This window comes from Taudactylus pleione, unplaced genomic scaffold (genome assembly GCF_031769625.1).
Source record: "Taudactylus pleione unplaced genomic scaffold, aTauple2 ptg000017l, whole genome shotgun sequence".
Taxonomy (NCBI): Eukaryota; Metazoa; Chordata; class Amphibia; order Anura; family Myobatrachidae; genus Taudactylus; species Taudactylus pleione.
In genome coordinates, this window is record NW_028284419.1 from 2,777,151 (window position 1) to 2,849,239 (window position 72,089).

Sequence of the window (72,089 nt, forward strand, 5' to 3'; positions counted from 1 at the left end):
TCTCACCACCTCACCTTGCACTACCTGCTTCCCTCTCTCACCCCGGCACCTCACACTACCTGCTTCCGTCACGCACCCCCTGCACCTCACACTGCCTACTTCCCTCTCCCACCCCCAGCACCTCACACTGCCTACTTCCCTCTCCCACCCCAGTACCTCACACTGCCTACTTCTCTCTCTCACCCCCTGCACCTCACACTGTCTGATTCCCTCTCTCACTTCCTCACCTTACACTACCTGCTTCCCTCTCTCACCCCGGCACCTCACACTTCCTGCTTCCATCACCCACCCCCTGCACCTCACACTGCCTACTTCCCTCTCCCACCCCCAGCACCTCACACTGCCTACTTCCCTCTCCCACCCCAGTACCTCACACTGCCTTCTTCTCTCTCTCACCCCCTGCACCTCACACTGCCTGCTTCCCTCTCTCACTCCCTGCACCTCCCACTGCCTGATTCCCTCTCTCATCCCCTGTACCTCACACTGCCTGCTTCCCTCTCTCACCCCCTGCACCTCACACTGCCTGATTCCCTCTCACCCCCTGCACCTCACACTGCCTGCTTCCCTCTCTCACTCCCTGCACCTCCCACTGCCTGATTCCCTCTCTCATCCCCTGTACCTCACACTGCCTACTTCCCTCTCCCACCCCCAGCACCTCACACTGCCTACTTCCCTCTCCCACCCCAGTACCTCACACTGCCTACTTCTCTCTCTCACCCCCTGCACCTCACACTGCATGATTCCCTCTCTCACTTCCTCACCTTACACTACCTGCTTCCCTCTCTCACCCCGGCACCTCACACTTCCTGCTTCCATCACCCTCCCCCTGCACCTCACACTGCCTACTTCCCTCTCCCACCCCCAGCACCTCACACTGCCTACTTCCCTCTCCCACCCCAGTACCTCACACTGCCTTCTTCTCTCTCTCACCCCCTGCACCTCACACTGCCTGCTTCCCTCTCTCACTCCCTGCACCTCCCACTGCCTGATTCCCTCTCTCATCCCCTGTACCTCACACTGCCTGCTTCCCTCTCTCACCCCCTGCACCTCACACTGCCTGATTCCCTCTCACCCCCTGCACCTCACACTGCCTGCTTCCCTCTCTCACTCCCTGCACCTCCCACTGCCTGATTCCCTCTCTCATCCCCTGTACCTCACACTGCCTACTTCCCTCTCCCACCCCAGTACCTCACACTGCCTGCTTCCCTCTCTCACTCCCTGCACCTCACACTGCCTACTTCTCTCTCTCACCCCCTGCACCTCACACAGCCTGCTTCCCTCTCTCTCTCCCTGCACCTCACACTGCCTGGTTCCCTCTCTCACTCCATGCACCTCACACTACCTACTTCCCTCTCCCACCCCCTGCACCTCACACTGCCTACGTCCCTCTCTCACTCCCTGCACCTCATACTGCCTGCTTCCCTCTCTCACTCCCTGCACCTCACACTACCTACTTCCCTCTCTCACTCCCTGCACCTCACACTGCCTGCTTCCCTCTCTCACTCCCTGCACCTCACACTACCTACTTCCCTCTCCCACCCCCTGCACCTCACACTGCCTGCTTCCCTCTCCTGCTCCCTGCACCTCACGCTGCCTGCTTCCCTCTCTCACCACTGCACCTCACACTACTTGCTTTTCTCTCTCACCCCCCTGCACCTCACACTAGCTACTTCCCTCTCCCACCCCAGTACCTCACACTACTTGCTTTTCACTCTCACCCCCCGCACCTTACACTAGCTTCTTCCCTCTCCCACCACCAGCACCTCACACTGCCTACTTCCCGATCCCACCCCCAGCACCTCACACTGCCTACTTCTCTCTCTCACTCCCTGCACCTCACACTGCCTACTTCCCTCTCCCACCCCCAGCACCACACACTGTCTACTTTCCTCAACCACCCCCTCACCTTACACTACCTGCTTCCCTCTCTCACCCCATCACCTCACACTACCTACTTCCCTCTCCCACCCCAGTACCTCACACTGCCTACTTCTCTCTCTCACCCCCTGCACCTCACACTGCCTGCTTCTCTCTCTCACTCCCTGCACCTCACACTACGTGCTTCTCTCTCTTCCCACTCCCTGCACCTCACACTAGCTACTTCCCTCTCCCACCCCCAGCACCTCACACTACCTGCTTCCCTTTCCCACCCCATTACCTCACACTGCCTTCTTCTCTCTCTTTACACCTGCACCACACACTACTGGTACCTGCTTCTCTCTCTCACCACCTGCACCTCACACTGCCTGTTTCCCTCTCTCACCCCCTCACCTCACACTACCTACTTCCCTCTCCCACCCCAGTACCTCACACTGCCTACTTCTCTCACCCCCTGCACCTCATACTGTCTGATTCCATCTCTCACCCCCTCACCTTGCACTACCTGCTTCCCTCTCTCACCCCGGCACCTCACACTACCTGCTTCCATCACCCACCCCCTGCACCTCACACTGCCCACTTCCCTCTCCCACCCCCAGCACCTCACACTGCCTACTTCCCTCTCCCACCCCAGTACCTCACACTGCCTACTTCTCTCTCTCACCCCCTGCACCTCATACTGTCTGATTCCCTCTCTCACCACCTCACCTTGCACTACCTGCTTCCCTCTCTCACCCCGGCACCTCACACTACCTGCTTCCGTCACCCACCCCCTGCACCTCACACTGACTGCTTCCCTCTCTCACCCCCTGCACCTCACACTGCCTGATTCCCTCTCACCCCCTGCACCTCACACTGCCTGCTTCCCTCTCTCACTCCCTGCACCTCACACTGCCTACTTCTCTCTCTCACACCCTGCACCTCACACTGCCTGTTTCCCTCTCCCACCCCCCTGCACCTCACACTACGTGCTTCTCTCTCTTCCCACTCCCTGCACCTCAAACTAGCTACTTCCCTCTCCCACCCCCTGCACCTCACACTGCCTTCTTCCCTCTCTCACCCCCTGCACCTCACGCTGCCTGCTTCCCTCTCTCACCCCCTGCACCTCACACTACTTGCTTTTCTCTCTCACCCCCCTGCACCTCACACTAGCTACTTCCCTCTCCCACACCAGTACCTCACACTACTTGCTTCCCTCTCCTGCTCCCTGCACCTCACGCTGCCTGCTTCCCTCTCTCAACCCCTGCACCTCACACTAGCTTTTCTCTCTCACCCCCCTGCACCTTACACTAGCTACATCCCTCTCCCACCCCCAGCACCTCACACTGCCTACTTCCCTCTCCCACCCCATTACCTCACACTGCCTGCTTCTCTCTCTCACCCCCTGCACCTCTCACTGCCTGTTTCCCTCTCCCACCCCCCTGCACCTCACACTACGTGCTTCTCTCTCTTCCCACTCCCTGCACCTCACACTAGCTACTTCCCTCTCCTACCCCCTGCACCTCACACTGCCTACTTCCCTCTCTCACCCCCTGCACATCACACTGCCTGTTTCCCTCTCTCACTCCATGCACCTCACACTACCTACTTCCCTCTCCCACCCCCTGCACCTCACATTGCCTACTTCCCTCTCTCACTCCCTGCACCTCATACTGCCTGCTTCCCTCTCTCACTCCCTGCACCTCACACTACCTATTTCCCTCTCTCACTCCCTGCACCTCACACTGCCTGCTTCCCTCTCTCACTCCCTGCACCTCACACTACCTACTTCCCTCTCCCACCCCCTGCACCTCACACTGCCTGCTTCCCTCTCCTGCTCCCTGCACCTCACGCTGCCTGCTTCCCTCTCTCACCCCCTGCACCTCACACTACTTGCTTTTCTCTCTCACCCCCCTGCACTTCACACTAGCTTCTTCCCTCTCCCACCCCAGTACCTCACACTACTTGCTTTTCTCGCTCACCCCCCGCACCTTACACTAGCTACTTCCCTCTCCCACCCCCAGCACCTCACACTGCCTACTACCCTCTCCCACCCCCAGCACCTCACACTGCCTACTTCTCTCTGTCACTCCCTGCACCTCACACTGCCTACTTCCCTCTCCCACCCCCAGCACCTCACACTGCCTACTTCCCTCTCCCACCCAAGTACCTCACACTGCCTGCTTCTCTCTCTCACCCCCTGCACCTCACACTGCCTGTTTCCCTCTCCCACCCCCCTGCACCTCACACTACGTGCTTCTTTCTCTTCCCACTCCCTGCACCTCACACTAGCTACTTCCCTCTCCCACCCCCAGCACCTCACACTACCTGCTTCCCTTTCCCACCCCAGTACCTCACACTGCCTACTTCTCTCTCTCACCCCCTGCACCTCATACTGTCTGTTTCCCTCTCTCACCCCCTCACCTCACACTACCTACTTCCCTCTCCCACCCCAGTACCTCACACTGCCTACTTCTCTCTCTCACCCCCTGCACCTCATACTGTCTGATTCCCTCTCTCACCACCTCACCTTGCACTACCTGCTTCCCTCTCTCACCCCGGCACCTCACACTACCTGCTTCCGTCACGCACCCCCTGCACCTCACACTGCCTACTTCCCTCTCCCACCCCCAGCACCTCACACTGCCTACTTCCCTCTCCCACCCCAGTACCTCACACTGCCTACTTCTCTCTCTCACCCCCTGCACCTCACACTGTCTGATTCCCTCTCTCACTTCCTCACCTTACACTACCTGCTTCCCTCTCTCACCCCCGGCACCTCACACTTCCTGCTTCCATCACCCACCCCCTGCACCTCACACTGCCTACTTCCCTCTCCCACCCCCAGCACCTCACACTGCGTTCTTCCCTCTCCCACCCCAGTACCTCACACTGCCTTCTTCTCTCTCTCACCCCCTGCACCTCACACTGCCTGCTTCCCTCTCTCACTCCCTGCACCTCCCACTGCCTGATTCCCTCTCTCATCCCCTGTACCTCACACTGCCTGCTTCCCTCTCTCACCCCCTGCACCTCACACTGCCTGATTCCCTCTCACCCCCTGCACCTCACACTGCCTGCTTCCCTCTCTCTCTCCCTGCACCTCACACTGCCTGGTTCCCTCTCTCACTCCATGCACCTCACACTACCTACTTCCCTCTCCCACCCCCTGCACCTCACACTACTTGCTTCCCTCTCCTGCTCCCTGCACCTCACGCTGCCTGCTTCCCTCTCTCACCCCCTGCACCTCACACTACTTGCTTTTCTCTCTCACCCCCCTGCACCTTACACTAGCTACTTCCCTCTCCCACCCCCAGCACCTCACACTGCCTATTTCCCTCTCCCACCCCCAGCACCTCACACTGCCTACTTCTCTCTCTCACTCCCAGCACCTCACACTGCCTACTTCCCTCTCCCACCCCATTACCTCACACTGCCTGCTTCTCTCTCTCACCCCCTGCACCTCACACTGTCTGATTCCCTTTCTCACTTCCTCACCTTACACTACCTGCTTCCCTCTCTCACCCCGGCACCTCACACTTCCTGCTTCCATCACCCACCCCCTGCACCTCACACTGCCTACTTCCCTCTCCCACGCCCAGCACCTCACACTGCCTACTTCCCTCTCCCACCCCAGTACCTCACACTGCCTTCTTCTCTCTCTCACCCCCTGCACCTCACACTGCCTGCTTCCCTCTCTCACTCCCTGCACCTCCCACTGCCTGATTCCCTCTCTCATCCCCTGCACCTCATACTGTCTGATTCCCTCTCTCACCACCTCACCTTGCACTACCTGCTTCCCTCTCTCACCCCGGCACCTCACACTACCTGCTTCCGTCACCCACCCCCTGCACCTCACACTGCCTACTTCCCTCTCCCACCCCCAGCACCTCACACTGCCTACTTCCCTCTCCCACCCCAGTACCTCACACTGCCTACTTCTCTCTCTCACCCCCTGCACCTCACACTGTCTGATTCCCTCTCTCACTTCCTCACCTTACACTACCTGCTTCCCTCTCTCACCCCGGCACCTCACACTTCCTGCTTCCATCACCCACCCCCTGCACCTCACACTGCCTACTTCCCTCTCCCACCCCCTGCACCTCCCACTGCCTGATTCCCTCTCTCATCCCCTGTACCTCACACTGCCTACTTCCCTCTCCCACACCAGTACCTCACACTGCCTGCTTCCCTCTCTCACTCCCTGCACCTCACACTGCCTACTTCTCTCTCTCACCCCCTGCACCTCACACTAGCTACTTCCCTCTCCCACCCCCAGCACCTCACACTGCCTACTTCCCTCTCCCACCCCCAGCACCTCACACTGCCTACTTCTCTCTCTCACTCCCAGCACCTCATACTGCCTGCTTCCCTCTCTCACACCCTGCACCTCACACTACCTACTTCCCTCTCTCACTCCCTGCACCTCACACTGCCTGCTTCCCACTCTCACTCCCTTCACCTCACACTACCTACTTCCCTCTCCCACCCCCTGCACCTCACACTGCCTGCTTCCCTCTCCTGCTCCCTGCACCTCACGCTGCCTGCTTCCCTCTCTCACCCCTGCACCTCACACTACTTGCTTTTCTCTCTCACCCCCCTGCACCTCACACTAGCTACTTCCCTCTCCCACCCCAGTACCTCACACTACTTGCTTTTCACTCTCACCCCCCGCACCTTACACTAGCTTCTTCCCTCTCCCACCACCAGCACCTCACACTGCCTACTTCCCTCTCCCACCCCCAGCACCTCACACTGCCTACTTCTCTCTCTCACTCCCTGCACCTCACACTGCATACTTCCCTCTCCCACCCCCAGCACCACACACTGTCTACTTTCCTCAACCACCCCCTCACCTTACACTACCTGCTTCCCTCTCTCACCCCATCACCTCACACTACCTGCTTCCCTCACCCACCCCCTGCACCTCACACTGCCTGCTTCCCTCTCTCACCCCCTGCACCTCACACTACCTGCTTCCCTCTCTCACTCCCTGCACCTCACACTACCTACTTCCCTCTCCCACCCCAGTACCTCACACTGCCTACTTCTCTCTCTCACCCCCTGCACCTCACCCTGCCTGCTTCTCTCTCTCACCCCCTGCACCTCACACTACGTGCTTCTCTCTCTTCCCACTCCCTGCACCTCACACTAGCTACTTCCCTCTCCCACCCCCAGCACCTCACACTACCTGCTTCCCTTTCCTACCCCAGTACCTCACACTGCCTTCTTCTCTCTCTCTACACCTGCACCACACACTACTGGTACCTGCTTCTCTCTCTCACCACCTGCACCTCACACTGCCTGTTTCCCTCTCTCACCCCCTCACCTCACACTACCTACTTCCCTCTCCCACCCCAGTACCTCACACTGCCTACTTCTCTCACCCCCTGCACCTCATACTGTCTGCTTCCCTCTCTCACTCCCTGCACCTCCCACTGCCTGATTCCCTCTCTCATCCCCTGCACCTCATACTGTCTGATTCCCTCTCTCACCACCTCACCTTGCACTACCTGCTTCCCTCTCTCACCCCGGCACCTCACACTGCCTTCTTCCCTCTCCCACCCCAGTACCTCACACTGCCTACTTCTCTCTCTCACCCCCTGCACCTCACACTGTCTGATTCCCTCTCTCGCTTCCTCACCTTACACTACCTGCTTCCCTCTCTCACCCCGGCACCTCACACTACCTGCTTCCATCCCCCACCCCCTGCACCTCACACTGCCTACTTCCCTCTCCCACCCCCAGCACCTCACACTGCCTACTTCCCTCTCCCACCCCAGTACCTCACACTGCCTACTTCTCTCTCTCACCCCCTGCACCTCACACTGCCTGCTTCCCTCTCTCACTCCCTGCACCTCACACTGCCTGATTCCCTCTTTCACCCCCTCCACCTCACACTGCCTGCTTCCCTCTCTCACCCCCTGCACCTCACACTGCCTGATTCCCTCTCACCCCCTGCACCTCACACTGCCTGCTTCCCTCTCTCACTCCCTGCACCTCACACTGCCTACTTTTCTCTCTCACACCCTGCACCTCACGCTGCCTGTTTCCCTCTCCCACCCCCCTGCACCTCACACTACATGCTTCTCTCTCTTCCCACTCCCTGCACCTCACACTAGCTACTTCCCTCTCCCACCCCCTGCACCTCACACTGCCTACTTCCCTCTCTCACCCCCTGCACATCACACTGCCTGGTTCCCTCTCTCACTCCATGCACCTCACACTACCTACTTCCCTCTCCCACCCCCTGCACCTCACACTGCCTACTTCCCTCTCTCACTCCCTGCACCTCATGCTGCCTGCTTCCCTCTCTCACTCCCTGCACCTCACACTACCTACTTCCCTCTCTCACTCCCTGCACCTCACACTGCCTGCTTCCCTCTCTCACTCCCTGCACCTCACACTACCTACTTCCCTCTCCCACCCCCTGCACCTCACACTGCCTGCTTCCCTCTCCTGCTCCCTGCACCTCACGCTGCCTGCTTCCCTCTCTCACCCCCTGCACCTCACACTACTTGCTTTTCTCTCTCACCCCCCTGCACCTCACACTAGCTACTTCCCTCTCCCACACCAGTACCTCACACTACTTGCTTCCCTCTCCTGCTCCCTGCACCTGACGCTGCCTGCTTCCCTCTCTCACCCCCTGCACCTCACACTACTTGCTTTTCTCTCTCACCCCCCTGCACCTTACACTAGCTACTTCCCTCTCCCACCCCCAGCACCTCACACTGCCTACTTCCCTCTCCCACCCCCAGCACCACACACTGCCTACTTCTCTCTCTCACTCCCTGCACCTCACACTGCCTACTTCCCTCTCCCACCCCATTACCTCACACTGCCTGCTTCTCTCTCTCACCCCCTGCACCTCACACTGTCTGATTCCCTCTCTCACTTCCTCACCTTACACTACCTGCTTCCCTCTCTCACCCCGGCACCTCACACTTCCTGCTTCCATCACCCACCCCCTGCACCTCACACTGCCTACTTCCCTCTCCCACCCCCAGCACCTCACACTGCCTACTTCCCTCTCCCACCCCAGTACCTCACACTGCCTTCTTCTGTCTCTCACCCCCTGCACCTCACACTGCCTGCTTCCCTCTCTCACTCCCTGCACCTCCCACTGCCTGATTCCCTCTCTCATCCCCTGCACCTCATACTGTCTGATTCCCTCTCTCACCACCTCACCTTGCACTACCTGCTTCCCTCTCTCACCCCGGCACCTCACACTACCTGCTTCCGTCACCCACCCCCTGCACCTCACACTGCCTACTTCCCTCTCCCACCCCCAGCACCTCACACTGCCTACTTCCCTCTCCCACCCCAGTACCTCACACTGCCTACTTCTCTCTCTCACCCCCTGCACCTCACACTGTCTGATTCCCTCTCTCACTTCCTCACCTTACACTACATGCTTCCCTCTCTCACCCTGGCACCTCACACTTCCTGCTTCCATCACCCACCCCCTGCACCTCACATTGCCTACTTCCCTCTCCCACCCCAGTACCTCACACTGCCTTCTTCTCTCTCTCACCCCCTGCACCTCACACTGCCTGCTTCCCTCTCTCACTCCCTGCACCTCCCACTGCCTGATTCCCTCTCTCATCCCCTGTACCTCACACTGCCTGCTTCCCTCTCTCACCCCCTGCACCACACACTGCCAGATTCCCTCTCACCCCCTGCACCTCACACTGCCTGCTTCCCTCTCTCACTCCCTGCACCTCCCACTGCCTGATTCCCTCTCTCATCCCCTGTACCTCACACTGCCTACTTCCCTCTCCCACCCCAGTACCTCACACTGCCTGCTTCCCTCTCTCACTCGCTGCACCTCACACTGCCTACTTCTCTCTCTCACCCCCTGCACCTCACACTGCCTGCTTCCCTCTCTCTCTCCCTGCACCTCACACTGCCTGGTTCCCTCTCTCACTCCATGCACCTCACACTACCTACTTCCCTCTCCCACCCCCTGCACCTCACACTGCCTACTTCCCTCTCTCACTCCCTGCACCTCATACTGCCTGCTTCCCTCTCTCACTCCCTGCACCTCACACTACCTACTTCCCTCTCTCACTCCCTGCACCTCACACTGCATGCTTCCCTCTCTCACTCCCTGCACCTCACACTACCTACTTCCCTCTCCCACCCCCTGCACCTCACACTGCCTGCTTCCCTCTCCTGCTCCCTGCACCTCACGCTGCCTGCTTCCCTCTCTCACCCCTGCACCTCACACTACTTGCTTTTCTCTCTCACCCCCCTGCACCTCACACTAGCTACTTCCCTCTCCCACCCCAGTACCTCACACTACTTGCTTTTCACTCTCACCCCCCGCACCTTACACTAGCTTCTTCCCTCTCCCACCACCAGCACCTCACACTGCCTACTTCCCTCTCCCACCCCCAGCACCTCACACTGCCTACTTCTCTCTCTCACTCCCTGCACCTCACACTGCCTACTTCCCTCTCCCACCCCCAGCACCACACACTGTCTACTTTCCTCAACCACCCCCTCACCTTACACTACCTGCTTCCCTCTCTCACCCCATCACCTCACACTACCTGCTTCCCTCACCCACCCCTGCACCACACACTGCCTGCTTCCCTCTCTCACCCCCTGCACCTCACACTACCTGCTTCCCTCTCTCACTCCCTGCACCTCACACTACCTACTTCCCTCTCCCACCCCAGTACCTCACACTGCCTACTTCTCTCTCTCAACCCCTGCACCTCACACTGCCTGCTTCTCTCTCTCACCCCCTGCACCTCACACTACGTGCTTCTCTCTCTTCCCACTCCCTGCACCTCACACTAGCTACTTCCCTCTCCCACCCCCAGCACCTCACACTACCTGCTTCCCTTTCCCACCCCAGTACCTCACACTGCCTTCTTCTCTCTCTCTACACCTGCACCACACACTACTGGTACCTGCTTCTCTCTCTCACCACCTGCACCTCACACTGCCTGTTTCCCTCTCTCACCCCCTCACCTCACACTACCTACTTCCCTCTCCCACCCCAGTACCTCACACTGCCTACTTCTCTCACCCCCTGCACCTCATACTGTCTGATTCCCTCTCTCACCCCCTCACCTTGCACTACCTGCTTCCCTCTCTCACCCCGGCACCTCACACTACCTGCTTCCATCACCCACCCCCTGCACCTCACACTGCCCACTTCCCTCTCCCACCCCCAGCACCTCACACTGCCTACTTCCCTCTCCCACCCCAGTACCTCACACTGCCTACTTCTCTCTCTCACCCCCTGCACCTCACACTGTCTGATTCCCTCTCTCGCTTCCTCACCTTACACTACCTGCTTCCCTCTCTCACCCCGGCACCTCACACTACCTGCTTCCATCCCCCACCCCCTGCACCTCACACTGCCTACTTCCCTCTCCCACCCCCAGCACCTCACACTGCCTACTTCCCTCTCCCACCCCAGTACCTCACACTGCCTACTTCTCTCTCTCACCCCCTGCACCTCACACTGCCTGCTTCCCTCTCTCACTCCCTGCACCTCACACTGCCTGATTCCCTCTTTCACCCCCTGCACCTCACACTGCCTGCTTCCCTCTCTCACCCCCTGCACCTCACACTGCCTGATTCCCTCTCACCCCCTGCACCTCACACTGCCTGCTTCCCTCTCTCACTCCCTGCACCTCACACTGCCTACTTCTCTCTCTCACACCCTGCACCTCACACTGCCTGTTTCCCTCTCCCACCCCCCTGCACCTCACACTACGTGCTTCTCTCTCTTCCCACTCCCTGCACCTCACACTAGCTACTTCCCTCTCCCACCCCCTGCACATCACACTGCCTACTTCCCTCTCTCACCCCCTGCACATCACACTGCCTGGTTCCCTCTCTCACTCCATGCACCTCACACTACCTACTTCCCTCTCCCACCCCCTGCACCTCACACTGCCTACTTCCCTCTCTCACTCCCTGCACCTCACGCTGCCTGCTTCCCTCTCTCACTCCCTGCACCTCACACTACCTACTTCCCTCTCTCACTCCCTGCACCTCACACTGCCTGCTTCCCTCTCTCACTCCCTGCACCTCACACTACCTACTTCCCTCTCCCACCCCCTGCACCTCACACTGCCTGCTTCCCTCTCCTGCTCCCTGCACCTCACGCTGCCTGCTTCCCTCTCTCACCCCCTGCACCTCACACTACTTGCTTTTCTCTCTCACCCCCCTGCACCTCACACTAGCTACTTCCCTCTCCCACACCAGTACCTCACACTACTTGCTTCCCTCTCCTGCTCCCTGCACCTCACGCTGCCTGCTTCCCTCTCTCACCCCCTGCACCTCACACTACTTGCTTTTCTCTCTCACCCCCCTGCACCTTACACTAGCTACTTCCCTCTCCCACCCCCAGCACCTCACACTGCCTACTTCCCTCTCCCACCCCCAGCACCTCACACTGCCTACTTCTCTCTCTCACTCCCAGCACCTCACACTGCCTACTTCCCTCTCCCACCCCATTACCTCACACTGCCTGCTTCTCTCTCTCACCCCCTGCACCTCACACTGTCTGATTCCCTCTCTCACTTCCTCACCTTACACTACCTGCTTCCCTCTCTCACCCCGGCACCTCACACTTCCTGCTTCCATCCCCCACCCCCTGCACCTCACACTGCCTACTTCCCTCTCCCACCCCCAGCACCTCACACTGCCTACTTCCCTCTCCCACCCCAGTACCTCACACTGCCTTCTTCTCTCTCTCACCCCCTGCACCTCACACTGCCTGCTTCCCTCTCTCACTCCCTGCACCTCCCACTGCCTGATTCCCTCTCTCATCCCCTGCACCTCACACTGTCTGATTCCCTCTCTCACCACCTCACCTTGCACTACCTGCTTCCCTCTCTCACCCCGGCACCTCACACTACCTGCTTCCGTCACCCACCCCCTGCACCTCACACTGCCTACTTCCCTCTCCCACCCCCAGCACCTCACACTGCCTACTTCCCTCTCCCACCCCAGTACCTCACACTGCCTACTTCTCTCTCTCACCCCCTGCACCTCACACTGTCTGATTCCCTCTCTCACTTCCTCACCTTACACTACCTGCTTCCCTCTCTCACCCCGGCACCTCACACTTCCTGCTTCCATCACCCACCCCCTGCACCTCACACTGCCTACTTCCCTCTCCCACCCCCTGCACCTCCCACTGCCTGATTCCCTCTCTCATCCCCTGTACCTCACACTGCCTACTTCCCTCTCCCACCCCAGTACCTCACACTGCCTGCTTCCCTCTCTCACTCCCTGCACCTCACACTGCCTACTTCTCTCTCTCACCCCCTGCACCTCACACTAGCTACTTCCCTCTCCCACCCCCAGCACCTCACACTTCCTACTTCCCTCTCCCACCCCCAGCACCTCACACTGCCTACTTCTCTCTCTCACTCCCAGCACCTCATACTGCCTGCTTCCCTCTCTCACTCCCTGCACCTCACACTACCTACTTCCCTCTCTCACTCCCTGCACCTCACACTGCCTGCTTCCCTCTCTCACTCCCTGCACCTCACACTACCTACTTCCCTCTCCCACCCCCTGCACCTCACACTGCCTGCTTCCCTCTCCTGCTCCCTGCACCTCACGCTGCCTGCTTCCCTCTCTCACCCCTGCACCTCACACTACTTGCTTTTCTCTCTCACCCCCCTGCACCTCACACTAGCTACTTCCCTCTCCCACCCCAGTACCTCACACTACTTGCTTTTCACTCTCACCCCCCGCACCTTACACTAGCTTCTTCCCTCTCCCACCACCAGCACCTCACACTGCCTACTTCCCTCTCCCACCCCCAGCACCTCACACTGCCTACTTCTCTCTCTCACTCCCTGCACCTCACACTGCCTACTTCCCTCTCCCACCCCCAGCACCACACACTGTCTACTTTCCTCATCCACCCCCTCACCTTACACTACCTGCTTCCCTCTCTCACCCCATCACCTCACACTACCTGCTTCCCTCACCCACCCCCTGCACCTCACACTGCCTGCTTCCCTCTCTCACCCCCTGCACCTCACACTACCTACTTCCCTCTCCCACCCCAGTACCTCACACTGCCTACTTCTCTCTCTCACCCCCTGCACCTCACACTGCCTGCTTCTCTCTCTCACCCCCTGCACCTCACACTACGTGCTTCTCTCTCTTCCCACTCCCTGCACCTCACACTAGCTACTTCCCTCTCCCACCCCCAGCACCTCACACTACCTGCTTCCCTTTCCCACCCCAGTACCTCACACTGCCTTCTTCTCTCTCTCTACACCTGCACCACACACTACTGGTACCTGCTTCTCTCTCTCACCACCTGCACCTCACACTGCCTGTTTCCCTCTCTCACCCCCTCACCTCACACTACCTACTTCCCTCTCCCACCCCAGTACCTCACACTGCCTACTTCTCTCACCCCCTGCACCTCATACTGTCTGATTCCCTCTCTCACCCCCTCACCTTGCACTACCTGCTTCCCTCTCTCACCCCGGCACCTCACACTACCTGCTTCCATCACCCACCCCCTGCACCTCACACTGCCCACTTCCCTCTCCCACCCCCAGCACCTCACACTGCCTACTTCCCTCTCCCACCCCAGTACCTCACACTGCCTACTTCTCTCTCTCACCCCCTGCACCTCACACTGTCTGATTCCCTCTCTCGCTTCCTCACCTTACACTACCTGCTTCCCTCTCTCACCCCGGCACCTCACACTACCTGCTTCCATCCCCCACCCCCTGCACCTCACACTGCCTACTTCCCTCTCCCACCCCCAGCACCTCACACTGCCTACTTCCCTCTCCCACCCCAGTACCTCACACTGCCTACTTCTCTCTCTCACCCCCTGCACCTCACACTGCCTGCTTCCCTCTCTCACTCCCTGCACCTCACACTGCCTGATTCCCTCTTTCACCCCCTGCACCTCACACTGCCTGCTTCCCTCTCTCACCCCCTGCACCTCACACTGCCTGATTCCCTCTCACCCCCTGCACCTCACACTGCCTGCTTCCCTCTCTCACTCCCTGCACCTCACACTGCCTACTTCTCTCTCTCACACCCTGCACCTCACACTGCCTGTTTCCCTCTCCCACCCCCCTGCACCTCACACTACGTGCTTCTCTCTCTTCCCACTCCCTGCACCTCACACTAGCTACTTCCCTCTCCCACCCCCTGCACCTCACACTGCCTACTTCCCTCTCTCACCCCCTGCACATCACACTGCCTGGTTCCCTCTCTCACTCCATGCACCTCACACTACCTACTTCCCTCTCCCACCCCCTGCACCTCACACTGCCTACTTCCCTCTCTCACTCCCTGCACCTCACGCTGCCTGCTTCCCTCTCTCACTCCCTGCACCTCACACTACCTACTTCCCTCTCTCACTCCCTGCACCTCACACTGCCTGCTTCCCTCTCTCACTCCCTGCACCTCACACTACCTACTTCCCTCTCCCACCCCCTGCACCTCACACTGCCTGCTTCCCTCTCCTGCTCCCTGCACCTCACGCTGCCTGCTTCCCTCTCTCACCCCCTGCACCTCACACTACTTGCTTTTCTCTCTCACCCCCCTGCACCTCACACTAGCTACTTCCCTCTCCCACACCAGTACCTCACACTACTTGCTTCCCTCTCCTGCTCCCTGCACCTCACGCTGCCTGCTTCCCTCTCTCACCCCCTGCACCTCACACTACTTGCTTTTCTCTCTCACCCCCCTGCACCTTACACTAGCTACTTCCCTCTCCCACCCCCAGCACCTCACACTGCCTACTTCCCTCTCCCACCCCCAGCACCTCACACTGCCTACTTCTCTCTCTCACTCCCAGCACCTCACACTGCCTACTTCCCTCTCCCACCCCATTACCTCACACTGCCTGCTTCTCTCTCTCACCCCCTGCACCTCTCACTGCCTGTTTCCCTCTCCCACCCCCCTGCACCTCACACTACGTGCTTCTCTCTCTTCCCACTCCATGCACCTCACACTAGCTACTTCCCTCTCCCACCCCCAGCACCTCACACTACCTGCTTCCCTCTCCCACCCCAGTACCTCACACTGCCTACTTCTCTCTCTCACCCCCTGCACCTCACACTACCTGCTTCTCTCTCTTCCCACTCCCTGCACCTCACACTGCCTTCTTCCCTCTCTCACTCCACACACTTTTAACTGCATGTTTCCATCTCTCACCAGGTGTACCTTTCACTCAGTGCTGGCAGAGACCGGCTTCTCCTCTTCCCCATCCCCTGGCTGGCAATGGGCTCTCTGCGGGTGCTTTGGCACTCTCCATGCTCCAGCACCAAGCAGGGACACATCACTGATCAGCGCTGGGATCGGGTTCCAGTGCCAGGGCAGATGCGACTGCCTTTTAAATTTGGTGATGGCTGTTAACCAATCACACGGCTACTTCTGATTGGCTGCTGGTCCGCCAACCGTGATTGGCTAGCGGCTGGCTCCAAATTTGAAAGGCACCCACCATACCTTTTTGATTGGTCGCTGGTCCACTATTGGTTCATGGTAGGGATGAACATCGGAAGCCCACCATCAAATGATGACTGACCTTCCACCATCAAAACTTTCAATGCAATGGTAACTATCCATCACATCAAAAGAATACATTGGAAAAAACTATTTCCATGACATTCGCATGTGCAATACACTTCAGCCCAGCTGGCAGTAGACAAGACTGGGGGCGTGATCAGAGACGGGACTGGGCCCGGACAGTTCATGCCGCACTTTAGTACTCCTTGCATATACTCTGATCTGATCTGTGACATGCTAGGAGTAGTAAGAGTCAGGATGACAGAAAGCATGGCACCATTTGCTGAGGCTGAAGTTGATATGCTAGACATTGAATTTTGTGTGACGTGTATGTAAACAGCTTATGTGCTGGACACACAGACAGATAGTAAATGAATATATGTCTATTCAGAAATATCCATATTATATCAAACATATCAGTGGGCCGCAAATACTGCTAAATGTTCAAATGAATGTTTGTGGAGCTCGTGCACCGGACAGCTTAATTATACCCATTAGTACAATTTCATATACAGATGTGTCCTGCTTAATCTTTGCTGTGTACGCAGCAAATCGCGCCATGCATGGTTCGAGGCGTGCACCCACGAGTGGATACACGCACTGCGTTCGCACCCAAGCTCGCAGTGTGTGCCATAGCGTTCCGTAGCATATGCTGCTGGTAATTGCAAGGCGCGATGTGTGTGCACGTTTGTAGTGTGATTGGCAAAGATGTAGCAGGACACATCTGTATGTAAATACTCTGTTGTAGGTATTTTTATTTATTTATTAACAGTTTCCTTGATAGCGCAACATATTCCGTAGGTATAAATAGAAGCATGGCCGTCCAGACCACTGACGGCACTGGTACTGGGGGGGAGGGCGCAGCCCAGTAGCGTATCTATAATGGGTGCAGTGTGTGCGGGGCACATGAGCCCCTGGGGGCCCTGCACAGCACACACTGCACCCATATTATTTTAGACTTACCTGTCTGTGGTCCACATCGGGTGTCTGCACTGCTCAGAACACCGGAAAATAGCCACCACGGCCATTTTTCCGATGTTCTGCGCATGCACAGTAGACTCTAGTGCCCGGAGGCTACTAAGGCTCTGGTGGCTGGCTAGCCGTGTCAGTCAGCTGCTGGCCGCCGGGGAGAGAGGAGGGGGCCCCGCACGGGGAGTGCACATGGGCCCCCTCCTCTCTTAAGACGCCCCTGGCGCAGCCACTTCCGGAGAGGTGTGACCATACCCTCTTCCCCAAAGAAATTAATAAAGTAATGTGCGTGGCACTACTTTGCTCAGTGCAGGGGGTGGTTCCAGGTTAGAGAGGGCAGCTCCCCCCCCCCTGCGTTTGCCTATGGGCTCCAGTAGGGCACTTCTCTCTGCCCTCTACCACTGTGGCCACAACTGTATAGCAGTACAGCTGCAGCTGTACCAAAGTAATTAATAAACTAGTGTGCGTGGCACTACTTTGCTCAGTGCAGGGGGTGGTTCCAGGTTAGAGAGGGCAGCTCCCCCCCCCCCTGCGTTTGCCTATGGGCTCCAGTAGGGCACTTCTCTCTGCCCTCTACCACTGTGGCCACAACTGTATAGCAGTACAGCTGCAGCTGTACCAAAGTAATTAATAAACTAGTGTGCGTGGCACTACTTTGCTCAGTGCAGGGGGTGGTTCCAGGGTAGAGAGGGAAGCTCCATTGGCAAACGCAGGATATCTAGAGGGGAGATTTCCAAATGCCTGATTTTAGAGCGAGTGTGGCCAGTCCATGAAGAGGGCAAAATTAGCACTTACCAGCTTTAATATGTGTCATACAAAGTGTATTGTGTGTCATAATTCCAGCATATACAGATCCTGCTTGAGCTGAATGTTTTTATTTCAGATGTGGGCACCATTCCAGGGCATGAGAGCAAATCTGGGAATCTGGGGGAGCAGCAGAAGAACCTAGCATTGCCCTGGACATATATGTACATATTGGTCTCCTTATGCACTGGATAGTGTATTATTATACAGTATTATTAATTAACCCTATTGATGGTCTATAGCAGTGCACCCCCAACAGTGCATGTTTTCCATATCTCCTTATTGGTGCAGAAGTGTATTTATTACTGGCTGACACATGTTAAAAGATCCAAAGTTGTTGCTAATTATTTAATTTGTGATACTGATAAGAACATCTATAGTATTACTATTTCTATTGTGGTCATGATGTGGGCTGGGGAGAGGAGTATCCAAGCAACTGGACCCCCCCTCCCTGCGTTTGCCTATGAGCTCCAGTAGGGCACTTCTCTCTGCCCTCTACCACTGTGGCCACAACTGTATAGCAGTACAGCTGCAGCGTCACATTCAGCAGGGAGAGGAGACTGCTGCAGCAGCAGTTCCCCCTCTCTCTCACTGACCTATGTGCTGCTGCGACTGTGCTGCTATTAAGACGAGGCCGCAGCAGTAGTGAGCAGAGCAGTGGGGGTGGCCCAGCCACAGGTAAGTAGCTCCCCCCTCCTGTCTCTGCACCCCTGAATCAAAGTAGATCATCTCAGCTCTGTGCAGACACATGTCCTGTTTCTACTTCTCCCCTGTGTGCATAATGCAGTGAACAGGGGAGTGAGAGCACAGGCAGTGTGTCTAGCCTTGATGGAAGGAAGTAGAAGGTGGGATCTGCTGTTGAGAGAACTAATAGTAATAGCCATTGATGGGGAATAATGACTTAAAGACCCTGATTTGTCCTAATAGAGGGATGGATGGAATTGGACATGGGCGTCTGATGCTTGGTAGCCTAAGGGCCAAAGCAACATCACCTGTAACGCGATATACAAATGAAACTTACTTTATTGCTGTTTCCAGACCTGTAGAAGAGTTATATAAGTGTATTTTCAATTGCTAGTTTAAGACATTCCTAATTCACTCGGCTACATCACTACCATACCATACTTGCCAACTTTCCCTGATTGTCAGGGAGACTCCCTGAAATAATAGCAATCTCCCTGTCTCCCTAAAGAGTCTAACAATCTCCCTGCACCTTACCCCCATTATGAAGCTGTTATCTAAAAGAAAAATATATACATTCAATGGGTTCATTAATATCATTTCCCTGCATTAGATATAAGGACAATAATCGCTATGGCTACTTGCATTGTCTGAGAAGTATCAGTGTGTTTTCATCAACACGTAAATCTTACTAACTGCTTTGGGGCTCATTTACATTTAGATGTAAAACTTTATGACACGCCCCCCAGATGTAGCAGTACACGTCCACCTTTATAGGTGCTGCTTTCACAATCTCCCTGAAATGCTGTTTCAAAAGTAGGCATGTATGACTACTACTTATCTACCTGGGCAAATGACTAGGAGGAAGCATTTTAGTTATACAGCTGCTCTTGTGCATACATATTGTGGGTTTTTCGAATTCTTCAACACAAGCTACCTAACCAAATCTAAATGGTTATGCTGGTTCAATACATACTTGACATTTTCATACTTAAAAACTTTCCAATTACTCCCTCAAAAGGTTGAAAATACCCCAAGGCTCCTTGTCATATAAGAGTTTCAAAGGCAAAAGCAACAACATAATTCAGCATGTTTTCTGCTGCCAATACAGACAGTCTCTGAAGTAAGTGGGAGACGATGCAGGATGAGACCCTTGACTTTGCAATAGTCATTAGCATCTTCTGTTACCAACCCCATATACAGGAAGCAGCTTGCAATTCTCCTATTAGCAAGGCATCAAGATGAATCGATACCTTGCACAAGAGCAGATGGATATGCACAAGAGCAGCTTTATAATAAGCGTTCTTGGACCAAGCCTGAGCCATTATGACTCACTAAAAGGCTGCCAGGAAGACATCTGTGTCATCTTCTTCCTTCATTTTCTGATTAAAGACAGTAACAAGTATTTGATCAGAGCAAACGCAGCCAGAACCTTTCTTGACTTTCATATCGCCTGATGCAGTGTAGGGCCATCTTAACATATGGCTGCCCAGGGTCCCATTATTCTAGGGGTATTTGAGCAGGGGCGGGCTGGGCCAAGGGGTATCTACATGGAGTGTGTGGTCCCTTCCTCCATGCATAGAGAAAGATGCTCCCTGGCCGCTCTAATTGTGAATTGCACACATAACTAAATTATCAAAAAATACTAATCACCCCCTTTCCTTCTCCTTTGTCCCTTTCTTGCCTCTTTTTTTTAATTAATGAGATAGTTCAATGTATGTAAGTTGCAAGGTTGTTAACTTTAATGCATGATTTTTACATAAATAGCTACATTAAATATCCCACAGCTTGATGACAGCCACCAAGCAACAGCCAATCGGAAATGTTGCCTCCATTACAGTATCAGTATGTACAGTATACAGAAAATAATGTTTATCAGATGTAATGTAATGTACAGGCTGCAGACGATCATTGACTCCCACATTTAATATACCTTACTAGATATATGTACACTTTAAAGATACTGCCTATGTGGCTGTATAATATCTAAGTAGACCTTGATTTATATTTAAGTGCCCATAAGTGACGCTTTTATGATATTGTCAGCCTTGCTTTGGACCACAAATGCTGGGATGTAATAAAGGAAAAATGCGGTAAAAACCCAGTTTTCAGAGTTTTTTACCACATTTTCATATGTAATAAGCCCCAGCACAGATTTTTGATGCGGAGGGGAATGCCAGGTTTTTCTAGCGATACCCTAGAGAAGCCTATGGGCTTCTTACCGCAGCCCACTCCACACTGCTTCGCCGCCGCCCTGCAGTCGCCCTGTACCTCTCACTGCCGGCTCCCACTCACCTCAGCTTCCTGCTCACTCCTCCTGAGTCCCCACCTTCTTCTCCTCTTCTTCCGGGTGCAGGGAGAAGGAGAAGGAGCCCGGGACTTCCTGCAGAGGTCACCAGCAGGAAGCTCCCGGGGCTAGAAGGGGGAGGAGACACGCGGAGACCCCCTCACTCGGCGGCAGCAGCTTCGCACAGGGCAGCTCTTATTACAAGAGCTGTTCTTTGCGATAGTAATTGCATATTTTAGTACATATGCGATTAGTATCGGTGTGGTGACTGGCGGGATGTACACCGCATGGATAGTACATCCCACCAAAAGGGTCTTTAAACTGAAAATGGTTCTCTGCAAGAAAACAAGATAAACACATATAGTAGTTGTATTTCACAGTAAAATAAACCCTCTATGTGCTTAAGTTAGTCTAATTTTTCTTATTAGACAACAAATCGATTGCTTCACAATAATTTTAAGAGAAATCCTAAGTGCTGAGAGGGAACTTTTCTCAATTACCAATATTGTGTGAGCAGCATAATACTTCACTGCAATCACTATAGGTGGTGGAATTGGTGAGATGGTTATAAGTCCTTCTAACGCGTTTCTTCCATCCTGCGGATTTTCCTTTGAGAACTGCAACAACATTTGTGGTGCTGTTAACTAGCCGGATGGTGTGTCTATGTGGCACCATCACACGGACAATTTACATATCTGCGGCTAAACCTACTAAGAATTAATAACTGCATGGAATGTGTCATTACTCAGCCAGACTATACTTGTGCAGCATCACTACTCAGACAATTTCTTTATATGCTGCTTAAATTGCCAAGGATTTATAACAGTATTCAAGTTGTTACTAACTAGTTGGGCTAAGTGGTTATACAGAACCACTACACGGGCAGCCCTTATACAGTATATACTGCATCATTTTAAAGTGACCTTTACACCATTTAGAGCAGTGGTTCTCAAACTCGGTCCTCAGGACCCCAAACAGTGCATGTTTTGCAGGACTCCTCACAGAATCAGTGAAATAATTAGCTCCACCTGTGGATGTTTTAAAATGTTTCAGTGAGTAATGAACACACCTGTGCACCTGCTCGGTGACCTAGAAAACGTGACCTGTGTGGGGTCCTGAGGACTGAGTTTGAGAACCACTGATTTGGAGCATTGAAGTATTAGGTGCTGCCATGAAAGGAAATATGCACATGTGATTATTCGTTTGCTAACAATCATGGAGGTGTGGCGGATGTTTGCCTATACAAGTGGAATACTACTACAATATTGCAAAAAATAAATTGCTACAATTTGCTACTAACATCGATTACATGCAGCCCTGTATCCATTATTGTCCTGGAGATTCATCAGTGGTCCCGCTGGGAAGCCCTTAATACAAGTTTATTGTGTGTATTTTCCAACTGCAAGAGCAGTAATTTGTGATGTTAGGATATTAAGATATGAAATGTTTTCATGATTGAAGTGCTTATAGGGTTTTTTATTAATGGATGATTTTTTTCTGATATACCATTAGTTCTTTGTATTCTGTAGGTATATGCAATTGTGGTGAGTTTTTTTATTCATTTATTTTTTAAATGTACAGTATGTTGTGGTATTAAAGAGACGTCCTCTAAAGCATTTCAAGCAATCTATGAACATGTGTTCATGCAATCATACAAAAAGTAAAAGTACAAACAGGTATTATATCAAAACATATTGAAAGAATCTGGGAATATTGTCCACTTCACTTCTGGTTCTCAGTCTTCAGATGGCAAGCAGGGTGTAGATCAATACAGTACTAATGAGTACTAACTGGCTTAAAGCTGGAGCCTGAAACATAAAACGCATGTTACGTGCAGTTGATTTGCAAGTATGTTTCCAGCACTCATGGTGTAATGAGAAGGTTTTAGTTAATATTCTGGTCAATTACCAAGGAGTTAAAGTGGATTACGGTGTACAGCTTTCAAAGCTGAAAATGGAGGCGAAGCAGGATAAGGGGAGGGGTGCGGCGCGGGCCCACGGGCCAGTGGCATGAAGAACGGTGGGCGGGCAGGTATGCCCGTCCTTCCTTTTACACCTGCAGTCAGTGTATCCCTCATACCTCTGCTTACATATTATTTAAGGGAGAAATACCTGGGCTAGAAGAATCCTCAAACAGTTGGGTGCGAAACTAAATACGGCCATTAAGTCCAAATTTGAATACAAAGGGCCCCATTTACCAACGAAAAGTAACCCCTTTATTGCTCGCTAAAGGGGTTATGCCGCTTTTCTGTATTTAGTAAACAGCGGTAATCTTAGATTACCGCTGTTTGTACAGCATCGCTCTCACCATCTTTTAGAAGGCTAGAGCGATGCAGGCCCCTTTGCCGGCAATGAAGACCCGGCGGTGCCTTTCCGGCTTCAACGAAGCCTTCCAGGCACTGCCGGGTCTCCCTGTCATGCACATGCGCAGACGGACTGTCTCGCATGCGCGTGACATTGGAGCCCCGTCGCTGGCAGCGTTAGGCTTCCAGCAGCCCAGCTGAGGACCTCGCCGAGGATTATGCTTATATGATTGCAGACCAGAAATGATCCCAATGATCATTGCAGAACCTTTTTCTTGGAACGTGAAGAACTGAATCTTTTTTTAAGTAGGGAGTACTGTCCTGCTCTCTAAAGGAGAAATTATCTCCAAATGTAAATCGCAACGGAATATGTTGCGCTATATAAGAAACTGTTAATAAATAATCAGTAAATATCACGTCACAGAATTCACTTACCAAGAGCTCTGGTCCTGCGGAAGTAGATGGTATAACATCACTTAGAATGTTCGTCCAATATGTATTGAATTCTTGTACCACTGTAGCCCTAAAAGAAATTTTGGTAATTTTTGTTTAATAGGATTTCAGAAATCACAAAAATACAAATGTACCATCGTTTTATTATTTCCTAACAAACTGTTTACCTGCTTAAAGATTCCTAAAGAAGAATGCAACCCACTGCCCAAGTTAGTACCTCATCTATGTTCACCCACAATGAACACTTAGGGGTAAATTTACTAAAGTGAGAGTTTTCAGAAGTGGAGATGTTGCCTATAGCAACCAATCAGATTATAGCGATTATCTTCTAAAAGGTGCTAGTTAAATGTTAAGAAGAATCTGATTGGTTGCTCTAGGCAACATTTCCACTTCAAAAAATCTGCACTATAGTAAATATACTCCCTAGTATCTTGTTGCTAGGGAATATGGGCCTGATTCAGAGCCGGACGCTCTGACAAGAGCGCTCGCTCTGAATCAGGGCCCTCCTACCTAAAATTGTAGCGGCCTCCTGGCCGCTCGCATAGCTGTGGGTGACCACCCACAGCTTATGCGAGCGGCCAAAAAGATGGTCGCGATGGTTAAGACCATCGCGACCATCGGGCTTGCGACGAGACCCTGCGGTAGGGTCTCGCTGCCGCAAGCCCAGGAGTGCTTTTGGCTCTATCAGACTAGTGATGTCAGTGGGGCCTGCCCCAGACGGTAGGCGTTCCCATGGGAACGCCTCCGTCTGGGCAGCAACGCCCCCAAAGGGGGCGTGCTGTCACTCACCATCGACAGCACGCCCCCTTTGGTGTGAGACCCATCGTGACGGCTTGGCCGTCGCTATTCGGGTCTCACGCTTGGGCACGACGGAGCTCCCTCCGTCGTACGCATGCGCACTAGGGCACCATCGACCCTCTTGCGAGCGCTCAGCGCTCACGAGCGGGTCTGAATCAGGCCCTATGTTCAGAATGTAGACACCAGAATGTCGATATGGGAAAGAATGTGAAAATGTAATGTCGACAATGACATTGTGAATGTCGACAGAGAGAATACTGACAGTCAATTTTATTCCATTTTCGGGTTTAGGTTAGGGTTAGGCTGCTGAAGGTTATAGTTAGGTGTAGGGTTGGTTAAGTCATCTATGCAAAAAGTGCATGGTGAATTTGCCAACTGTTGACATTCATAATGTTGACATTTCACATGTTGACCTCCTGTCCAGCTTCTTACACAGCCAAATTCACTGCCATCAATATTTACAAAATCTTGTTGGGCCCAATACAGGATGATGTTTTTTTTGGGCCATATCTGTATAAATTGATTTCACATTTTTGTGGTCACATTTGTCACATACAGTATATGCATGATCAGCACAGAGATCAATGACAATGTCTGCCTGCATTATGGGTAGCAATAAACCTGTCTTTACCCACAACCCTGTATGTGCAACCTTACCTACAACCTTGCACTCTAAGCCTAGCCTTTCCTACATCCTTACAGTTTAACACCAGCGATGTCTACATCATAGCACACAAAAACTAGACTTGCCAACACCTTTGCACTCTAAAAGCATCCATGCCTATAACCTCACACTCTTCAGCCGACTTTTCCTACACCCTTAAGGCCTGATTCAGAGGTGGATGCAGCCCAGGTCGCTGCTGCGTCTTTTGTATCAGTTGATCTGAAAATTTATGCTAATTCCACAAGAGCCACTGCTGGCTTCTCAGATCCACTGCCTGCATCCGTAGATTCACATAGCAACCATCACGGGGACCATCGGACATCTGAGCAACCCTTAAGTTTGTCTGTCTACCACAACTAAGCTACCGAGGCCAGTGAATCTGCATCAAAAGATGCAGTCTCTAGTTTTAGCATGTCACAACAATGGAGGTGGCGCCTCTGTTTTCAAAGCCATTCTCCCTCTCTGCCCCCAAAAGGCTGTGGCTAACACAACACTGTGACTGGGCACCATCACGACACAAGCGCACTACGCTCCGACGCATGCGCACCAATCAAAGTATCGGTCATTTGCCACCAACTGGGCTCTGCGTCCAGGTCTGAATCAGGCACCTACACTGAAAACCCTGTCATGCCTACTGCCTTATATTCATAACTTGACTTTGACTACAAGTTTGCACAGACAACATGTGTCTATAATCTAACACTTGCCTACTTTCTCACACTGTGAACCCAACATTGGCAAATACTTTTAAATCAGATACAAAATGTTCACCTTTTGGTAATGTAACCTGGGGTATTGTTTGTACAGTACTCAGTGTTTAATGCACTTAACTTTGCAGATAAACTCCATTACCTGAACTGTATATCTGACTTGACACTTGCTGGTGGAGGTAGCCAAATCACCTCTACACTTGACTTAGGGTTTCTCGATGTGTGGCTCACTGCACTCTGTGGAACATCATGTTAAATAAGGATGTTAAATTACATTAACAGAATCAAGCAAAGTAACATGCAGCAAAGTAAAACCTGAAAAAGAGGACTTACAATGTTTAATATTATTTAGTAATAAAGTATCTCTGGTATATCCAGTAGTAAGGATGCTGGTCTCTGGTACCAGTTAATTCTATTCTATTAGCCAAGGAAAGAATTTTACTTGCCAAGCAGTTGTTGGGTTTAGCAAGTACATGACTGTGGGGTACTCCTTATAGCAAGGCATCTCAGTTATAAAGAACCAGATAATGCTAGTTTGCATACTTGAGCACTGATGCACAAGGCAATTCACTGAAGGACCTATTTAAAAAATCATCCCAAAAAACATAGCTATGTCAGGAGACTGCAAAAAAAAAACAGTCACCATGGCAGCTCAGTACCCCTTGGATGAGCTGCAGTCCAGAGACAGCCGGAATTCTGGACTGACAGAGTTGCAATGGCTGCCAGGTCTATTGTGCATATACAATAAATCTGGCAGGCACAGGAACCGGCGCATGCGCACAAACATTGGTTTATAGGGACTGCATTGGTTGCAGCCCCTAGAAGCCAGAAAGGGCTGTCAGAAAGGCGGAGGAGCGGCCTAGTATTGGAAGCACACAAGGGGAGATGTACTAAGCTCTGAAAAGTGATAAAGTGGAGAGTGATAAACAACCAACCACTCAGCTCTTGTCATGTTACAGGCTGTGTTTGAAAAATGACAGTTGAGAGCCGATTGGCTGGTGGTTTATCACTCTCCAGTTTATCTCTTTTCAGAGCTTAGTACATCTGGCCCACAGTCTGTTAATCTCAGCCCGGACTGGCAGTTCCAGAGGGAGAAAACACCTCCGCCTGGGACCACCTGTCCTGTGTGCAACTAGCATGATGCTTCCAACGGGAAACCACTGCCATTGAGTCAAGTGCATGGACTCCAAATGGCTCATTGGGGGTGGTGGATTTTACTGGAAGGGCTGCAGCCCTGCACCCCGTAGCTAAAATCTGCCATTGCCCAGTAATCTTATCATGTGCCAGACCAGTTAGTTGTCAAGGACCGCATGTGTGAGCCGACTTACTAGACTTGAGGTTCCAGTTCCAAATTCAATTAAAAAAATAAAACTTATATCAAATTAGTTTTCTAAATAAAAAAAAAATATGAAAAAAATGCTTTATTTCAATAAAGCATTTTTACCCTATGGGCGTCTAATGCCATTCTGAGATGGTAGGGCTGATTCAGAGCCGCCCACTATGCTGATATTCATGAAAAATGCCAATTTATTTTTCTGTGTCTGAGTTGTACCGTGCATGCATCCCGATTTTGTTCGTAAAGAGTTGCAGATCAAATTTAGACACACAGTAACAGGCGTTCCTGGACGGTGATTGGGGGGTAATGGGGGTGGCTAAAAGGACACATGGAAATGTTACATGCAACGGGAGTGTCTCAGGCAGGTAGTGGGCTTGTCGTCAGAAGCAGTTGTACAAAAGACTTGTTACGTATAATGATAAATTGTGCTCCAGTCATTCAGCTCCAAACTTTCCCTTTTCTAACAGATGACAGGAGCTGATTGGCTGAAGCACCATTATCATACGCAACAAGTTTTAAAACTCTTTTCTTATGGTTAAACTCGTTGATAAATGGGCCCCTTAGACCCTCAGTTTTTCCACTTGAACAATGAGAAGTGACAATGAATTGTAACTTGAGAAAGAAATCTGTCTTTAAAAAAACATTTGAGGATTGTACAAAAATGAAAGTTAACAAAAACGTGAAAGATGTATTCTCTGCATTTTATTCCTTGATTTATTTTTTTAACTTGTTTAGGTCCATTTTCTATGGTATTTTTCAAAATGGTATTTTTTACTTACAGATTATGATGTGGTGATATTGATTATGGCGCCCAATTTTACTTTTAATACAGTAACTTCATGCTACGTATTTTGAAACAATCTTTCAGTCTCTTCCCATATGGTTTGTCATTGGTTCAGGAGCAATATTCAATTATGGATTTTAAACTTCATCTTGAACAATCCAGTAAATGAGGACCAGGGTACTGTCCTTTATAGTAATATGAGACCCATATCAGATTTTTATCCAATTCATTATAGGAAGAAATGATAGGTTCAAGAAATAGATGAGAAAGATTGATGTGCTTTTTAGAGGACAGTGTAATGGAAACAGAAGTCTGTCATTGTAATTCAGTTGAAATATGGCTGGAATCCTTTAAAGAGAGCCTTAGTAGGAGGCTAAGTTTACATCTGAAACTCTTGTGTGAAGACTACCAACTTACTGTGTATGAGGGTTGTCAAGGAAGTTATTTTTAAATTTAAAAATAAGTAAAGGAAGTAGTTATACTTGTTTAAGCTATGAATTGCATCACTCTATTGTCCCATGCAAAGCCATGCAAATCAATTCAGAGAGGTATAGAGAATGTTCAGAGAACTTTAAACATTTATTCTGAAAGCAGTCTGTTACTTCCAGATGGGTTATTTTATCATGTTTGGGTGGGGGCATAAGTTAAAGTTGGCAGGAATGGGGTGGAACTGGGTGCCGTCACCTCTAATGGTAGGCTTGACTAGTTCCACCTCCACCACGATACTGCACAGAAGTCCCACAGATACAGAGCCACTCTGTCTGACCGTGGCTGCCTCCCCCTCCTTGGTTTCTAGGTTCATGATCCTCCTCTGCCCGTGGTCCACCCCTCCTGTCACTCACTTTGTGGGCCTGTGTCCCGGTGTCTCCTGTCGAAGCTGGAAAATTGGCTGAGACCAGATCAGTTTAAAATTAAATCACAGCAACGCCATCTTGCGACTGGCCGCAAGACTCCATTTTGGAAATGAGATCGCAAGACGCCATTTTGCGAATGGCCGCCTAAGCGCCATTTTAGATAAACTTACCATTTAGTACATGTGGCGATATTACTATTAGCAACATGCAATTGCATCTTTCATCATTTCTCATACACACATTAATACTCACAATTGCGCTGTTAACTAGTCACAAATTAGCGAATGCATAGGACTTTGTATGACACCGCTGTATTATTAGCTTTATGCGCACGCATCTGACCCAAGTTAGCTAGCGTCCTTATATCAAACCCCGAATACTCATACATTACATATTCACACATAAGGTTTAGTAAGATTTAAAATATATGATTTAAGTTGGTTCAGTTAGTTTAAAAGCTGTGAAATAAAGATATTTGATAACTTAGGTTCTGTACATGATAAGAAAGCAGTGTTTGGGTCCATACTGATGCGTACTCTTACTGGAGGGTATTGCGTAATGTTAGCCAGCCAATTTGGAGTAAAATGTTGCACTTATGTCACCAATGATATCAGCGACCCTAAGGAGGTGATAGACCAGAAGATGGATGAGATTCTGCAGCTAAAATGGGAATTTCGTAAGAACCATAATGCTTCAGTGGCTGAAGTAGGGGAAAAGATAGAAGGATGGGTGACATGGCTGAACCCAGTGAAATGGTTCTCAGATCTAGGGGAATGGGTCCAGGAAGTGATCGCCAGCATAGGCAAATTCTTGATCCTTATACTAATTGTCATCATAATAATTGGCATATGCGTCCGGTGTGTTCCTATTGTGTTGAAGTGTGGAAAATGTAAAAATAGAGTGAAATGAAAGAATGAAATAATGATGGTAGCCAGTATGAATACCGAGGTAAATACAGAACTGCATTACAACCCTGAGGTAGTAAGTACCATCATTTAATGTATTATATTTAGACATGCATAGAATATATTATTGGAATGTTATTTTTAAAACACCTCAGGTAATGTCAAGTCTCAATTCCCCTTCAAGACTGCTTTTATAAGACTGGTGCATCCCCACACCTTTCACATGATCTTCCAAGATCCGCGGTGTGCGTATAATAGTAGTTTTATGTCCCCACTCAGAGACACATTATTGATGGAGTATGAACCACCTTGTGCCATCCCATAACAACACTAAATAATATGTAAATGTAGGCCTAAGTTAAAATTCCAACAACAGATTGTGATAGCAGGTTGTTTGCTATCAAAGGGTGGACTGTCGAAGCTGGATAATTGGCTGAGATCAGATCAGTTTAAAATTAAATCGCAGCGACGCCATCTTGCGACTGGCCGCAAGACTCCATTTTGGAAATCAGATCGCAAGACGCCATTTTGCGAATGGCGCCTAAGCGCCATTTTAGATAAACTTACCCTTTAGTACATGTGGCGATATTACTATTAGCAACATGCGATTGCATCTTTCATCATTTCTCATACACACATTAATACTCACAATTGCTCTGTTAACTAGTCGCAAATTAGCGAATGCATAGGACTTTGTATGAAACCGCTGTATTATTAGCTTTATGCGCACGCATCTGACCCAAGTTAGCTAGCGTCCTTATATCAAACCCCGAATACTCATACATTACATATTCACACATAAGGTTTAGTAAGTTTTAAAGTATATGATTTAAGTTGGTTCAGTGAGTTTAAATGCTGTGAAATAAAGATATTTGATAACTTAGGTTCTGTACATGATAAGAAAAGCAGTGTTTGGGTCCGTACTGATGCGTACTTTCAACAGAATTCCGGTACTATCGGTGTGGAGATCGCATCATGCATTCGCAACTTATGGACCGCAGAGACTACAAGCAAACAAAATTTATATTTTAGGAACAACTGTCAGGATGCAGCATTGGGGGTGGGAAGGGAAGACCCCCAGCTGTTAGAGGCAGGGAGAGTCTATTTGAACCATCCTGTTTAATGCTCTGTAACAGATGCTTCTCCCCTGGGAACCAATGACATCAGCAACAAACTCCTCTATTGTCTGTTCTATTCTGGGGGGGTATAAAATGTGTGCTCAAACGCTGGGCTCTTGTCTTCTTGCTGAATGTTGAATGACGAGGGGTCTCTTGCTGATACCTATCACCGGGTCTGGAAGCTCTGCGTATGTATACTGTGCATGGGTCTGTATATTTCCTTTGCGTCTAATTGTGTCTGGATCAATAGCGTGTAACTGACTGTACTTTTACTTGAATAATACTTTGTGCTTTGGAATCACATGTTCTAAGTCTGGAGTCTATATTTACTGTATGATTGCGTACGCAAATTAGCGTTATTCTTAGAGGTTTATAGGAAGGATTTTAGAAGGTATAGGCAGGGGTATATAAAGGTTCATTTTAATATCGTCACTCCTTTTGCAGCACGATGTATGTGATGTCATGCCATCACTGCTGCTGCATAGTGGAGCCACAAAGAAGAGCAGGGGCCAGGGCAGGCACGAAGGAGAGCTGCTGCTAGAGGGACTTGGGAGGGGGGATAAGCTGCTGGTCGGAGAGGAGACACAGGGGCATGGAGCTGCTGCTAGAGGGACATGAGGGGGTAAGCTGCTGGTGGGAATGGAGACACAGGGGCAGGGAGCTGCTGGTAGAGGGACTCAGGTGGGGAGGTATAAGCTTCTGGTGAGAGAAGAGACACAGGGGCAGGAAGAAGCAGGGGCAGGAAGCTGATGGTGAGGGATGCAGCGGCATGGAGCTGCTAGAAGGACACAAGGGGGTAAGCTGAAGAGACATGGTATTGGGGATGGTGTTGGAGTGAAGACATGAGGATTGGCACTGGTGAGATGCAGGTGGGGCAGATGCTTCTGAAACACAGGAAGATGGTGCTGAAGATACGGTGGTGGGATGGCGTTGGGGGGATGAAGCTGGTTAGACACAAGGGGGATGATGCTGGTAAGATGCAGGGGAATGGTACTGATGAGTAGCAAGGGGGTGGCACTGTGGAGATACAGAGGGGTGACGTTGGAGAGACATAGGAGGATATCTCTCCAGGATATTTGTTCAGGGATGTTCACATTTTGCCTTACTCTAAAACGTACATTACAATGTATTATCTTGTATGAAGATTAAATATTATTCCAGTATATATACTGAATACTGGCTCAAGACACTATCTGCCTAGGGAGGCTGAATTTCTGCAGAGGTCCCTAATTGCTGAGAAAATGAAGGCGATACATAGAGGTTGCAAAAAAAACATGGGACACCCAAGTGACAAACTTGTTTGTGGGGAACCCATAAAAAAAACTAAAAAAACTCAGAGGCACGGCAGAAAAATAATTAATAGTTAAAAACACTGATGATGTAGAACATTTTTTTTCTTTTAAGTGACCTAACATTGTAGCTGATGGCAGGAGTTCTAAAAGAGCATCTAAAATGTGTTTCACACTGTCAAAGCCCCAAATGATTCTGGCCCCCAGCCATTCATTATCATTTCATTTTCAAATTTACAGTTGTTCTGGCCTCTAGAGTAGCTCTGCCAAGCATTGGGGGGGATGGGGGAGTAGGCGGGGGGGATGAGTTCCACCACTTCTCCAGGACCACTTTAAGCCCTGGGTGGGGGTTATTAGCTCCAGAGCGGCAGAGATTCAGTGAAAGCAAAATTTGATCCATCTTCTTCAAATCAATTTATGCATGGTGGGAGACATTCCACATCTTTAGTAATACTATTTATTTTCATGTTTTATAATGACCACTATATGGATGATTCATTACTAATCTGCCATGGAACAACTTGAGGATGTCTGCAATGTTTTGGATTTTGTTACTGACAACAATTTTATTTGCAGTTTACGTTTCTACATGAAGTGGCTTTAATCATTTTTTGGGATTCTGTTCTAGGAGAGTGCATTAATGGGTTCTGTTCACACTGATCATTATTGAATGCTAGTATTTGGCTTTTGCATGGAAGAAACTATTATTCTAGGCTTAGAGTGAACATTATATCCCAGTGGGATGGTTCAAGTATATGAAACAGGTTTTATAAGGAATTGAGGAAACAAAACACTCCCAATAGAGCAAGAACTAGGGATAACCCTACACTTATTACCAATAAGTGTACATCTGAAAATCAACACTTCTAATTTTGCATTTTAGGGGCCTATTCATCATTGTGGGCCAGGTGGTCCCAATAATTAAGTATTCTACCTGCTGAGAGATGCAGCAGTGGATACTTAACTACTGGAGCAATTCAGTATTGCTCTGGTGTGGGGACAGCTGCTCTGAAAAACAGCTGTCCCGGTGATCCCCTGCTACAAAACCCCTGTCGATCAGGCCAACTGCACATACATGACCTGAGTTCACACTTGTGCGTGGTCACGGGGTACACAGTGCTGATCCCCCCGGATCCCTCTTTGCAACCCTGGACCTCCTTCCCATAGGAAAAAGTGGGGCTCCAGGATCCAACGGTTCCCACAAGCAATCTCAGGAAACTTTGTTTCCAGAGTTTGCTGAATACTAGGCAACCCCATCGGGCCCCTAATAACGAATGGGCCTATTACTAAAAACATGCGGAAACTACGGGCCCATAACGGATTATGGCCCTTAATTTCTAAAGTAACCCGGGAGATAGTTCAGATTTTGAATGAGATTGAATAGATGGCAATAATATGTGTAATAATATAAAGAAAAAATAATAATAATGTTCACAGTTGTAAGAGATATAAAATACAAATTTACAAACCATTTCTATATTCGTTCTGTGCAGAACCATACTGTAACAAGATATGTTGGAAAACCAGGGCATGTTGGCATCCTATATTAGACTCACCGCAGCAGTGGTACATGTCAGAGGCTGGACTTCTGTTCCATTAACCACAAATGAGCCCAGCGGAGTGGCACCAGCAGGTGCTCGAGCCTGAATCAGGAAACCTTTGAAATCAATACTGCCCTGTTCTTTGCTGAGAGTTACTGCAAAATGAAATAAACAATGTTTGGAAACCTGAGGATTCTGTATGATCTCTGGAGCTCATTCAGGCCTGCTCGCTAGATGCGTTCGCTCGCACCCTGCATATGCAAATCCAGCGTAAGCCCCGCGAGGCAGGCGATCGCACAGCAAAGCATTAGCACGCCCACTATGTCTTGGCGTGCGATCACTATGTGTATGCAGACGCCCACCAGCATTCATAAGACGCCCACTTGCATACGTCATCTCCTGGAAGTGCATGAAAACATTGGTACATCGAGCACCATCAGTTGCAATCACAGTCCTCAAGGTTGACTATACCCTGCCGCAAGCACTGCGATCACTTCAGTGTGAAATACACACTGTCTCTTAATTATGCACACCTCTGGAACGGCGTTGAGACACTCAGGCACGCCTACGTTCGAACCTCCACTCCCCCAGTTTCTAGTGGCCTGCCCCTGTTACCACCCACAAATGGCCTCTCCTGTCACTCATTCAGCTAGGCTGTCTATGCCGGGCGAGCGAATGCTTCCCGATATTTCACTATGGTTCGCGCACGAGCATTGCGATGCATACGCATGCGCAGATTGCAAATATTGGCCAGCTACGAGGTTTTCGCATCCTAGCGAGCGGGTCTGAATGAGTTCCTCTGTCTCCACTGCAACACAGAATAACAAACAGTCTGACATGCTAAACGTCACACACTACTAACAGTACCAGCAAGCCACAAATGTAATTACAGAGCACATGAACTGAACCCAAAACATGTTAGAAGTAGGGGTGTGCACTGGGCACTTTTCGTGTTTTGGTTTTGGATCTGGATCTTTCTTTGTGTTTTGGATCTGGATTGGTTTTGCCAGAACCACCCTTCTGTGTTTTGGGTTCTGGGTTTTGTGTTTTGGATCTGTATTTTTTGGGAAAAAAGCATAAAAACAGCTAAAATCCTATGCTATTATTACCCTCAATAACATTCATTTCCACTCATTTCCAGTCTATTCTGAACACTTTACCATACTTGCCAACTCTCCCTCATTGTCAGTGAGACTCCCTGAAATAGCAGCAATCTCCCTGTCTCCCTGAAGAGTCTACCAATCTCCCTCATTTCACCTTACCCCCATTATGACACTGTTATATTAAAGAAAAAACAGAGATATATACATTCAAATGGGATCATTAGTATAATTTTCATGCATTGGTTATAAGGCACAATGATCCCTAGGGTTACATGTATTTTCTGAGAAGTATCAGTGTTTTCATTAACAAGTAGATCTTACTAACTGCTCATTTACATGTGGATATAAATCAATTTTATGACACGCTTCTCAGATGTAGCAGTACACGCCCACTTTACCGCCGTGCTTATAGGTGTTGCTTTCACAATCTCCCTGAAATGCTTTTTCAAAGGTAGGTAAGTATGCACTTTACACCTCACAATATTGTTTTTAGGCCAAAAGGTTGCACCATACTTGCCAACTCTCTCTCATTGTCAGGGAGACTTCCTGAAATAGTAGCAATCTCCCTGTCTCCCTGAAGAGTCTAGCAATCTCCCTCATTTCATCCTTATGGTGCATACACACGGTCAGATTTTTCCTTCAGATATGAATGATAACGATTTAAAAATCGTTCAGTCGTTCATATCTGAAGGAAAATCTGACATATCTGACATGCCTGAACGATGGACGATCTACAATGCGCGTTCCCGTTTGTCAGATAACGATATCTGACATCTGATGTGTTTGCAGTCAGACTTGGACGATTCCATTCATTTTAATGCAGTCAAAAATCGTTCAAATCGTTCATCTGACAAATCTGACCGTGTGTATGCTCCATTACCCCCATTATGAAGCTGTTATATAAAAAAACAGAGATATATACATTCAAATGGGATCATTAGTGTCATTTCCTTGCATTGGTTATTATAAGGCACAATGATCCCTATGAATTTCTGAAAGGTATTAGTGTTTTCATCAACAAACAGATCTTACTAACTGCTTTTGGGCTGGTTTACATTTGGATGTAAGTCAGGTTTAGGACACACCTCTCAGATTTATCAGTGCACGCCCAGTGGCGGGCTGGGCCGGGGGGCAGGGTGCCATATGCCCCCCGGGCCGGTAGACTTTTGCCTCAGTGAGTGCACAGGTATGACTGACGGCCGGGTGACAGGCAGAAAGTGCTCTCAGTCGCTCGGACTATAGCAGCATCAGAGCGGCTGGGCAGCATTCTCTGCCTGTTACCCGGCTGTCTGTCAACCTATGTAGCTTGTGGCTGCACACTGAGCAGCACTCCTTCCGAGGCTGCTCCGCTGCAGGGGCTGTGCACCAACCTCTTTGTGTCCTCTGTCCCTTCCCTCGGGTTCCTTCCTCTCCCCGGCTAAGGCCCCGCCCCTCACCGGAAGGCTCCGTCCCCTTTCCTACCCTGACTGACTATATTAATCCATCACCTCCTGTCCCTGCTGAAGACCCCGCCCCCTCACCACGAGTCTCCGCCCCTTCACTGGTCTATCCTGTTTGTGTGATCTCTTCCTGTACCCTGGAGCTCCGCAGGGACCAGAGACAGAGCAGCCTTCCAGGCAGGTAAGTTCCAGTGGAGGTGTACATGTTTAAACGACATTTGAGAGGGAGGGGGGTGTTGGAATACTTATGCAATGGGGGGCTGTAGTTATTTTTATCTTTGGGGGGATGGGGTGTTTTAATACTGTCGGTGCTGGGTGTGATGTAGTGATGTGTGTGAATGTGGGGGGGGTATTATTATTGTGAGGGCTACTGTATATTCATAATACCTGTGTTATATGTGGGTCACTGATGATTTCTGCATAATCTGGTGATTACTGCGTTATCTGGCAGCCATTACAACGCTCCCTGATCACGTGGTCACTGAGAACGTCGATGCTCCCTAATCTGGCTGTCACTGCGACCTCTCTGCATTATAATGTCACTGCGACACTCCCTGATCTGATGGTCCCTGCTAACCTCTCTGCATTGGATGGCAGGATGGCAGTTTCAAAAACTAGGCCCCAAACAGTACATAATGCAAAGAAAAAAAATAGATGCAAGATGGAATTGTCCTTGAGCCCTCCCACCTGTGATACCCCTGAAGCGTTTATTGTCCCACTTCTAAAATATATATATATATATATATATATATATATATATATATGTCTTCACCCCAACTTGAGATGGACTGTCTACACTGGGCTATGAATATTAAGGTGCCTGTTTGTGTGAGTAACCCCCCCTCATAGAGGGGACATTGGGGCGGGCTGCCCCCGCTAGGCTGTGGTGGCTGGCGCGTGGCCAGGGAAATAACTGCAGCCGCAGCATAGGGAGAACTGTCCCCATAGTGGACCAACGGTGCCCAGGGAGAGTGGCTAGTGAAGCGGCGCGTGCAGTGAGCGGGAAGAAGCCCTACATGCGACCATTGATAATAAAAGGGGACTCCTGCGGGGACTGCTGGGAGAAACTCTCTGAGGAGAGAGACGTCCAGAGCTGCCTGGGGGAGAGGAGCGGACCCTGAGGTGAAGGGAGAGCGGGACCCACCGGAGCGCGGTGACGGAGATCATCGCTGCGTGGAGGAAGGAGTTCACTGTGAAGCTGCCGGAAAGCTTTCAGAGCTCCGCCGGGAGGAAGCAGCATCAGCGTGGAGCTGCCCCCGAGCCTTCCCCTTCACAGAGTTTGACAGCCGGAGTGGGCTGAGTGCGGAGGTGCAGTTTGCCTCAGGAGAAGGTGTAGCAGTGAGTACCCTGATCCATCCCTATCACACTCCCTATCAGCTTGATACACTCCCCGTCTCAGTTAGTACAGTACATCGCAGCTGGGGGAGAAAAGCCAACAGCCTGGGTCCCTAGAGACTTGAGTATAAACCACAAATGAAGTATAGTAAACATCCAGCAGAAGTCATATACATTGTCAGTTTCCCCTTCTTCAGAAAGAGTACAGTGAGCAAATCTCATTAACTTACAGAGAGGAGTTGACAGAGACGGTGTTTGTATAGGAACAGTCATACTCTCAGCTAAGCTACAGGGGGCATAGCCAAGAGAAAGTGCATCTAACACTGCTACATTTAACTTTAACGGAGCCCAATCAGCTACTATACAGCTGCTACTAAGGAAATAGTGTGATATTACTCATTCCATCCAAGCAAGTGGTCAATATTGCTCAGTTAGGGAAGTCGAAGAGGATTGTATTGTGCACATTATTACCAGAGACAAGTAACCAAAGTTGTTTAAAAAGTGTCAGTGCGGGATCACGGATAAAAAGAGTACACCTCAACTTATCCCCCAACATTCTCCTTCAACCCGGGCACCGTTTGCAAACATTTCAACAACTAGTCACTCATTTGCATGCATAAGTGACGAGAAACTAATATTTGTGCACAAAATAATAGTTATATTTTTTTTATATAGTATTGACATTACATATTGATATTTGCCTGTTTGCATATATATTGATTAACCCCTCTTTCAGTATTCGGATCAGAGATTCCAGAGTTCCAGTCATAATAAAATATACAGATGTCAGCGTACTTTCCTGTCTTAAAGTGTGTGTGCTAATTGCATTGTACATTGTTGAACTACATTTCTGATGTAGAAGTTGTCATTTAGCCTAACTAATATTGTTGAATAAATGTACCAGCTGTTTTGCCCATTATTGCCTGTATCAAATTGGACAAGATGTCCAAACCGGCCCTTGACTTATGACATAGGCGCACGCTTGGTGCTGCTACTTTGTTGATGCACGTGAGGCTACAGCGCACACAAACAGAAAAAGAAGAATTTTTTTTTTGCATTTGGGAGCAGCACCCCTGATGGACAGAGCAACACCTGGACAACACAACAGCACCTCTTTAGGACTACAGCCTTTATGGGACACTGGGCCTGATTCAGAGCCGGACGCTCTTTCAGAGCGCTCGCTCTGAATCAGTGCCCTCCCTCTCTTTTTTTAGAGCGGCCTCCTGGCCGCTCGCATAGCTGTGACCACCCACAGCTATAGCGAGCGGCCAAAAAGATTGTCACGAGACCCTTGTGGTAGGGTCTCGTCTGCCGCAAGCCCTGGAGTGCTTTTGGCTCTATCAGAAGTTGACTCTTATTGTATGTTTTACCATGGTGTCCGTCTCTCTTTTGGCAGAATTTGCACAATCTTGGGGGCACCATGATGAATCAGACAGATCCTGCAGGGTAAACATCTGATCTGGTGTTGTATCTATTTCTATTAAACCTTTGTGTGTGAGTTTAGTCATCTGCCGCTTGTGGTGGAGCTCTTTATCTGCTTTATCAATGATCTCCAGACACAACGTAAAACTTAAACCTTAAACTGAAATGTTGCATTTAATATTCTGTTCTGCTTGTTCACATATCTAAGTAATCTGGTTAAGTGGACAGTGGAAACAATGGTAATTTCAAGGCAACTAACAAACCCTGTTTTTTTTAATGTCCCTGTACAGGTTGGGAAATTCCTTTACAGAACAGAAGGTTTGCAAAGGATTATCTAAGGCAATTGTTTATTTATTTTTGGAAAGCACGCTTCCTGTTCCTGGTCCGCTTCTGGATGAAAAAAATCCACTCCCAGTAAGCAGGCATGGTGCTCAAGAAAGAATTCCCAAGAAAGACACAACGTAAGACTTAAACCTTAACCTCACTGTACGCAGTAAGTACTCAAACTGCATATGCAATCGCAATTAATAATTTATCCGCGCCCATGCAATGGCGTTCAAACGGACAGACAAGCCTGCATTTCACCGACTACCACCCCGTCACTACCCCCAAATGCTCACTGCCTGTTAATCGCTCTGCGATGGCTCTCTGTGGTCTCCGTGATCGCAGTGCGATCGCAGTGGTGCCTTCGCATATGCGTGCGCTGTACGCAACAATCGCCCATCTGCGTATGCTTTAGCAATAGTGATCCTTAATGAATCAGGCCCTCAGTTTCCACTTCAATAATCTCATTGGGATTTTGGATGCTTGTTTTATAGTAGTTTGTTCCATGTCTCAATTTTATTAAATTTTTATAGTTATATTAGTACTGTAATCAATCTCATTGGGATTTTGGAAGCTTGTTTTTTTTTAATAGTTTCTCACATTCATTTTTTGTTATAGTTATATTAGTACTGTAATAAATCAATGAATCAATCCAACTCATTGGGATTTTGGATGCTTGTTTTGTAATAGTGTTTCCATTTCTGTAATTTGTTTTTTTATTATTATATTAACACTGTAATCAATCAATGTTTTACCTGGCTTCCACTGTAATATTGAATAGTTTATATTAAACTGCCATCCTGTCTGCTACTGCAGTGCCACTATGTGTCCTAGATGTGTTATATTCTTAACCACTTGCCTGGCATGGATGCGACCAAGCCAGGCCAGACTTTCCCTGACATGGTCGCATCAGAGAGAAGCAGCCACTGGGATAAGGCAGCACAGCCTGCCCCCACCGTGACTGTGTACCTGGCGGCTGTATAGAGGAGCAGCTGCTGGGGACATCCAGTGCTGTCTATCCTCACTGGGCATACTGCTCCTCCGCAGCTGCTGATTAAATATAAACGTAATAGCACCTCTTCCCCCTTCTGCAGCCCCCGATAATTGATAAATTTTTTCCGATATATCAATAAAAAATAATATTTTTTTTATATTAGCCTTTTTTTTTTTTAAACACCAGTATGGTAAAAATTCTTGTGCCTAGTGTGTTTTTTTCCACCTATGGCAGCCCCGATGTCAAAGAAACATTGTCGCCCCCACGGTCTGATAGCCATGATCTGCTCATATGTAGAACTCAACCTTTGATGGCTAACCATCGATGGTTTTCTGAAGATGGTTTAAAACCATCGCCCATCCATGGTACAGGCATTGATGGCCATCATTACAGTATACCGCGAAAATTGCTATTTTTATGGAATACTGTGCTTAATTTTTTTTTTTTGTAATAAAATCATTTTGGATAAATTTTAAATAGATGTTCTTGACCTAATCCAAACATAAAAGAAAACAACAATTTCTGAGCGATTTTTGGAAAAATATTAGCCAGTTAAGTGGTTAAACTGCCATGTGTTTGTGTAGCTGCCATGTCACTTAGTTTAGCCAGTCAGCTTGCTGCAGCCTTTGGCCAATATAGATGAAAACAATATTGTGAGCTGTGAGGTGTTCAAAATTTACTGAAAATGACTGGAAATTAATGTTATTGAGGTTAATAATACTGCAGGAATAAATACAGGCCCAAATTACATGATTTTAGCTGTTTTTATAAATTAAAAAAAAAGTCCAGATCTAAAACCAACACTTGAGGATGGTGTTGCCAAAACCAATAAACCCAGGGGTCTGCGCACATCTCTAATTATATGTAATTATAACCCAGGGGTCCGCGCACATCTCTAATTATATGTAATTACATATAATAATAACATAATGCCCCAATTCACATTATGTCACACATAGTGCCCAAAATTCACATGCCACACAATAGTACCCCCAGTTCACATTACACCACACAGTGGTGCCTCTTATTCACATTTCACCACACAGTAGTGCCCCTTATTCATGTCATGCCACAGCGCCATGTTCTTTTCTGGCTCTGTTGCACCTATCAAAGCTGCTGAGGTTCTTTGGATGGCTGATCTGAATGGCCAGAGCAGGTGCCTGGAGCACGATCTCCGTCTGTACTACGTACCTGTCTGTAGATACATTTGGGGAACACTAAGGCCCAGATTTATCGACAAGTGATATTCTTGTTATCACTTGTTAACAATCTGGTACAAGTCACGGTCACGACTTGCTTCCCTCTAGCAATTTACCTCCCTCTGGCAGTTTTGTTCCAGTTCTGTCAGATGCTAGGCGATCTGGACGCCGCAGGATGTCATGTGCTGTCCACAGCACGGCATGATTGGTTCCTTCCCCTTTTTGAACACGCTGGCCTTTTGGCACCTCGCCGACTATAGCGTTCCTTGTGAATTTCTCGGACCTGCTGCAGGGTTAGCATTCTCATCTTTCCTGGTCGTAGCTCATGCTGTGTCCCCTGCTTCCAGCCGCTCCATCAAGTTCCTAGCTACTACTGGCTTCCAAACTGCTCCACCGGCTTTCCAGCCACCCTATCAGTCTCCTGGCTGCTATTGGCTTCCAAGCCACTCCACCGGCTCTCCAGTCGCTCCATCAGCCTTCAAGCTACCATCAGCTCTCAAAGCCACATCACTGGCATCCAAGCCACTTGATCAACTCTTCAAATTGTACAACTGGCTTTAGCCGCACCATCGGCTCTCAAAGCCACATCCATGCCACTCTGAAAGACACTCTGGACAGCCAATCAGTAGCAGCACATAGAATAGCCCCGCTCCCAGCTCGCTGCCACAAATGCTACTCTCAGAGAGCCATTGGTTGCAGGGCTGTGCTGGCTGCTGTAAGGATGGCCATCTGTGGTCTTACCATCGATGGTTACCATTGATGATGATTTAGTGGCCAATTATGCAGTGGATGACCATCGATGGTCTCACTGTTCTTTAACTGACTGGCCCGTGGGCCAATCAGAACCTGGGATCGGGGCTTTGTGTGTGCCAGGGGTGAAACTATTATGAATCATCGATGGACCATCCATAGTCTGTTGTGGTGCTTGACAGCGTATGACACTCTGGTCAGCCAATCAGCAGTTATTGGTAATTCAGCAGTAAGTGACAGTGTCAGTCACTCACTGCATGTGCAGTATATGTGTGTATATATATATATATATATATATATATATAAAATAAAAAAATCAAACTTATTTCGCCACACCTGTTAATTATTGAATTGAGGTGTTTCAAACAGACCCATTGATACTATTAGCAAGTGGAAGCATTTAGGAACAACAGCAACTCAGCCTCAAAGCGCAGACCACGTAAAATCACAGACCGGGGCCAACGAATGCTAAGGCGCATGGTGCTTAATGTATATGCAGTCCTTAACCTGTTAATTTTCCTTGCTCCCTCCCACCTCTCTACCACCTGTAACTTAATGTCTGCCAGTAAATAGCTCAAATCTTCACCCTATCCCCTGAGCACCCCTCTCCCCACTATATAAATATTTTGGTTTTAGAATGTCGTATATGTAATGCTTGTGACTGCTCATTAGGGTGTTTATCACAGTGTGATGACAATCTGGCATTTAGAACTCAGAAGGCTATATATTGTACCAGACATGCAGTTGTTGCTTAATACTCCTTTACACACATTTCATGTACCTTGGTTAAACAATTACCTCATGTGAACTTGTTGGCTGTATGTACAGTATTATATAGTATTATGAATTCTACACTTGAATTGGGTTTTGTTCATCACAATTTTCCTATTTAGTCATTTATCTCCTGTCACAAACGTGGGATTTAGGAGCTGTGTTCCCGGACTGGGCCTTGAATCTGTATTACTTGGCGCAGACGCTCGCTGGAGGAGACTTGGCTTAATGAAGTTTCTCCGCATGAGAGGGTGCAGCAAACTGACAGGAGTTTGAGGAATGCAGCAGTAGCGTGGTAGCTAGGAAGCTACGTGGAGCGTCTGGGTAGCCGTGGGTAGACGTTGGTAGCTGGGTGGCTACTTGGAGCGGCTGGATAGCCGTGGGTAGACGTTGGTAGCTGGGTGGCTACTTGGAGCGGCTGGATAGCCGTGGGTAGACGTTGGTAGCTGAGTGGCTACGTGGAGCGGCTGGATAGCCGTGGGTAGACGTTGGTAGCTGGGTGGCTACTTGGAGCGGCTGGATAGCCATGGGTAGACGTTGGTAGCTGGGTGGCTACTTGGAGCGGCTGGATAGCCGTGGGTAGACGTTGGTAGCTGAGTGGCTATGTGGAGCGGCTGGATAGCTGTGGGTAGACGTTGGTAGCTGGGTGGCTACTTGGAGCGGCTGGATAGCCGTGGGTAGACGTTGGTAGCTGGGTGGCTACTTGGAGCGGCTGGATAGCCGTGGGTAGACTTGCTTAGTTAAACTAAGAAACTAGTTGCACTGGCAACTTGTGTGAGCATTGGGGATCCTTTTGTAGTGGACACTGGGAGCTGACAGGCTGAGAGAGAAGGAGAAGACTCCTCATTGGTGGTAGTGGGATCACATGGGCAATCCAAGATGGCCGCGCCCATGGACCGGAGGACAGCGCTTCCTGGAGGTAGTCAGCGGGGACCAGCGGTCAGCAGGAGCCGGCGTGGGAGCAGCACAGCAGCGGGACCCTCCAGAGGACAACAGCGGAGACTGCCTTGAGAGATGAGGAAGCAGCGTACAGCGCGGGAGCCGGAAGACAGCGCGGGTCAGCGCCCGCACAGGTAAGCGACGGGGTCTGATTCTGGGGTCTCCAGGCCGGCGTGTGACAGTACCCCCTTCTTCAAGAATGGCCACCGGACACTTCCTTGGTTTATGAGGAAATTTCATAAGGAACGCTTTGACCAGACGGGGTGCATGGACATCGGAGGCATTTATCCAGATTCGTTCCTCCGGACCATAATTCTTCCAGTCGATGAGGTATTGAAGACGGTTGTATCGACAACGGGAATCTAAGATTCTGTCAACTTCGAACTCCTCTCCCTGCTGTGTTTGAACACTAGAAGCTTTAGGAAGGACCTTCTGAAATCGGTTTAAGACCAGTGGTTTTAAAAGAGAAATATGGAAAGAACTTGGAATGCGAAGAAATGGAGGAAGCTTTAACTTGTAAGCCACAGGATTCAAGACTTTGATGATTGGGAATGGACCAATGAATCGCGGAGCAAATTTCATCGAGGGTACTCGGAGTCTTAGGTTTCGGGTAGAGAGCCAGACCATATACCCAGGTTGGAAATTTGGAACCGCTCGTCTTTGTCGGTCAGCAAATCTCTTGTACCGGGCTGACGTTTTAGTCAGAGAGGAACGAACCTTTTCCCAGATGTTGGAGAACCGTTGAAGGGACATCTTGGCCGCAGGCACATCTAATGTTGGAAGAAGAGGGAAATCTGGCACTCGAGGATGATGACCAAAAACTGTAAAAAAAGGAGTTGAGCTGGTGGACGTGTGATAATGATTATTGTGAGCAAATTCGGCCCAAGGAAGAAGTTCAATCCAGTCATCTTGGGAGGATGAGACAAAAGAGCGCAGGAACTGTTCCAGGTCTTGATTAACCCTTGCAGTCTGACCGTTGGTCTGGGGATGATAAGCGGTAGAAAATTTGAGTTTTGAGTGACCTCCAGAACTTCGCTACGAACTGTACTCCCCTGTTGGAGATGATCTCTTGAGGAAGGCCGTGGAGCTTGAAGATCTCTTTTATAAAGCTCTGGGCGAGTAGAGGTGCAGACGGAAGCCCAGTAAGTGGTACGAAATGAGCCATTTTAGAAAAGCGATCCACGATAACCCAAATTGTGTTGTGGCCCCGAGATGGAAGAAGATCAGAGATGAAATCCATAGATAGGTGAGTCCATGGCTTAAATGGAATTGCAAGAGGCTGGAGTTGACTGTGTGGAACCCGCCGAGGTATCTTGTGTTGGGCACATTTGATGCATGATGACACATAAGACCTGATGTCCTTTTTCATCGAAGGCAACCAATAGGACCGCTGGATGAATTCTAGGGTTTTATCCATACCCAAGTGACCAGAGAACAGGGAAGCATGAGCCCAATGCAGTAACCTCTTGCGGAGTTCCGGAGCGACGAAAGTCTTCCTAACCGGGGGTATAGAAGATAATTTGGTAGAGGCGAAGAAAGCGGAATTCAAGATTGGTTGGGGCTGTTCCATGGGTAGATCAGGGTCGCTCGTCATGGAACGGGAGAGTGCGTCGGCTTTGAGGTTTTGTGAACCGGGACGATAGGAGACTTTGAAGTTAAATCTGGAGAAAAACCATTGCCCACCGGGCTTGACGAGGGTTCAAGCAATTTGCAGATTTAAGATAAAGGAGGTTCTTATGGTCTGTAAAAATGGTAATGGGGTAATGAGCTCCTTCTAGAAGATATCGCCATTCTTCGAGGGCTAGTTTCATGGCAAGTAACTCTTGATCTCCGATGGTGTAGTTCTTTTCTGCAGGCAAAAACTTCCGGGAAAAGAAACCACAGGGATGAAGTTTTACATCTTTAACTCGCTGGGAAAGCACTGCACCGACACCTTCGGAGGATGCGTCCACCTCCAGGATAAATGGCCGGGTGGAGTCTGGTTGCTTTAAGATGGGAGCGGAGATGAACGCTTGCTTAAGAAGTTGAAATGCAGAGGTAGCTTCGACGGGCCATTTAGTTGAATCTGCTCCCTTGCGGGTGAGGGCTGTAATCGGAGCTAACAGAGTTGAGAAACCTTTTACAAACTTGCGATAATAGTTGGCAAATCCTAGGAATCTTTGTATGGATTTTAAGGAAGAAGGAAGAGACCAATCAAGAATGGCTTGTAGTTTTGAAGAATCCATTTGAAGGCCTGTTCCGGAGATGATGTATCCTAGGAATGGTACACTTGAGACTTCAAACAGACACTTCTCTAATTTGCAAAAAAGTTGATTGGACCGCAACCTCAGAAGGACTTGTTTCACCTGGTCTCGATGAGTTTGGAGGTCTTGAGAAAAAATCAAAATGTCGTCCAAGTAAACGACCACACACTTGTACAAAAGATCCCGGAAGATTTCATTGACGAAAAACTGGAAGACGGCCGGAGCATTACAGAGGCCGAAGGGCATAACGAGATACTCGTAGTGCCCATCCCTGATGTTGAAGCCCGTTTTCCATTCATCGCCTGGACGGATACAAATTAAATTATAGGCTCCTCTTAGGTCGAGTTTGGTAAAAACTGTGGCTCCCTTGACTCTATCAAATAACTCTGTTATGAGAGGAAGAGGGTAGCGATTCTTAATAGTTATTTCATTAAGACCCCGGTAGTCAATACACGGGCGCAAGCCACCATCTTTCTTTTTTACGAAGAAAAATCCAGCAACTGCTGGAGACGTGGAAGGTCGAATGAAGCCTTTACTTAAGTTTTCCTTAATGTACTCCGACATGGCCTGAGTCTCAGGGAGAGATAGAGGGTAGGTTCGGCCTCTAGGAGGATTCTTCCCGGGGATCAGATCTATAGGACAGTCCCAATCACGATGGGGAGGTAACAGATCTGCGCTCTGTTTGCTAAAGACTTCCTGAAACCCATCGTAGGCTTTGGGCAGGTCTGTAGAATCCCGTACGACGGAAGATCTGACAGGTATTACCCGCTGAAGGCAGCCTTTGAAGCAATTGGAACCCCAGGAGGTTACTTGCATGGTGGTCCAATCGATTTGTGGTGAATGTCTCTGTAGCCAGGGTAATCCGAGGACTAAAGAATGAGAGGCTTTGGGAATCACTAGGAAGGATAGTTGTTCGGAATGGAGCACCCCAATGGTAAGTTTAAGTGGTGTTGTACGATGGGTGATGGTTCCACTAGAAATGCGACTACCATCGATGGCGGTTAAAGTGATGACTCGAGGCAACGCTTCTATGGGGATTTGATGTTTCTGGACAAAGTCAGTAGTGACAAAGTTCTCTGCCGCTCCGGAATCCAGAAGAGCTAATACAGCTTTGGAACCTCGAGGAAACTTTAAATGAGCCTGGATGGTGGAATCAGACTTCCTTTGTGATTCAATGGCAACTCCTAACTTAACCTCTCTTTCATAAGTTAGGAGAAGGCGTTTCCCGGACGAATGGGACAAGATTTAACTGAATGTTGAGGAGATCCGCAGTACATACAGAGGTTCTGCCTCTGCCTTTTCTGCCGTTCCTCAGCCAATAAATGAGAGCGGTTGACCTGCATGTGTTCTTCGCCCTGAGGAGGAGAGGGTAAACGGGAAGCTGGACGTGGCCTTCCACGATCAAATCAGCCTCTTTGAAAGGCACGCTCCCTGTGACGGAGATCCACCTTGTTGCAGAGAGAGATTAGCTCATCCAAACTGGTTGGATGGTCACGGGAAGCTAGGTCGTCTTTGAGTCTTTCAGAAAGGCCACTCCAGAAGGCAGCGATGAGGGCATCCTCGTTCCAATTGAGTTCTGAAGCCAGAGTTTGAAACTGGACTACGTATTGGCCGACGGTCCTGCTGCCCTGACGGAGGCGTAGAATATCAGCTGATGCGGAAGTGGTTCTTCCGGGTAGTTGGAGAGCAGGCGATCCGACTTATCCCAAAGGGGCGAGACCCAATCGAGTGCTTGGCCAGAGAGTAGAGAGATGATATATGCCACCCTGGTTCTGGCCGTCGGAAAGTTGGCGGATTGTAGCTCGAATTGGATTTCGCATTGGTTTAAAAAACCCCTGCATAATTTGGGGTTGCCATCGAACTTGCTCGGAGGGGAAAGCTGAAGACGAGCAGGAGGTAGAACTGGAGGAGCAGGTGACACCACAGGAGGAGAGGCGGCTTGGGAGCCAGCGGGAGCGGGATGAGCCAGTAAGGACTGAATGTTGTCCAGGCGTGACGACATATCTTGGATGAATTGGATCAACTGGGCCTGAGAGGTCTCCTGTCTTTCCAGACGAGATAGTACATCCTGCGAGGGATCTACCCCAGATCCTTGACCACTTGCCGAGTCCATCTGGCCATTGCAAACTGTCACAAACGTGGGATTTAGGTGCTGTGTTCCCGGACTGGTCCTTGGATTTGTATTACTTGGCGCAGACACTCGCTGGAGGAGACTTGGCTTAATGAAGTTTCTCCGCATGAGAGGGTGCAGCGAACTGACAGGAGTTTGAGGAATGCGGCAGTAGCGTGGCAGCTAGGAAGCTACGTGGAGCGGCTGGGTAGCCGTGGGTAGACGTTGGTAGCTGGGAAGCTACGTGGAGCGGCTGGATAGCCGTGGGTAGACGTTGGTAGCTGGGTGGCTACTTGGAGCGGCTGGATAGCCATGGGTAGATGTTGGTAGCTGGGTGGCTAGACGTTGGTAGCTGAGTGGCTACGTGGAGCGGCTGGATAGCCGTGGGTAGACGTTGGTAGCTGAGTGGCTACGTGGAGCGGCTGGATAGCCGTGGGTAGACGTTGGTAGCTGGGTGGCTACTTGGAGCGGCTGGATAGCCGTGGGTAGACGTTGGTAGCTGGGTGGCTACTTGGAGCAGCTGGATAGCCGTGGGTAGACGTTGGTAGCTGGGTGGCTACTTGGAGCGGCTGGATAGCCGTGGGTAGACGTTGGTAGCTGAGTGGCTACGTGGAGCGGCTGGATAGCTGTGGGTAGACGTTGGTAGCTGGGTGGCTACTTGGAGCGGCTGGATAGCCGTGGGTAGACGTTGGTAGCTGGGTGGCTACTTGGAGCGGCTGGATAGCCGTGGGTAGACTTGCTTAGTTAAACTAAGAAACTAGTTGCACTGGCAACTTGTGTGAGCATTGGGGATCCTTTTGTAGTGGACACTGGGAGCTGACAGGCTGAGAAAGAAGGAGAAGACTCCTCATTGGTGGTAGTGGGATCACATGGGCAATCCAAGATGGCCGCGCCCATGGACCGGAGGACAGCGCTTCCTGGAGGTAGTCAGCGGGGACCAGCGGTCAGCAGGAGCCGGCGTGGGAGCAGCACAGCAGCGGGACCCTCCAGAGGACAACAGCGGAGACTGCCTTGAGAGATGAGGAAGAAGCGTACAGCGCGGGAGCCGGAAGACAGCGCGGGTCAGCGCCCGCACAGGTAAGCGACGGGGTCTGATTCTGGGGTCTCCAGGCCGGCATGTGACATCTCCGGAGCTCTTTTGTCATTATTTTTACACTAGCAGTGATAGCCTTCAGTCTTAGGAAGAGGTAGAACGGCCCCAACCTGCACCTTAAAACTATATTATCTGATCAAAATGTACTGGCTGCACTTGGTGTACAGTATTATTAGCTTGAACACAAGCAACAAAAAACTTAATTGTGGCAGTCATTACTCCATAAAGGTGTATTTACATATATTTAACAAAATAATGATGACTGCCCCCCTCAAATATCTTTATTGAATATCTGCCCCAGTTACTGCCCCCCACCACCTACCACACCCCACCCACCATATTATTTTCTGCTAATTTGTTCCCAGTGGCGTCACTCCCTGCAGTGTCACCCTGGCGGGGAGGGATGCTGAGTGCACACCAAAAGGGGGCGTGGTCTATGGCACATGGGCGTGGCCATGCAAAAAAGGGGTGTGGCATCTGGCAGAACTCCTGTAGTCTTGTTATTACAGGGGGGCAGGAAGGGTGCCGGAGGTGCGGACTGCCCTGTGTGCAGTGCCAGCCGGCTCCCTCACTGTTGTCAGGAGCCGAGTGCTGCACTTATTATACAGTGCAGCACTCGTCTCCTGTCACTAAGTGGGGAGTCTGCACTTTGGTGCTACCCCTCAGCGGGTGACACACGGGTGCACCCACACCCCCCTTGTGATGCCACTGCTTGTTCTTAACTTGTGCTGCAGTAGCTTAAGTCCTTCTATATATTTGCACACAGTCTGACAGACTGATCTGGCACACTGTTGGTCTGTCCCATCTGGATTGCTTATTTTTTATATTTTTGACGATGCAATAGACGGAACGCAGATTTAGCCCACTTTATTCCCTGGCTTGATGCTGACCAGTGCCATCCTGGCCAACCTCTAGTTACGGTCCTGCCTGTCCGTCTCCATTAGCATTTTGCCGTCTAATTTCACTCATCTCTCCAGTTCTCGAAAAAAAAATCACACTCTTCCTCTCTCTCCATCTACCAGTCCATTTCTCTGCCTTTTGCTCCCAAACGACCTGAATGGCCTGTCTATAACTGCCTGAGCCACTTTCTTTCCCTTATCCGATTCTTGACCCTCTACCAAAAGTTTTCCTTCCTTTACACTCCACCAGGACATCCCCAAAGTAAGTAATTATTATATACTCATGGATAATTCGGAAGATTGCTTCTCTCTGTTCATACTCACTGATGTATCTATAGTGGGTGCAAGGTGTGTAGTGTACATGGGCCCCTGAGTCAAGGGGACCCACAACACACACCCTGCACTCACTGAATACTTACCGTGCAGCTGCTGCTGAAGAAATCACAGAGAAAATTGTGCCAGCATAATTTTACTAGAGCTATGCTGCACATACACAGTAGAGAAATCAGCAGTTATGAGCATGAGCAGTAAAGTTTGGCACAGTGCCAGAGTTTTCATTGTGCAAGTACCAGCACAAAGGGAGATCCGCATGAAGGTTGCACATAGACCCCTTGTCTAATAAAATGCCCCTGCTCATACTCCTTGATCTCTCCGGTGCTCTTAATATAGCTGACCACCCTCAACTACCTGGGGCATCTCCTAGTTCACATCCTACCTTTCCTTCTGTGTCTATACCAATGACTCATGCTCCCCTCAACTTCCTCTCTCTTAGGGTCCCTAAAACATCTGTCCTTGGCCCTCTGTTTTTTTCCCTTTGCACATCTTCTCTCAGAAACTGTATATACTTCTTCGGCCTCACCTACAGTACCACCACATCAAATCGGATCCCTCCCAGCACCCCCGTGGCGCGCATCCTTCTGTGACGCCAGAAGGACTTCTGGGTCCTTCACATGCAAAGGACAGCTCTTAACGAGAGAGCTGTCCTTTGCGTTTTTCATAATGCATTCTGGTGTCATTAACACCGGCATGCATGCAAAGAGTGGTGGGATGCATCGCATCCCGAATACAATTCGTCATGCATACCACCCTAGGTGAGAACTCTCCAATTATTATACCAGTTTGCGGAATAAATATTGCTGTTAGATTGCATCTAAACTGTGTTGCATCTCTCTGTGTCTTGGGAATCATTGCCCCTCTGCTGAGGTGTGGTTTTAATGAAGAGCTGTTACTGAAAGAAGACTTCCCCACCAAGGTAACTCTGATGTACGCGCACCACACAATTATCACCCTTGCTACTTCGGAGTATCACAAGTGTATAACCATTTCCTTATTCAATACATCACTGAAACTCTTATCCATTTGCTTTTCATGCTATGTGAATTAGTAATTACCTCGGAATGCTAGTACTCCAGAGTAGTTGGTACTGGAATAGGACAGACTATATGGAGAAATGGTGGTTTGAGAAACAGCACTGCGATGTGACGGTACCATTGTTTCACAGGCTGGTTCAACTCTTCCATCAGGATAGGCATGAACATATGTGGGGAAACAGATGACCAATAAGAAGAAGATGATGTTCTTTAATGGCGACTCCATTCTCTTGCACTGCTAAGGATAGAAATATACATTTTAGTACCTATAACAGAAGGCACTTGCACATTGAAGCTACAACTAGAAAGGCCAGTTATCATTATCACCTTGAAGGTGATGACTAACAAGTAAAACAATTCAAATAAATAAATCATGGATGTGATGTTCCCCTCGCAACCAAAATTGATCCAAGCACCAGTTACTGTATAGATTGATCTGTTTACAGCTAATACAGCGGAACAAATGAGGATAATGCTGTTCCAGACTGGTATAGTCACCTAACATGGAGACCCGCAACATAGGCCCCCATATAATAGTGGTAACAAAACTGGTCAGTATGGGACTTAAGCTAGTGATAAAGAAAATTTGAGGTCCACCCTACTCGTTAAAACAAGAAAGGGCTGATCCCAAACTCTCTGATGGCAATATGAGGTAGGGTTAGTAAGTATAAATAGTTTTAAAAAAATTAGAACTTCATAGATTTTAGAAACACTAATCCTAGCAAGCACAGACAACCATGAACTGATTGGGCATGCTGACTCTTGTAGAACTACAATGTTGTTTTTATGTCCAACTCTAAATTAGGCTCAATATATCTAGGGGGATGTAGCCAGCATCCTTACAGTCAGGATGCCAATGGTCACAATACTGACAGCGACATCTCGACTGTCAGAATACCATCAGATTGCAGAGGTATGAGGTTCAGGGGGAGATTTAGGTTTAGGGTTAGGGGGAGGGTTGGGTAAAGCACATGGGGGAGGGTTAGGGTTAAACTGTAGGAGGTGTGGGTTAGGGGGAGGTTTAGGGTAAAACTGCAGGAGAGGTGAGTTATGTGGAGGGTTAGTGTAAGAGTGATAAAAATCTGTCAGGTTTCTGACTGTCGGGATGTTGCTGTCGGTATTCTGACCTTTGGCATCCTGACCCTTGGGATCCAATACCCAACCCTATCTAGGAAATGTACCAATTTGATTTAGAAAAATGACTACTTCTAAATAATAGTACATCTGTACTTTCCACATTTTCCCCTGTAATTTTAAAATATCCAGGAAAATACTACAGTTGCCTCTTCAGAATTTCTAAAATTTAATTTTCATAAGTGTTTCTAATGTACCAAGCTCCTTCCCACATGTAAACTGTACAAAATGCTAACACTGCATTGCATTAACAGCCCTACACATGTCCCCATATAACTTATTGTCCGACCAGTGTCCGCATAATATTAACCACTCCACCACATACATTATACTCACAAAATAAAATATCAACCCCACACACATCAGTCCTCCACATAACATTAACTCCCATTGCCAGTTCCCAAATAACTTGAACACCCCAGATCATTTCTCATATAATAACCACCACTGAAACATCAGTCCAACCATGACTTACCTACAGCAGTCCCCACATAATAATAGCCCCCTAGACCTGATCCCACGTAACATTTACTTCTGCACACAAGTGCTCACATAAAATTAACTCCATAAACTTGTCCTACATAAAATGAACCCCTACACGCATTAGTCCCCATATATTAACTCTCGACACACCAGTCCCCACATAGCATTAAATGTCTATGCATAAAATTAATCCCAAACTCCTACCTGTCCACCCCAAACAGTCCCAACATATTAACCGCCACTAACATGTCCCCATATTACTTTATGAGGAGATGGAGAAGAGAATGATGGTTGGTCCCTGGAGTTTCTTCAGGGACCAATCATCATTTTCTCCTCCATCTCCTCATAGTGAAATATGGGGAGATGTTAGTGGCGGGGACATGTTAGTGGCGGTTAATTCCTCTCATAATGAGGAGATGGAGGAGAGAATGTTAGAAATAAGGGCTTTACAAGTGCCAGTGAAGAGTGGGGTATGGGGGGGGTTGTTTTTTTTAAATTATCAGTGAGGGGAGTGGGGATCTTACAAATGCTGATGAGAACTGAGTTCATGCAGGTGTTTCCACGCTGGTTCAGGGCACTAAATGTCCTTGTACATCACTCAGACGAAGTGAAAACATTACTTAATTTTCTAGATCTTGGGGAGCAGCTCAGGCATTCTAATGGATAAATTTACTAAAGTGAGAGTTTTTAGAAGTGAGTTTTAGAAGTGATGTTGCCCATAGCAACCAATCAGATTCTAGCTATTATCTTCTAGAAGGTGCTAGTTAAATGTTAAGTAGAATCTGATTGGTTGCTATGGGCAACATCTCTTCTCAAACTCACTTCAGTAAATTTACCCCAAATCTGAGTGTAATGATATCATCCCAGAATAGATCTGATGAGGACCCAAAGCAAACACATTAAAGCAAATCATTTTATTCATTCAAATATGGTGTTAGAGACACTTTATATTTTGAAATAACAACACGGTTGTCCAGGGGCATAGTTGGTAGGGCAGGGGGGCACGTGTCCCTGATGATGGAGGGTGCTGTTAGGGGAACAGCAGTGTAAACAGTCAGTGGATTGAAAGGATCAATCATCACCCTTCAGTTCAGCGCCACTGCTTCTGTCTGCACAGATATTACTCAGGATCAGTATACAGAGAGGAAGGAGGTGTGTAGGTTATATTGTGTCATTTAGCTGTAGATCTTATCGTCAGTAAGATAAGATGAATATAAAATGATACTCAGATGAAATTGCTGCATTCCGCCAGATAACACCCTCATTCTGCACTGCATTCATATAGTAAAGTACATAGAGTAAAGTAGATATAAGAAGTCTATATCAGGTTAGTCATTGTTTTGACTATCTCTGAAAACTCTACTTCTGTGAGTTGCCCAATACTCTCCTGACTCTCCAGTCGTACAAGAAAGTTTTCTGCGAGTGTCTCCTCTTATTCTGTTATTATTGTTATTATCATTATCAATAATAATAATAATAATAATTAGGGATGTGCAGGCTCGGATAGGTTCGAGTTTGCACGTTGAGTTCGGATTTTTCCCTCCAAAAAACGGAACTCAGAAAGAGGCAAAACGTCATCTTGCATGGACGAACATCCGAGCCTGCACATCCATCATAATAATACTATTATGTTTAATTATGTGGATGGTCTGGTTGTATAAAAGGACTGTGTGGAGCAGTCCGATGTCATAAAAGAGGCATGTGGAGGGACTTGATGGCACACAAGGGACATGTGGAGAGGTCTGATTGCATAAAAGGGGAATATGGAGGGTATTTTATGCATGTAGCGCTCAAACATTTACTAAACCCTTTAAGTGGCTCCCCACCTGAAATAATTGATCAGCCCTGCTTTAGACAGAAACAAACCCACAACACTGTGTTTAGATGAACTGTTTGTGTTCAGTTCCATCTTATCCTCCAAACTCTCCACTCCACTGAGCTTCAGGAATCAGCTCTCTACTGGTTTGCCTCCTACTTATCCAATATTCTTCTCTGTATCTTCAACCACCTTCACCTCGCCTCCTCTTCCCTTTCCCATCAGGGTACCTCCAAGGTCTGTCCTTAGCTCCCTTCTCCTCTCCCTCTTTAATTATTCCCTTTAGGAAATTTACCAGTTCCTTTGTACTTTACTACCACCTCTTTACTGATGACCCACAAACTTACTTTGTTTCTCTTACCTCTTCCTCTATTCTATCACGTTACCTCCTGTCTGTCAGCTATCTCTTTCTGGATGGCATAACACTTCCTGAAACTCAATGTTTCTAAACTGGCCCCCTCTACTCATACCCACCCTTATGTCTCACTATCCTCTGTTCCCCAAGTCCAATATCTAGGTTTCACCCTTGATTCTGCCCTTACCTTCTCACAATACATAAGGGTGCCTATTTATCATTCAATATTTGTGACTTATCCCCCCAAATCACCAGTTTTTGTGGGATGCACACAAATATTAAGTATTACTCCAATGTATGCAGAAGGGACTGCCGCAGATATCTCAGATTATCTATGGGGCAGCAAAACTCAGATTAACCAAGCTCTGGAAAGCGAAGCTGGTGTTAGCCACTATGTGCAACATTTCCAAAAATTACCAAGAGATGGTTCATACCCTGGCAATGGCCGCCATACATGTATGGTCTAGAGACCATGCATGTGCAGTAACATGTTAGGGGGTCCCGCTATAGAATTGAAGTGACCACTAATGCGATCACTTCACTTCTAACACATCTCAGGGACGGGCTCCTTTCAGAGCCTGTGTCTCTGGATGTGATTTCTGATACATTCGGGTAGTATGAAATTTCTTATTGCTGCAAATAGCGGCGATGAGACATTACAGTTATCAGGTCTAAAACGTGATAATTGAGACAAACTGTAAGCCCCACAGTCCCTTTCACATTCCTGCCATTTCCACCATTTACCACAATATTTCCAGAATTAACCTGGTTGTTACTAAAACTCTCATTTAGGCCTTCATCATTTCCCACCTTGTTTACTGTAATTTGCTTCTCACTTGTCTTCTTAACTCCTGTCTTGCCCCTCTGCAGTATTCCTCAACTCTACTCTCTTCCTCATTTTCCTCTCTTGTCACTCTACCTCTGCTGCCCCCCTCGCTATACCACTCAGAACTAAATTCTAACTCCTCTAACACCTACAAAGCTCTCAACTTAACAGCTCCTCCCTATGGGGTCTATTTACTAAGCTGTAAGGAGATAAAGAGAACGGTGATAAGGTACCAGCCAATCAGCTCCTAACTGCCATGTCACAGGCTGTGTTTGAAAAATGACAGTTAGAAGCTGATTAGCTGGCAGCTTATCACCGTTCACTTTATCTCCCAACACAGCTTAGTAAATAGACCCTTATGTCTCCAGGTTAATTTCCTCATGTACAGTATTCAATCTCCCGCCATTTTTGCTTTGCTAATGATTGCCCCCTCATCTCTTTGATAATCATCACTTAACGCTCATGCATTCAGAATTTCATCCCCAGCCCATACTTGCCGACATTCAGCTCCCTCCTTCCGGGAGGGAGCTGAATGCCTGCAAATAGTGGGGGGCGTGGCCAGTCAATTGGACCATTTGGGGGCGCTGCCAGGGGCGGGGCTGCACGATCGCGTCATCGTGGCCTCTACCCCTCCTCACAATGCCAAAAATAAAGGCATTGTGAAGCGGGCGGAGCCACGATGACGCTATTCAGCGCGAATCGCGTCATCATGCCCCCCTGCTACGGGGGTTTCTAGTAGGTAGTCGGGGGGGCAGGCGGCAGCCGGGAGGCTTTCCTGCCTTTCCGGAGGGTCGGGAGCGGCACCCGATATTCGGGAGGCTCCCGATCAAATCAGGAGGATAGGCAAGCCTGCCCCAGCCTCATTTTAGCAAACCACCCCTCCTGCTAATTCTACAGTCTCTGACCTCCTCTTCTCTGCTTTTTACTCCTTATTGTGTAAACCCATATCCCCTTTGTATTCGCTACATAATTACGCTAAATTATCCCTTTTTATTATGTATCTATGTGAATTCATATACAGTCTGCATTAGTCTGTAATTATATTTCTTGTCAGTTTTATCCCCTAGTACGGCACTAAAGAACTCTGGTGGTCCATTATAAATAAAAGTTAATAATAATAGCAATAATGTAGTTGATGTAATGTGTCCTATTATTAATAAAGTTTACAAACTTTTAGAATAGTAATTTTTTATCTTCAGTTCGATTCACTAAAATTACCAGTTGATACAGTAACAAAATATCAATATGCTGTTATCATTTCATGTAAAATAAAAAATTATTCACAACACAGGGCCTGATTCAGCAGCGATCGCAAATGCCACTACGTACGCAGATCGAGCGATTGTTAGCCATCGTGCATTCGTATAAGAGGCCCTGCGCGTGCGCTGTGATCGCACTGTGATCACGCACAGAGGAATCCATCGCAGAGTGAGTGACAGGCCTTGAGCAATTGGGGGTGGTGACGGGGGAGTGGTCGAAGAAACGCAGGCGTGCCTGTCCATTTGAACGCCATTGCATGGGCGTGCATAAATTAGCCACTACGATCGCTGTCGCAGCCTGAGTACATACTACGAGCGACGAGACTTGCAGTTTCTGCGTATGGTCAGACCTGCTGTAAATGTGCGTGACGGGCCGATGTGCATCGATAATACCGATGTTTACGCAGGAATGCGAGGCTGGATGGATGTGAGAAAGCAGCAGTGGGCGTCTTTATGCTGGCTGAGCTGTGGCAGGCATTAGCTTATTTTCGCAGCTGCAGTGCGTGCGATATCACAGCTGCGATTGCATTTGCGATCTGTACTGAATCAGACCCTTAGTCTTAATATAACATTTATCAGAGTACATTTTAGACCTCTTATGAGAGAATTGTGAATTGCGCTCTCTGGTTTACAATGTTAATAGTACATGTGATAATATACATTACTAGTAATGATTAATGAAATAGTTATTTGGTTATATTTAATGTTAGTATAGATATAATTAAATAGTGACATTTTAGCTATGTGTTATCAATTGCATTTCCCACACCTTCCAAATAACTCCTGTTCTCAATATACAGAAATGTATTTAGCAATACACACAACAAGTTTCCAATCTGCTCAGTATATCTTTTGTAATAAATGTCATATGTCAGGGCTGTTTCTGAGTTGGGAGCAAAGTGATAAAAGCAAGTAACTTTGTATCTTGGTAAAACCATGTTGCACTGAAGGAGGGGAGATGTGAGAGGTACAGTATGTCCAAACTCAAATCTAATTTGCATAGAAAAAAGAAAGCTGTCCAGCATTTGAGGGTAGCCAGTATTAACATCATATGTAAAGTAATAAATGTATTTGTCCAGGTGTAAAATAAATGACCATGCTTTTTTCTTTTTTTAATGCTTTGCTCCCCACTCAGTAACATGACGTTTTGTAATGTTAAAACTTAGTTATGAAAATATACTAAAATACCAAGTATTGTCTTTGTACTCACAATAATAAAATGTACCCTCCTGGATCCTGTGCAGTGTGAATACTGTGCTTCTTAGTAAATTTGGAGGCTTCTCCTTTATCCTGCTCCACCTTTTAAAAGTCACATGGTTAATGAGGAACTATTCATTTGTTCCGTAAATTTTGGTTGCAAAATATCTTTCATGTCTCACAATGCTTTGTAATCCCAAAACACATAAACCACTAAGCAAAGAACAGACAATAACGCATAAATATGAATATGAATGCAGACATGTTACTTATTTATAAGCTGTAATCATATACACGCATATATAGACATGCAAGTAGGGAGTCAGGCAGGAACAGCATACAGATATAAAAGAAAAGGTAGCGCTGATAGAGAAATATAGACAATTTATTACAACACAATGTGCAATAAAACAAACAGAATCTATTGTTGCAATACAATAATCTAACAATGTAGTTAAAAAGGACAAGCTGCTTTACTGACAGAATAGTATCAATAATCTCCCCAATATATCACTTCTGAAGGTGCATACACACACAATTTTTTGAACGATTATCGATAACAATATCGTTTATCGCTCAATCATTGAAAAAATCGTTCACTTTCTGAGCTAAAACGATGAACGATTGTCGTTCATGCACGTTCACGTTTGTAGTTCAGTCAGACTGACCAACTGAACGATTTTCATTAAGGGAAGTGCAAAAATCGTTTGTCGTTCAAAAAATCGTTCATTACACTTTAAAAAATCTGACAGATAATCTGACAGAATATCGTTCATAAAATCGTTGGTAACAAAATCGTGTGTATGCAGCTTGAGGTATATCTTTTCTGAGTGCTCGCAACCGGGTCGATGTTAAGGCCCTGCAGACGCGCAGCGGCCGCACTGCGCGTGTGCAAGCCCTGGAGCGAGAGAGAAATTCTCTCGCTCCGAAGCTCACTACAAAAGGGCCGGCTGTCGATGTTGATCGACAGCTCGCCCCGTTTTGTAGACGGGGCGGGGGGGTGGCTACACAAACGGAGGCGTTCCTTACAGAATGCCTGCCGTTGTGTGGGCGGCCGCACTGACATCAGCAGCGATGTCAGTGGGGAGCTGCCTGCTCGATTAGAGCAGGAAGCTCCCTGGGGTTTGCGGCTGACGAGACACAACCTTAGGGTCTCGTCGCAAGCCCCGATGGTTGCGATGGTCTTGACCATCGTGACCATCAACCTGGTCAGTCGCTAAAGCTGTGGGTGCTAACCCACAGCTTAGCTAGCGACCAGGCGGCCGCACTAAAACATACAAGCGGCCGCCTTCATTCACAACGAGCGCTTGCTTCTTGTGATCGCCTCTGAATGAGGGCCAAAGTCTCTGTGACAAGCTGCATGCAGGGCACAGTGAAGCTGATGTAGATGCCGCCGGAGTATAAAGGTAATTGAGAGTGCCGTGGAATTATACCCGTCTGGTCCTGTGGCTCACCATAGCCCTGGTCGGCTTCTTGTTACGCAGTCTCCGTTTGAGGCTCCTGGATTAAATCGTCTGTGTCTGTGTCAGTGCCTGAATGGCCAGCAACCACTATTAGTTTGTATCCAAATAGGCATGACGTGAGAAGCTCGCGGGGATATGGGTAGTTTCAAAAGGAGAACAAAAGGAGGAGATCACTTCAGTGTAAGTCTGTCTCAAAGTAGCAGCATAAAAACAGATAGCCCATAAGCCTTAACGCGTTTCTCTGGGACTTGACTCCCAGTTTCTGCAGAAGGAGGGCATAGATAATCTGTAGTACCAGGACAGGTTTATATAGGCCATGGGGTCACACTCCTTTCATTAGTTAGTTCATTAGTAAACATCTGTAGGGATGGTATTGGCCTGGTGATGAGCGGTGCCTTGTTTCCTCCAAACATAACGCCTGGCATTGATGCCAAAGAGTTCAATCTTTGTCTCATCAGACTAGAGAATTTTGTATCTCATGGTCTGAGAGTCCTTCAGGTTCATTTTGGAAAAATCTAGGCAGGCTGCCATGTTCTTTTTACTAAGGAGTGGCTTCCGTTTGGCCACTCTACCATACAGGCCTGATTGGTGGATTGCTGCAGAGATGGTTGTCCTTCTGGAAGGTTCTCCTCTCTCCACAGAGGAATGCTGTAGCTCAGACAGAGTGACCATCGAGTTCTTGATCACCTCCCTGACTAGGGCCCTTCTCCCATGATCGCTCAGTTTAGACGGCCAGCCAACTCTAGGAAGAGTCCTGGTGGTTCCGAACTTATTTCATTTATAGATTATGGAGGCCACTGTGCTCATTGGGAACTTCAAAGCAGCAGATATTTTTCTGTACCCTTCCCCAGATTTGTGCCTCAAAACAATCCTGTCTTGGAGGTCTACAGACAATTCCTTGGACTTCATGCTTGGTTTGTGCTCTGACATGCACTGTCAAGTGTGGATCCTTATATAGACAGGTGTATGCCTTGTAAAATCATGTCCAAACAACTGAATTTACCACAGGTAGACTCCAGTTAAGCTGTAGGAACATCTCAAAGATGATCAGTGGAAATAGGATGCACCTGAGCTCAATTTTGAGCTTCATGGCAAAGGCTGTGAATACTTATGTACATGTGATTTCTTAGTTTTTTTTTTTTATTAAATTTACAAAAATCTCAAAAACATTTTTTACAGGTTGTCATTATGAGGTATTGTGTGTAGAATTTTGAGAATAAAAATTAATTTATTCCATTTTGGAATAAGGCTGTAACATAACAAAATGTGGAAAAAGTTAAGAGTTGTGAATACTTTCCGAATGCACTGTATGTGCGGGCTGCTTTTGTGTTAGACCTGTAAAAAAACAGGTTAAATTCTATAAATAAAATATGTTTCTGCATGTGTACTTAATGTAAAGTGTTTATATTAAAAAAAAAATTATGTAGTGTCCCCCCCAAAAGGTTAACCATCCCCGGACACCAGGTGTAAGTATATGCACCATCTCTCCAGTCTGGTTTGGGTGACTCGTTTACTTGTTTTACCAAGACAATGGATGCTATGGAAAGCAGCGCCAGGATCTAGGTGAGTATAGATTCTTTTTTTGCAGCGCCAGGCACACGGATTCTACTTGAGAAGGGGACAGACACATATGGAAGCAGGTAAGTATGTGTGAATGGGTAGGTGTATGAAATAAAGTTTTACTAGGCATCGTGTGTGTGTTTTGTCTTTGTTTAACTATTTATTTTACAGTGGGGGTACGGGTGCCGGCCGCCTGCTGGCACTTGTAGTTTCACAAGTGCCAAAGGGCAGGCATGCTGGCACCTGTAGTCGCACTGTAAAATGCAATAATATATTTATATTTATCACTTTATTACCCCCATACCCACAGCCCAGGGGTGCAGGGAAGAGCCCAGGCTTCAGACCAAGCCTGTGGTTTCAGGGGGGGACCCCTTCTTGGGGGGGTTCCCACTTCCCCTGAGATCCTCGGCTTGGCCTGACCGGCTTGGGCTGATAATGCTTTGGCCACGTAGCCCCGGTAATAGGGTCTACAGGCTGTGGCATTACAGCCCGGCTGTTTTGTGTCCGGTGCTGATTTTAAATATAGGGGGACCCCTACGCAATTTTTTCCCCTACATTTAAAACCAGGACTGGCCCTGCAGCCTGGTGCTGGTTCTTAAATTATGGTGGAACCCTACTCATTTTGTTCCCCGTAATTTTTGGAACCAGGACTGGCTGAGCAGTCCAGAGCTGGTTATGTCTTTTGGGGGGGACCCTACGTAATTTCTTTTTTAATATAAACACTTTAAGTACACATGCAGAAACATACACATATTACAGTGATCTGTGTATGTTTCTGGTAAACTCACAACTCAGGAGGTTGACTGTTTGAAACTTTTCTCTGCGAGTTTGCTCTAATCTCACCCAAGATTGTAATCTCGAATCTTAGTAAATTTGCAAGCTGCATCTTTTTCATGAAAAGTTCTTCCAAGTTTTCCCGATGGTGAGTTGATTCGAGTTTGCAATCTCAGCTGAGTTTTACGAGTGAGAAGAGAGAACGCTCTCCAAAACTCAACCGAGTTTGTCTTTAGTAAATTTGCAAGATGAAAAACATGCCTAAACTCACCCGAGATTGCAATCTCGACCAACTCGAATCTTAGTAAATTTACCCCCTTGAGTCCTGAATGCATATATTTTCTCTAAATACTGTATAACACTTTCTTTTGATTTTAAATTATATTTTGCTAACAGGAGGGTCCCTGGGATATAACATATAGTAGTTATTTTTTATAAGAAGAATAATAAAGTTTAAATATTTTACATTGTATATCAACTGATGCTGTTTCTACTATATTATATTTTAACATGGAACCACATTCAACCTGAAAAAATGAATTATCTTTTTTTACAAGAAATTGCTCTGCCTGCATGTAACATAAACAGTACGAGAACATTGCCAAATCTGAAAGTTCCCACAAGCAGCAATGTGGATGCTGTGATGCAATATTCATGCTGTAAATGTAGCACATTGTGTAGGTGTAACTCCCACTAATATTCAGTTTATGATCTGGTATCAGCAGCCAACAGGCAAGTCAAATTGTAGTCTCAAGACAGCTTGAGCAATTTCTGGAAGTTTTTAAAACATAATGTGGCTACTCTTTCCTGTTAATATAACTCATGTCTTGTTAGTGTTATTTTCATTTATTTTTTTAAATCTGATTCAAGATAGCTACATTTGAAAAGGTTAAATATTAAGTTAACAAAAAATAAACAAATAAATAGCATAGATGAAAATATTAAATAGTAATAAATGTAATTCCTATTACATAGAATGTTTAGGCGCTGCTATATATAAAAGCACATAACTCCCAACTGTTCCGATTCCGGCAGGATATTCCCTATTCGAGGGCTCTGTTCTACTGTAGCAATTGAGACTGTATATTCCCAATCTGCCTGGGAGTTAGGATGTATGCCCCATTCATGCTGCTCTGAATAGTAGAGCAACTGTGAATGGGTGTGCACCTGCCAGAGGTGCATACATTGCTTGAGACAGGGGGAGCAAAGGTGGAGCCTAGTGCTTTTCAGTACTAGGAACACACCCTGAACTGTGACCATGCTCCCTTAGTAATGGGGATACATCCCCTTGACATCATGGCATCCGTACTGAACTTATATCCCAGTGGCAAGCGAGCATGACCTGATGAGTGTGGGTAGACCCTCAGCCAGGAGACTGGGCAGTGTCGATGGGGTGACTACATCCCTGATAGCCATGCCAGCCCACCCCTTCATGGCATGCTTTGTGTCATGACTCAGACTACCAAAATGTGGAGAGGTATGTTTAAATTATATTTAAAAAGGTCCCAAGAATAGAATGCATTGTACATATATATTTCTCATATATTATGATTTCTAAAAAATTTAAAACCGTCAAACTACAGTATAATCCACAGAAGGGCGGTTTGGCTATAGGTTCTGCTTGGACTTTTCCATGTAAACCAGTACCCAGGTGGACATTTGGAGGATGGGTGTCCAGATGAAAGTCTTTGTCCGTCCTATTTTTATGTGTTGTGCAGCCTATTGCTGCAGTGCATGCCCCCACCTATACTCTGATGGCACAACCTGAACACACCAGGCCCAGTGACAGGGGGGTACAAAGGGGACACACTTGTACAGGGCCTGAGATTCTTGATGGGCCCCATCCCCTCAGGAATCTCGGTAGCCCATTTCATGTGTCCCATTTGCCTCTGCAGAGCACAGAGACATGGACAGTCAGAGGGAGGCCAGCAGCCTGGAGCATTAAAGTTGTTTTGGTGCCGGTGTCGCGCATGACATCATGTCGTCACGCCCGCTGGGGCAGAGAGAAGTCGGGTCTGAGCCATCGGATAAGAGGAACAGCACAGTAGGCAGCAGGTAAGTGTTGGCTGGGGAGTAGAGCCACGGTACGGGTGGTGGTTGGGGGGGGAGAAGAGCTGGATTTGTAGATGCTGGGGGAGGAGAGCTGGAGAAGAAGATGCTGGGGAGAGAGGACTGGTGGAGATGAAGACGCTGGGGAGGAGAGCTGGAGATGAAGACGTTGGTGGAGGACAGCTGGAGATGAAGATTCTGGAGGAGGAGAGCTGGAGATGACAATGGGGGGGAGGACAGCTGGAGATAAAGACGCTGGACGAGGAGAGCTGGAGATAAAGACACTGTGGGGGAGAGCTGGAGATGAAGACACTAGGGGAGAGCTGGAGACTAGAGATGAAATCGCTGGGGGGAGATGTTGATGAAGACGCTGGGGCTGTGAGACACATGGGTTGGGGGTTGTGAGACACAGGCACTGGGAGTTGTGAAACACAGACCCTGAGAGACGCAGGGTCTGGGTTCAGGGCTGAGAGACGCAGGGTCTGGGTTTGAGGCTGAGAGATGCAGGATCAGGGTTTGTAGTGGAGAGATGTAGGGTCTGGGTTTAGGGCTGAAAGATGCAGAGTCTGGGGAATGAAGCTGAGAAACACAGGGTCTGGAGAATGAAGCTGAGAGATGCAGGGTCTGGGGAATGAGGCTTAGAGACACAGTGGAGGGGGTGAAGCTAAGAGACTCAGGGTTGGGGATCTAGCTGAGAGACATGGGTGGGAAATGAAGCTGAGAGACATAGAGGAGATGAGTGGATGGCTGGAGAGACATAGGGGGAAGAGACTGGAGACACATACATGGTGCTGAATAGATGAGGGTTGAGGCTGGTGCAACCCAGGTAAGGATGAAGCTGGAGAGATACAGGGAGATAAGTTTGAGAGAAACAGTTGGGAATGAGGCTGGAGAGACAGTTGGGGATGAGCCAATGGCCAACCTGCATGTACCTAATGGAAGAGGATAGGGGCCGCAAATACATGAGTGTGCCAGGCCTCAATACTTCTGTTGCCAGCTGTGCTGCTCACACTCAAGACTTGGGAACCAGCTGCTGGCTTATACAAAATTATGCTGTTTTGCGTCTAGGCAGACATGACTCACACAGAAGTGTGTAATGCCAAGTGAGTGCAGACCAAGGAGCAGAAGTGTGAGGCTGCAGGAGTCTAGTTTATGAGATATAACTGTCAGAGTTTGTTGAAGGAAAACTGTATAATTCAATTGAGTGCCACAGTTTCTTTATTTAACTATGTACAGGTATAAAGAACAGTTGGAATTTTTATTTTAAAATCCAGACAGGTAGATATGGCATTAAATAATATTAAAGATTTTGCAGATACCTCATTTTCTTACCATGGTGTCTCAATTTGATAAAACTGGCGATATTCTTTGTAATGCAAAATCTAATATTCATGGATCTAACTTGTATATTTGCTGGAGTAAAGAAGTAAATTACTTTTACCTTTTCTACAAGACATTTTGCTTGGTGCTGCCTTCACTTTTCAGTTTTGCTCTGGTCAAATCTAATTACAGTACCCTTCCTTTGTCATTGGGATGCTGTCTGTATTGTATAGCAGTCGGGTTTATGCTGTCTCCTGCATGGCCAGGCCCGGCGACAGGGGGGGACAAAGGGGACACCCATACTTGGCCCGAGGATCAGGGACAGGGGGAAGGAGCACCTATTAAAACTTCTTAAACAGCCACCGTGCTGTTACAGCAGCCATCCAGCTGAAGCCCCGCCCACTGACACCCTTCACCACCTTCCCAAGTCAAACACCGGGTCACACTGAGACACGCAGGGGCTGGTGCTCCTCCTCCCGGGCCTGCATCCCCCAGCACCTCACCCCTCTTACTTCATTCCTGTTCCTCTCCTCTCCCATCATCCCCTGTTGTTCAACTTCCCTTTAGTGGCACCCCCCAACCCCTACCCCCTCGCAGCACCCCGACTCCCCTATGCAGCAACCCGACCCCCCTTGCGGCACCTCAACCCCCGCCCCTCATGGCACTCCCACCCCAGCTTGCAGCACCCCCACACTCCATCTCCTCCTCCTTAGTGGTCCAGCTAAAGAGTGTACGGACAAAGCCAAGTGTCATAACTGTCCACAGCCGCAGCATGAAGGTTTTTGCAATTGTTATATAACATAAAATACAGCAGCGCTGCAATCAAATATTTAATAAAGTTGAATGCACAAAATGACATCATAGCAATATATTCATTCAATATTTAAGCACAATATATGAAAATAAAACAAATTGAACAATTAAAATCAATCACACCAGATGGACCACTTTTTTATTGTCATTTTAAACACTAATATATATATATATATATATATATATATATATATGTGTGTGTGTGTGTGTGTGTGTGTGCGCATTTCTCTTATCTCTTAGTATCTGTAATAATTGTGTGTGTGTGTGTGTGTGTGTGTACCCGACATGTGTGTTTGGAGGAGGGGGTCAAAGAAGGGGCATTGAGAGGGGGGAGCTGAGAGAAAGAAGTGTACCGGACCCCAAGATTTGTGTTGCCGGCCCTGTACATGGCAGTCAGTTGAATGCTCTCCGAAGTTTATGGCTGTCACTAGGATTCTGGACCTCATTCAGACCCGCTCGCTAGCGATGTGCACTCGCAAGCGACCCGATGGTTTGTGTACGTGCAGCCCATGTATAGATGTGTCCCTCTGTATCTAGGAGGTAAGTACTTTTTAACTGCAATGTAATAGTGTGCTGGGCATATATACTAGTATAGGGACCTGCAGAAAAACAATGGGCTGCAGGCTTATATGCTTTGATCAAATCATGATAAAATCCCCTTGGTTTTATTTGCTACACATATAGATTTGTAGTATATTATTGTTAGCGCCAAAAGCAAAAGTTTTTCTGTTTTGTATACATTTATGGCAGTAATATTGCCACGCTGCTGGTACCATGTATGATATAGGTAAAACCGAGCGCAGGCATATTCCTTTTCTGTTTTGTACTGTATAGTGGTCACTGGGATGCTGTAAGTACTGTATGGCAGTCACTGGGATACTGAACATTGGGAAACCAGTTGTTTGTTCTAGCCAAATCAATTTAAGTGAACAATGATGTTACATAAAATGTATATTATCCTTTTTTATATGGTGTCACAAGGGGTCAGCAGCGCCTTACAGAGTCAATAAACAGAAACAGTATGAACAAAACAAGAAAAATGTGACTAACAGGTCAAAACATTGCCGAGCATGGACAAGGTTTATAAACATTGCTGCAGCAGCAGTCATAATACCCAAATGAGCAGCAGGGTGGTCAACCCCAAAGGTTTTCTGCTGTTGTTAGCAGTAGGAAGGAAATTATGGTATGAGGGAGGGAAGGAAAAGCACATGAGGGAACAGAGCCCTGCTCATACTGTAAAAGCTTACAATTTAAGGGGGAGTGCGAAACAAGTAGGGGTGACACAGAGGGGAAAGACAGTGAGTGCATATCATGAAGCAATGGGTTAGGATGAGAGCTGGAAAGCTTTGATAAAGAAGTGGATCTAGAGCACAGGTTCTCAAACTCGGTCCTCAGGACCCCAAACAGTGCATATTTTGTAGGTCTCCTCACAGAATCACAAGTGAAATAATTAGCTCCACCAGTGGAACTTTTAAAATGTGTTGCTGAGTAATGACTGCACCTGTGTACCTGCTGGGTGACCTGGAAAACGTGAACTGTGTGGGGTCCTGAGGACCGAGTTTGAGAACCTCTGATCTAGAGAGCCCAATTTAAATTTTGTAGCGAGGAGGAGAGTCTGACAGAGAGAGGGAGAGGGTTCTAGTGGTAGGGATCAACACTGGCAAAATCTTGGAGGCAGAAGTGGGAGGAAGTAATCATTTGGGAGGATAGGTGGTGTTCATTTATGGAGCAGTGGGCAAGTGAGAGTGTAATGGGAGATGAGGTCAGAGATGTAAATAGGAGAGGATTAGGTGAGGGCTTCGTAAGTGAGTGTAAGTAGTTTGAATTGGGTTCTGAAGGGGAAGGGGAGCCAGTGCAAGACTTGTAGGAAAGGGATGGCATTTATAGTGCCTTTGGAAAGAAAGATGAGCTGGGCAGCAGCACTGAGGACAGATTGGAGTGGAGAGAGGTGGGAGACAGGGAGACCAGATAAGAGTAAAAGTTAAAGTAGTCAAGTCTAGAGATAAGCATTAAGTGGATGAGGGTCTGCTAAAGGTACTGAATGTGATTTTTGAAGGAGAGGGAGGAGTCAAGGATAACTCCTAGACAGTGCACTTCAGGGCTAGAGGGGGCTAGAGGAGATGGTGGTGCTGTCAACAGATAATGAAATTGGGGGAGGTAAGGTTATTTGGGAGTCTTAGTCATGTTAAGTTTAAGAAACCGAAACCACTGGGACATGTAAGAATTCGCAGAGAGACAGCTGGAGATATGAGTGAGGAGAGAAGGGAGAAGGTCAATGGAGGAGAGGTAGATCTGAGTGTCATCAGTATACAGATGAATTGTAAGCCAAATAAGCTGATGCACACACCTAAAGAGGATGTATAAAGGGAGAATAGAAGAGGGCCAAGAAAAGAACCTTGGGGATCACCTACTGGTAGTGGAAGTGGGAGAGAAGTAGAATCATGAGAGGAGACAGAGAAAGAATGCTCAGAAAGGTAGGAGGATAGCCAGAAGAGGGCAGTATCACACAGACCAGAGGAGTGAAGGATTTTCAGGAGGAGGGTGGTAAATGGTGTCAAAAGCAGCAGAAAGGTCAAGGAGAATGAGCAGTGACCCTTAGATTTGGCAGCAAGAATATCATTTGATGACTTTAGTGAGGGTAATTTTTGTTGAGTGGAAAGGACAAAAGCCAGATGAAATGGGTCAAGCAGGGAGTGGGAAGAAAGGCAGCGAGGCAGTTGTAGAAAATCCGCTCAAGGAGTTTGGAGATAAACAGGAGGAGAGAGGTTGAGCGACAGTTATAGAGATTGTCAGGATCAATGGTCAGTTTTTGACAGTGCCTAATGGGAGGAAAAGATTGAAGATGGGCAAGATGGGAACAGGTAACTGGAGAGAGGGAGCAGAGGCGGGAGGGGATAGGATCAAGGGAGGAGGTAGAAGGGGGTGAGGACCAGATTAGGGCCATGCCATTATCTCCAGAAACTGGGAGAAGAAAGTCAGATTTGGTAAAATGGATGGGGAAGATGGGGAGAGATAAGTTACTGAAGAAGGAGTGGACAATGAGGGTCTGGTGGGATGTGATGTCCTGCAGAATGGATTACATTTTAGATGTGAAGTGGGTGGAGAAGTCAAGGGCAGTGAGTGAACAGGAGAGGTGAAGAGGGGACAGAGAAGTGATATAAGGGTCTTGAAGTAAGATTGTTTAGAGGGGAAAGTGCAGCACTATAGGTAGAGAAAATAATTATGAAATGGAGGAAGTCTGTATTAGAACAAGATTTCCTCCACTATCGCTTGGCGGTTTGTGAACACTTTTGCAGGTATCTGGTGCACTTGAATGCCATGGTTAAGGCATTCAAAGGTGAGTAGTGACCCCTGGAGCTACAGAGCCTAGGGCAGAAGTGAGGGAAGCATTGTATAGGGCAGCCACTTGGTCAGGGCAGGAGAGAGAGTCAATGGGGAGAGAAGTGAATCGAGTTAGGTTGATAAGGACATAGGGCTTCATTCAGAGGCGGCCGTACGGTCTACGACCGCCTCGATGTTTGTCCAGTGCGCCTGCGCACAAGGGAGCCGGCTCCTTCGGCGCTGTCGGTCGTAGCGGGTCTCTTTCCAAAGGGGGCGAGCTGTCGATGTTGATTGACAGCTCGCCCCGTTTGGAAGGCGAGCCGGGGGGGTGGCAGCCCAAACGGAGGCATTCCCATGGGAACGCCTGCCGTTTGGGGGAGGCCCCACTGACATCACTAGTGATGTCAGTGGAGAGCTTCCGGCTCTGACAGAGCCAGAAGCTCTCCGGGGCTTAAGACAAGTGAGACCCTACCCTAGGGTCTCGTTGTAAGCCCCGATGACCATCGCGACCATCACCCTAGCGGTCATTAGAGCTGTGGGTGTAAACCCACAGCCTAACAACCGAAACAGAGGCGGCCGGTCAGGATGCAAGCAGCCGCCCAGTTTCTGAACGACCGCTTGCATCCTCCGACCGCCTCTGAATGAGGGCCATAGTGTCAATAGATTCAAGGTTAAACATGGTGATGGTGTCCTTGGGGGGTTAAGTTGGAGAAGAAGTGAGGATAAGTCAAAAGAAAAAGATGATGGTCAGACAAGAAGGAATGGGAATTGGTAAAGTCAGATATGTCACAATGGTGAGTGAAGGCCAGATCAAGTAAGTGGGGACATCTATGGAGATACTGAAGTCACCTAAGATGAGTGTGGAAAGGTCTGAAGAAAGGAGTGTAGGAGTCAAGAAGCAAAATTGTCAAGGAATTTGGAGATGGGGCTTGGGGGACGATAGATTACCTCTACTTGTGAGTGAACAGGTTGTAAAAAGCGTATACTGTAGCATGAACCTCAAAAGGAAAAGAATGATAGGGCTGATTCTGAGGGTGAGTTGGATAAAGCAGGAGGGGAAATAGAAGGACCCCTACACCACCACCATGGTGACCCCTAGGGAGGGGTGTATGAGAGAATATGAGGCCACAAGAGGAGAGTGCAGTGGGAGAATGGATGTCTAAAGGGGATATCTGGGATTTGTTGATGTGTAGGAGATTCAGGGAGTTGGAGATGAAGAGATCACGGGTGGGGATCAGTTTGTAACAGACAGATCTAGCATTCCATAGGGCACAGGAGAACGAAACAGAGTTAAGGTTATGTACTTTGTAAGACGCTGCAGAACCCTCATGATGCCATATAAATAAAGGATAATAATAATAATAAGGGGTGATATTATTAATATTTATATTATCCTTTAGATGGTACCACAAGGGGTCTGCAGCGTCTTACAAAGTACAAAAACAGAAACAGTGTGAACAAAACCAGGAAAGAAAAGAGACATAAAATAGAGAACATTGTAGAACATAGACATTGTTTATATACATTGCTGCATTAGCAGTCATAATGCTCAAATAAACAGCAGGGCGGCAGAACCCAAAGGTAGGGTGTCATTGTGAGCAGTGGGGAGGATATGGTGGTAGAAGCAAGGGAAGGAAAAGCATATGAGAGAAGAGGGCCCGAGAGCTTTCAGTCTAAAAGTGAATGAGAATATCAGAGTTGCTGTACCATGGAGGTGAGAGTGATTTGGTGCAGGGAGATGAAGAGAGCATTGAGATTGTGCAGGTTCCTAATTGAGGAAGGGCAACTGTAAGTGGTGGGTAAGGTGGAAGTGTAGTGTGATGCGAGTATAGGTGAGGAGAGGTGACTGGGTA

The 72,089-nt window shown here is 48.1% G+C and overlaps 1 protein-coding gene across 2 annotated transcripts; it reads right to left on the minus strand.

Moving 5' to 3' along the window:
- Positions 1-20,566: 20,566 nt before the first annotated feature.
- On the minus strand, positions 20,567-59,052 carry LOC148540752 (ferric reductase 1-like). Of its 2 annotated transcripts, none has more exons than XM_088481611.1 (6): positions 58,950-59,052; positions 51,888-52,104; positions 33,891-34,030; positions 26,191-26,285; positions 23,859-23,946; positions 20,567-22,929 (listed from the first exon to the last, which is right to left on the minus strand). In XM_088481611.1, the coding sequence occupies exons 2-6, from the start codon at positions 52,090-52,092 to the stop codon at positions 22,864-22,866; spliced, it is 594 nt and encodes a 197-aa protein (XP_088337737.1). In that variant the 5' UTR covers positions 52,093-52,104; positions 58,950-59,052; the 3' UTR covers positions 20,567-22,863. The 2 variants fall into 2 exon arrangements, with proteins under 2 accessions (XP_088337737.1, XP_088337747.1); XM_088481621.1 differs by having other exon boundaries at positions 51,888-52,101; positions 58,950-59,045.
- Between the last annotated feature and the right edge of the window lie 13,037 nt (positions 59,053-72,089).

Bases quoted from the DNA above. Each gene is read 5' to 3' on its own strand.
- LOC148540752 (XM_088481611.1), bottom strand. From the start codon at position 52,092: ATGGAGTCGCCATTAAAGAACATCATCTTCTTCTTATTGGTCATCTGT. The intron at 26,286-33,890 runs GTGAGTCTAATA...GATGTTCCACAG, and splicing joins TGACATGTACCACTGCTGCG to AGTGCAGTGAGCCACACATC. The intron at 22,930-23,858 runs GTAAGTGAATTC...TTTATGTTTCAG, and splicing joins CCGCAGGACCAGAGCTCTTG to GCTCCAGCTTTAAGCCAGTT.